This window comes from Adiantum capillus-veneris, chromosome 28 (genome assembly GCF_014529385.1).
Source record: "Adiantum capillus-veneris isolate H3 chromosome 28, ASM1452938v2, whole genome shotgun sequence".
Lineage (NCBI taxonomy): Eukaryota > Viridiplantae > Streptophyta > Polypodiopsida > Polypodiales > Pteridaceae > Adiantum > Adiantum capillus-veneris.
The window spans coordinates 17,279,405-17,351,493 of NC_140958.1; the positions used below are offsets into that span (position 1 = coordinate 17,279,405).

General features: G+C 40.8%; 2 protein-coding genes and 1 pseudogene across 2 annotated transcripts; 1 reads left to right on the forward strand and 2 right to left on the reverse strand.

The window, feature by feature from the left end:
• Positions 1-28,382: 28,382 nt before the first annotated feature.
• On the reverse strand, positions 28,383-30,297 carry LOC147420118 (uncharacterized). The gene is made up of 7 exons (XM_086504209.1): positions 30,043-30,297; positions 29,760-29,821; positions 29,633-29,690; positions 29,388-29,436; positions 29,186-29,290; positions 28,795-28,973; positions 28,383-28,663 (listed from the first exon to the last, which is right to left on the reverse strand). Exons 1-7 carry the CDS (start codon positions 30,295-30,297, stop codon positions 28,514-28,516), a joined length of 858 nt encoding a protein of 285 aa, XP_086360335.1. The 3' UTR covers positions 28,383-28,513.
• Positions 30,298-30,307: 10 nt separating this feature from the next.
• Positions 30,308-31,130, reverse strand: LOC147420119 (uncharacterized; annotated as a pseudogene).
• A 1,195-nt stretch (positions 31,131-32,325) lies between these two features.
• On the forward strand, positions 32,326-33,421 carry LOC147420120 (uncharacterized). Its single transcript, XM_086504208.1, has one exon. The coding sequence runs from the start codon at positions 32,339-32,341 to the stop codon at positions 32,876-32,878; it is 540 nt and encodes a 179-aa protein (XP_086360334.1). The 5' UTR covers positions 32,326-32,338; the 3' UTR covers positions 32,879-33,421.
• The last annotated feature ends 38,668 nt before the right edge of the window (positions 33,422-72,089 follow it).

Consider the following 72,089-nt stretch of genomic DNA (forward strand, 5'->3'; position numbering starts at 1 on the left):
CCGTTCAGATCGAGGGGGGGAGTATATGTCTCATGAATTTAATGCATTTCTGGCTAGTCGTGGGATAAAACACCAATGTACAGTGCCTTATACACCTCAGCAAAATGGTGTTGCTGAGAGGAAAAACAGGTCACAAACGGAAATGGCACGATGTATGGTCAAAAGTCAAGCTTTACCGCATTCTTTTTGGCTTGAGGCCATCATGTGTGCCACTTATGTACTTAACAGGTGTCCTACGAAAGCTTTGCAGTCTATTACTCCATATGAAGCATGGCATGATGGAAAACCTTCTATTGAGCACATGCGTGTTTTTGGCTGTTTGGCATATGCTTTGGTGCCACAAGTGCAGCGCAGAAAATTGGATGATAAGGCTGTCAAATGTATTTTTTTGGTTATAGTGCTGAAAGAAAAGGTTACAGGTTGTATCATCCGCAAACAAAACGTATTCTGGTTTCTCGGGATGTAGTGTTTGTGGAAGATTCTGTTCAGCCCTTGCTGTCATGTACTAGAGACAGTAATGTAAGCTCACAGGACATTTATGACACTTTGTTGCCTCTTTTTAGTGGTGGAAATACGAATGTAAGTTCCAATGCGGCAAATGTACAGCCTATGGGGGTTTCTGAAAATGTTTTAGATCAGCCTATTACTGATGCAGATGTACATGATGTACTTGATGAGGAAAGGGCTGAAAATGAGCAGGCTAGAGGTATGCCAAAATGGTTGGTGCACACTTTGCGTGACAGTAAATTGGATGCACCTTTGTCTAGTCGTACTCGTTCAAGCTCTCGCCATGCATCTTATGCATCAGATTGTTATGCTTTGGCTGTGTCTAGCTTACATGATGTTGAGGGGCCTCTGTCTTTTGATGAAGCACAGAATTCAAAAAATTGGATGGCTGCCATGCAATCTGAATATGATGCACTTATAGAAAATGACACATGGACTTTATGCGATTTGCCTCCTGGAAAAAAGGCCATTGGTACGAAGTGGGTTTACAAGTTAAAACGCAAGCCGGATGGTGAGATCGATCGCCATAAGGCTCGACTTGTTGCAAAGGGTTATGCACAGCAAAAAGGCATAGATTATGAAGAGACTTTTTCTCCCACTTGTCGTATGACTACTCTATTTTTTTTCCTATGTGCATTGGCAGCTCATTTTGGTTGGGATGTACATCAATCAGACATTTTTATTGCTTTCTTGAATGGTGACATATTTGAGGAAGTTTATGTAACCCAGCCTCACGGTTTTGTCATAAAATGACAAGAGGACAAAGTGTGCAAATGTAACAAGGCTTTGTATGGGTTGAAGCAATCTCCTCGTCTTGGTATGAGAAAGCTGACACTCATTTGGTCAAACAAGGCTTTCGTAACAGTCCAACAGAAAGCACATTGTATGTAAAGCGTGAGGGTGATGTATTTCTCATCGTGGTTCTTTATGTTGATGATTTGCTAATCACTGGACCAAATGAGAGACATATTGCTGAATTTAAGGCTGATTTGAATGCTACTTTCAAGATGAAAGATTTGGGGTTGTTGCATAATTACTTGGGTATACAGTTTAAGCAGTGTGATGGTGGTATTTCCTTGTGTCAGAAAAGTTACATAGAGACATTGCTATGTAAGTTTGGACTTGAGGATTGCAAACCTATTGCCACTCCCATGGAAACAGTTTTGAAGTTGAGTCTACATGATGCTGGCGATCCTGCTGATGTCACTCTTTACCAAACTGTTGTTGGCCGCCTCATTTATGTATGCAACACGAGGCCGGATATTCAGTTTGCAGTCTCACCGGTCAACAGATTTATGCATAGCCAAGGGTCTAAGCATTGGCAGGCTGCCAAGAGGATTTTCCGCTACCTTAGTGGCACTTTACATCTTGGCTTGTTTTATCCCAAGGGGGGATCATTGCCGCCAGACTTACATGCTTTTTCGGACTCAGATTGGGCTGGTTGTTTTGACACGTGAGTGTCCACAAGTGGTTTTTGTTTCATGCTTGGCGAAGCAACCTACTATGGCCACTTCGAGTTGTGAGGCTGAGTACAGGGCAGTCTTCACCGCTACGGTTGAGTGTGTATGGCTTAGACACCTTATGGCTGATTTGGGTGTTGGACAGGACACTGCCAACACTATCTACACTGACAGTCAGAGCGCATTGGCAATTGCGAGGAACCCAGTTTTTCATGCTCGCACAAAGCACATTGAGGTGCATTACCACTATGTCAGGGAGAGGCTCTCAGCAGGAGAGATCAGCTTGGCTTATGTGCCAACACAGGACAACCTTGCAGATCTTTTCACAAAGACATTATCTCGTGAGAAGCTTGAGGTTTTCCACAAAGCTTTGGGCTTACTCCCCTTTGTGGATTGATTCTGTCCTCAGGGCATGGCACTTCCCTTTACTCATGTGCCAGCTCTCGTTCACTGCATCACTCCAGGGGGGATTTGTTACCATATACATGTGGTAGTGATGTGTGTGAACACACTAGGACCGCCGGGGCATTTTTTCCCTCTTTAGGAGGTTTTTTCCCCCAAGCATTGTATATACGCCCATCACTCTAGGGCTATCTATCTTTCCATTGCACACGAAGTTATACACTCTCTATTGTGTTCCTTGAGCTTCCTTCGTCTTCTCCAAGCTGTGTGTGTTTCTCTGCAACCCTAATTCCAACAGTTCTTTTTGTTTTTTGGAATAACATTGTGTTCCTAAATTTTGTATCCTCATGTTCTTTTTAAGTGAACCACCTCATGCAACAACTCAATGGCTCAAAAACTCGAGATCGAGCCTTTGTCTATGATTGAAAAAACACATGTTCTTGTTCAGTGACCGACCTAATGCAATGGATCAAACTCAAGATGGAGCCTTGGACTAGGTAAGAACTCTTGTTTTTGCAACCAACAACGCTTCCCCAAGAAGTTTCACACATTTTCTCATGTCATAAGGTGGATTCTTTCTTCCTATTTTTTAAATAGTGTTAAACAACATGAGCTTGCACTCAAGAGGTACTAATTACCCAGCTAGGTGTAGTTGGAGTGCAAGAGATTGGTAGCCCCTCCACCACAACACTGATCCCCCATACCTTACAGTCCCTAGCTAGGTAGAGATGACTATGCCATAAGCTCATGATGTTGTGATATGTCATAGTGTGGGATTGGTACATGATTTTATGTAACTGCGTATACATACTATATAGAACTAGTTTTGGTCTTTGAAACATTGACAAAGTAAAACTTCCACGTAGAACTCATATATGAGCTAGCATCCAACACATGGAGCTAGACATGCACTAAAAGGAAGTTTCAATTTCTTTTTTGCATATGCTAAGAATTTTGGGAAAAATACACAATTCTATTAATATAACATCTCCCAGTAATCATCGTTGGTACATCAATTGACCGGGGGAGCCACCCTGAGACACCAAAAAGGACCTTAAAGAGTATTTTTAACTAGCTTATGGACCAAACCTCGCATACTAGTCGAACAATACGGTGCCAATTGCCTTGTTCCATTCTTTTGATTTCATCCATTTCCCCATGGCGACCATCGCTACCTTGATAAGAAACAATGTTCATCATACATGCAACTGATGTTCTACTAATAAAATGAAAGCCTAGGGGTAAAAGTGTTATGCAAAGCAAAGACTTGGACAAGAGCTTGATATAGAGACCCTTTTGCTTTACTCTATTGTAAGTGCCAATCAAACTTGTTAGATGCTTTAGCACGAGCTACACATTTTAAGTGAGACATGGAATACAAATTTTATTTTAAGGACTCTTTTGCTTAGCATATGCAAAAAAGAAATTGAAACTTCCTTTGAATTGTAAATTTTTTTTCATATTATAAAATTGTTTTCATAGCATTTTTTTTGAGTTGTAACTTTTTTTTCATATTAAATTTTTTTTTTTCATATTAAAAATTTTACAACTCAAAGAAATTGAAAGAAATTTACAATGCTAAGAAATTTTTTTCCCAAAAAAAATTGTCCCAGAATTGTGTATTTTTTCCAAAATTCCTAAATTGGTCTTATTTGCAAGTTGTATAAAAAAGACACTTGTTAAGTATATGATGTACAAAATTTGCAAGTATTTCCATCCAACTAGGAATAACAAATCCTAAAATATACATTAGGATGAGATTACCCACCTCTAATAAGCATGGATTTGAAGCACCTACATGCAAGATGTAACAAAAAAGGTTGTTTTAGAGGAAAAGTGGTGCCACTTAACCTCTCTAGCCTGCAGCCTTTTACTATTTATGCACAAAAGCAACCTTTGTGCCAAGCACTACAAAACAAGTAGAGGCAACACCTTAGACTTCAAAGTCTATGATAAGAAGAACACAACCAAAAGTAAGAAGTATAATGTTACCTTGCACCAAGGGGTGGTTCTTTCAAATATGTGATGGTATTGGAAAGCTTCATAATATACACATCCTTTTCCTACAATCGTTGTTGGAGTGTTTCAACGTCCCTTTCAAAGAGGCAATACTTTCTTGTAATGCCACTATTTTGAGTTAAAGAGCTTGATATTCTTGCATCCACATATGCAAAGAAGCACCTACACCCATACACAACCAATTGCAATAGCCTAACAACCCTACTTCTCCCCTCCCAAGATATTGAAGAACCATCAACATTTGTCTCACCGACGGTACGACATTCTTGGGATGACCTATGCTCACCCTCACGTGCGACCTTCGGTGCAAACACCGAGGACAAGCAAATATGTATACTTTTGTTGTGCGGAGTACATGGTGGTGGAGGCATAAATTTGTGATTTCCTTCAGCACCATGGCAGTTGCTGCATGAGGAAGCAAAGAATGAAAAGAAAGAGGGGAGAGGAAGGAACATGGGAGGAGAGAAGGGGGCAAGGGGGGAAGAGGCAGAGAGAGGGGAGGAGGGAGAGGAGAGGGAGAGAGGAGGGAGGAGGAGAGAACAAAGGTTTTTTTGGGGGGGGGGATTTTTTTTAACAAAAAGTGGACTTTCAGTGTTTGTAGGTTTAAAAAATGTCAAAAAATTATTTTTTAATATGTATATATGTTGGGGAGGAGTTTTAAGTCAAAAATAAGTAAAAATGACTTTTTTGAAAAAAATCAAATTTTGGCTCTTAGTGACCCACGTTTTTGTTGATGTGGCCACACCCCTTTACTCCCTTCACTTTTCTAAAGCTAAAGAGAGCAAGTGACCTCTTAGGTCCACATCCTACATGTGTCTTAAAAAAAAGCTAGAAAAGCCTACTCAAAACTAGCTTCTTGAATGCCCTTGTCCCCTTAACCCTACGCAACATTAGCCTGAATTCCTGAAAATTAAGATTCCTTATAAGGCCCATGCAAAGTCTATATTTCTCCTAATGATATCCTTGGCTTTAAGCTTGCACCTTGCCATTTCTACCACCGTCCAATTGCAATGCTCCACAACTCCATTCTCTTGTGGTGTGTGAGCTATAGTAAGGTGACCTTTTATGCATGCTTGCTGCAGTAGTTGTTGAATTCATTTGAGATGAATTCCTCTCCTCGATTTGTGCGAAGCTTCTTCACCTTCTCTCTTGTTTTATTTTTTGCAAGATTTTGTCATATTTTAAACTTTCCAAAAGCTTCAGACTTCTCACAAATGAAATATACCCACATCTTTCTACTAAAGTCGTCGACTAACAGAAAAAAGTAGAAAGATCCACCCAAAGCGTACATAGATATTTAACCACAGAGATCCGCATGTACCAACTCTAGAGAAGACTTAGCTCAATTACTGGTCTATTGCAAAAATGCATTTCTTTGTTTCTTTCCCATCATGCAAGCTTCACAAATTTCATTTATATCTGAGATTGAGGCATGTGAACGACCATCCCATATTTTTTACGTCTCTTTTAGCACGGCAATGCTTAAGTGACCAAATCTCTCATGCCATAATTGAGTTGCACCTTTTTTATAGTGATCGTTTGTGTAGAAAGTTCATAGAGGTTTTTGGGCCTTATGCCCTTTCTCACTTTCTTGCCTTTAGAATCTAAGATTTTTGCTCCACTTTTCTTGAAATGGACTTCAAGAAAATGATCAGTGATTGCAACAATGGAGAGCACATTCTTCTTGATATGAGGCACATACAACACATCAGAGAGTTGTATAGTTTCACCTGTAGCTGCTAAATAGAAAATTGTCCCAGACCCTTTGACTAGACATTTAGCATTATTCCCAATAATTACACTAATTGGTTCCTGTAGAGGCTTCCAGAAACTATACCAATCTTTCTTACTAGTCATATGTCGGGATGCACTACTATCTAGAATCCAAGAACCATCAACAACTGGATTTTGTGTTGATGAGAATACATATTCTACGACGGCCCATAGTTCAAGGTCTACCCCAACATTGTTGGCAAATTCTCTTTTCTTTCAAGAAGCTTTCATGGTGCCATTCTTCTTGTCTGCTTTCTTCTTTTTGCAGTCTTTAATAGCATGACCCTTCTTGTCATAATAGAAACACCTACCTGAAAGTTTCTTCTTCTTGGGGTTCTTCTTAGAGGCATTTGATGTAGTCCCCTTTCCTTTTTCACTGGCTGTGAAGGCAGCATCACCTCCAACATCCCTGGTCTTGAGTTGTAGCTCCTCTTCAAGCAACATTGCACTTAGTTCTTCAAACATAAGAGGGGTTGGACAAACCTGAGTGTTGAGTGTCCTAACAAGACCATCATATCTCGTCAAAAGTATGTGAATGTATCACCGAGCTAAATATTTTGGAGAAATAGCCGCACCAATAGTGGCTAATTGATCTTGAAGGTCCTTAATCTGCTTGATAAAGGTCTCCGTCTTCTCTTTGTTAGCCTCAGTAGCAAGCTGATTTTTTTACAGATTTTGAATTCTGTCGTGATTGTGCACCTCATATTGGAGAGCGAATATGTTCCAAGCTTCATGTGCTTTAGTGGTATGTTGGACCAAAGTGAGTACAGAATCACTTACAGACATGACGATGGCGCATAATGCATCTGCATTCCTTCTTTTCTAGGCACGTAGAAGAGCAAAATCTCGGGAAATTACAACGCTTGGATTTGCCAGATCATTTGTTGTAGTGGGCTCCAGGTCTGCACCATTTGACCCAACACCGTGTAGAACTGCAAAAATTTTGAATTTCCACAATGTGTAGTTGGTGCCATCGAGCTTGCCTTCGATGAAGGCTAGTGGATGAATGCAAAGCAAAGTAGCACTTGAAGACGCAAACATGATTGATTTTTCAAAGTAATACAAGTACTTCTTGTACTTTCTTAGCTACGAGCACCTATTTCTCTGTGATACCATGTAAGAAATGTGGAATATAATAAGGATCTAGTAGCAAGGAGAGTAGAGAGAGATATGATGCAAAGTAGATTATTGAAAAATCAAAAACTTTAGATTAGCACACTATTACAAAGTGATGGAATCATCCACCCATGCACCCTCAAGGTAGAGCTTAGATGGATTTAGACAACTAGAGCAAGTAGGAAATACAAGGGGCTAACAATTTTTCAACAAGGATGTGTGTGTGTGTGTGTGTGTGTGTGTGTGCATCTAGTGTGCACACCTCTAATGTGTAGTGCTGAAAATACTCATGGACAAGGCCTCCTTATGTAGATGTAAGGGAGACTCTAAATGCCCATGTGTACGCGCCCTTGGATATTCGAGTCCAAGCAGGACTCCCCATGCACCCATGTGTAGCCACTTTTGGGTAGACAAGTTCTCCTAGAACTCGGCCACCATTCATTGAAATCAAGTTGGACCACTAGCTACCGACCACTGGATGGCCGTTTTTTTATTGTCTTTTGGAAATCGTTCGACCAATATATTTTGGCAAAATAAAAATCTAACCTTAAATTTTGTTCGTACTATCCACAATCACAAATAAAGATCTCATCAGCGTGCAAAGCTAGAATCCACCAAATATATGTGCACCATTTGCTTCTCCTCATATGGGGGCCTTACAAAATGTGCAGCATATACTGGAAAAACTGAGAGAGGTAGGCATTGCAAGTATACCAATAGTTCACAGAGGACCTCAACTTGAGAGAGAGGCTATGTAGATCCTTGTCCTTCTTTAGGTACATTGATAGGAAGTGGAGATGGTTGTTTTGGAGAGGTAGTCTCCCCAATCCCCTCTACTACATTTGCAATTATTGTTTCTAGAGTTGACTCCTCATGCTGTGTTTTTGGAATGCAAGGGGAATCCAAAATATAATCCAGCTCTACAATTCTTTGTTGTTTAGATTCCTCCTCTCTTTGTCTTATTTTTGCTTTAGCTCTTGGTAGATTCTTTGCCGGCCACACCAGCTAACTTGATATCTTCCTTAGCTATCTTTCATCTTTCCTCTTTTAGCCTTTGCAGCCTTGCATCTAGTTCAGAGACGTTAGAATCTAAGGAGGAAGCTTGATGTGCTTTCACAGATTTCTTTTTCTTCTCAGTTTTCTTTGCCAACAACCGTTCTTCTCTCAGTCTTTGAGATTTTCCATTGATCTCTACACTTGAAATCTAGGTATGTACTTCTCCTACTATGGCTTTTTCTTGATGAGAGAGATTTCTATATCTTCTTCTTCCTCTATTGATTGGTACTTAGATGATATTTCCTTTTTTCTCTTGATCTCCTCGTGGAGCTCAATATCTGACTCTATCGCTTCACTATCAGTCGTGGTTGGTACCCTTGAAACTGATCCACATGTCTTCCTCTTCGTTGGTGTTGTTGAAACACTTCCAACCACTTTGATACTATGCTTTGATTTGTGTAGAAGATCAAATTGAGAATCCATCTTTAGAAGGTCTTCAATCATGCCCAAATCCTGGTAAGAAATGCGTGTGACCAGCGTTCATATAGAATTTTTATTTCTCACTGCTCTTCAAGTCAGCTTTTACCGAACTCTCTAGGATGCAGCTGTCGAATTAATACTTGATGACTTGATTCTTTGACAAACTGATTGCCATTACCACCGCCAAAAGTGTAGCAGTGGTTCAATGTATCAAGGTGTCTTCTGTACTTTGAGGTGTTGCGAGATCAGCAGTAGTGGAAGCTTAGTCTCTGAGTGGATCAAATCTTTATATATCAACTTATGGCTCTGCTTCTTGATTAATTCCTTGTTGTTATTGATTGCTTTGGTCTTCAAGAGTAGATTGTGACTGTGAACAGCTAGTAGGTAGAGTGCCTCACATATGATATTGCTTGTGATCTTAACTTGTATGGTTGCTCCATCATTTGCCAGTGAGAGTTGTCTCTTTGTTGTACTGATCAACATAAGTCATGGGCTCTTTGGAAGTCAGTGCCCTATGATGGTTGGCAAAACTCTATCCAACTATAAGCACATGGAACTATCCATCAATTCAGGCTTCTGATTGAGTGTCCATAGCTCTCTCAGAGAGATTGGGGCCTTTACTTTAGTTTTGTCTATTGCTTGGAGATTTCCAATGAATATGTTGTAGGGATTTTCTCCAATTCTTCATATGTGACATGGGCCTTCTCATTGAGCAAAATGTTGATAAATTTGTATGAAGCAGCTCCCATTCCTTTTGTGCATTTCTGTGAGGCATCCTACTAGCAAAATTTATCATTTTAGTATCAAGAAATTGGTAGAAAAGTTGTCCAAAAATTTCCTTTAGCACAAACCTGGCCATAGACTAAAAAATGGACATAACTTAAGCAAACAAGATCTAGATTTAACAAACTTCACCAGTGTGTCTAAGAGAACTATAGGCACTAGGAAAAATTGGCTCATGTCATTTTTGGGCTAGAGAGTGTGTCTAAGAGAACTATAGGCACTAGGAAAAATTGGCTCATGTCATTTTTGGGCTAGAGGTACATGGATAGTGATCCATGTTGGAACACTTTTTTGAGTGATATTGGTACTATTTGATATACCATGATATTAGATGCTATGATTGCAAACTTTTTCAATTTGGATCTTTGGTTTGCACATTGATTAGAATTTTGCAATGTTTCCACAAACTTGGAGAATTTAGGGATTTTCATAAGAATTTTGGTTTTCAAATGACTTGGAAATTTGGGGTTAGACTACAATGACATATGGGTCATGAGGGCTTGGTTCTGGTTCAAAAATTTGGGTAAGGTACATGGATCACGATCCATGTTGGTTCGCAAAATGGGCTAAGACTTTAAGGGTGTGTCCTATTAGCTAGTCCTAGCACACTGGTGGAATCTTTTTAAATTCAAGCCCAAATTTACTAACTTTAACCCAATTTCCTAGTCTATGGCCATATTTTTTTACTTTGGCCAAAACTATTTTGTAGAGCTCATTTTGTTGCAATCTTGTAGTTAGTAGGCCTGGTTGGTTGCTTTGATGTTGAAAAGAACCTCTTTGTCCACTTGTCCTTCAAGTTTCACTACAACCTAACTTTGATAGGCTCTTTTGCCATTTATGGGAAGGTTTATGATATTGCTAAGAGCTTTTTTTGGTTGAACTTTGACTCTTTATCCAATCTTATAGTGTTTCTTCACTCCATTGATTCCTCTAACACTCTAAGATATCAATGAACCCAAAATCTACTGCCTTGGCATCTAGAGGACATGGATCTTGATCCATGTTTGGAACCCAAATCATACAAAATTTGTAGGGTAGGATCTAGGCATGTTCCTATAGTAATTGATCACCAACTTTTGGGGTTTTACACCACTTTCCTTTCGTCTACATCAAAATGACCATTTGAAGCTTCAATTTTTGAGAATTTGGGGTTTTGTAATCAAAATGTATCTAAATCCACCCAATTTTAGGGTTGACCTTCCCAAAACATACTCTAGTTGTTGAAAAATTTTGGCTCAAATCTAAGAGGTTTGGGGACATGGATCGCGATCCCTGTTGAAACTCCCTTTTTTTATTGTTTTTGCAGTAGTGTATATGCCCAGTTTGGGGCAATCTATTAAAGGATTTGAGTTTGAATTTGGGTGTTGGGGAACATGGAACGTGATCCATGTTACACCACCAAATTAAATTTTGATGACATGGCCTTGATGCACTTGCCCATTTGAGTGTTATTCCCAAATCTTTTTGAGTTTGGCCTTGTTTTGACCCCTCTGCTAACCACCATGAACACTTTCCAAAATCTTTGGTTTGATTTTGATTTGTGTGGTATGTCGTGTTTTTGTGCTATGCCGCTCACATAAACATGGAGAGGGAGGTAAGTAGATAGTACTTGTCAAATCTGGTGACAAATGGTAGCCCTAAATGGCTTGTAGTAAGCAAAAAACCGGTGTGCTCTCTAGGTAGCAAGAAATCTAAAGCTCTCTTTCTCTATCACTCTCACAAATGCAAATGAGGTCTTTGCTCTAATTTACTATATGTATCGTTCATAGCAAACCAAAACTATTAACCTCTAGGTTATCCTCCTAGGTTAGGATAGCCAATGGGGGCTCCACAAGCATCCCAATAGGTAGGTCAATGCTATGAATGTGGAGGTGATCACATTGGGAAAGGAGTTGTCCACACAAGGATGAACACAAAAAGATGTTTGGATTTTGTGATGAATGTGCAATCACCCATGTTCTTTTGGACTATCCCAAAAGTCATGATAACAAGGAAAATCAACAATGAACATCATTGGGATTTTGTTGTGCTCAAGTGGATCTAAAACAGAGCCTATAATTCCAATAAATGCGGAGTGACTAGAGCTCGAGCTCAAGAAGCTGCTAGAAATTAGCTTGTCGAGGATGAACACAAACCACCTGTTTAAACAAAATTTGAGAGATTATCTGTGAGGACTTAAAGGAAATCATGGAAGGCTTAAATGAAACAAAATGAAATCAAAGAGGCTAAAAGAGAAAACTTCCTTAGAAATGGAGATACAACAAGACATGGAGTAGCTAAAACCTAAAAAGAAGAACAAGAATCAGCCAAAAGGAGCGGTGTCATCCAAAACATCATCGAGAGGTCTAGTCTTGGCAAATAAATTCATAGAACCTTTAGAGGCTCTACTAAAGCTTACAAGGCTAGGCTAAAAACCAACCAAATACTAAAACAAAGATGGTGGATATATATGCATCCAAAGATTGAGAAACAGAGACTTGAAATGTGCCAAAGGCTCATAAAGACAACTCAAGATTTAATGGATCAAGAGAAACAAAACATCCCTTTAAATAAAGTATTGATCCACAAAGGGGACAAGAAAATTGGGCACAAAGGAAATGAAATGAATGATCAAATGAGAGTAGAAATAAAAACACCATTGGACAACAGGATAGTGGCTAATACCACAATTGACTCCAAGTCACAAGTGATGATGCCAATTCCTCAAGTGGAAGAGGAATGGACACAAGCCTTATGGGAAATGATACAAAACAAAAAGGATGGTAGTGTGACTTTTGAGTCAACATCTATGACTAAGATCAACATGAACACGGGTTTTACCTAGGAGATATACAATCTCTATATGATGTTGCATGAACAAAAGCATTGAGGGAGAGTAAACTAGGTCTATTTTGAAATCCAAGTAATGGTATCAAGAATCTCGTATAACCCATGTAGGCACCGCATGTTGCTCTATACTCGGCAGCGCAAGAGAAGAAGCTCCTCCTTAATCAAGCCCAACCTCCGATCTTTAAGGGCGAGGGGGCAAATGTGGAGAGAGATGCGGAAGTGTGGATGGAAGCCATGGACGACTACTTTGAAGCTGCGGGAACCCAACCCATAAATCCGACCATGCTTGCGATGTTCCGCTTGACTGGCGATGCCAAGATATGGTGGAAGCAACATTGTAGGGAAGTAGTATCTCAGCACTCTGTAGGAGAAATTGACTTTGATTTAGGGGGACACCCAACTTCCGCCCCCCTACCCTTAGGATTCTTTGATGGGATATTAGGGATGGATTGGTTAAAGCAAAACAAGGCCCACATCCATTGTGCACAAGGTAACTTTACCTTTACAGATAACTTGGGTAATGAAGCCTTAATCCAGGGGGAAAATGGGAAACCTAGGGCTAGTCTAGTTAAGGCCAGCAGACTCTTGAAGGGACTAAGAAAGGGACAGCAAATTTATGCAGTAAAACTCAACAAGGTGGACCAATCAGATACCTCACTTCGACCAAACTGGTTGAGAGAGTATGATGATGTATTCCACGAAGACCTTACGAATCTTCCGCCACATAGAGAGGTAGATCATGAGATTGAGACTATCCCTGGATGTGAACCTATCTCAAAAAGACCTTATAAAATGTCACTTCCAGAGGCCATCGAACTCAAGGAACAACTTAGGCAACTCATTGAGCAAGGATTCATTCGACCCAGTACTTCTCCTTGGGGTGCTCCAGTTCTTTTTCAGAAGAAGAAGGATGGAACTTTAAGGCTATGCATAGATTATCGTGGACTGAACCAGGTAACTATCAAGAACAAGTATCCAATTCCAAGGATTGATGAACTCTTGGACAGACTCCACGGTGCCAAAATGTTTACAAAGATTGATCTAATGTCAGGATATTACCAAATCAGCATCAAATAATCACATATACCAAAGACGGCTTTCAACACTAGGTATGGACACTACGAATTCACAATAATGTCTTTGGTCTAACAAATGCTCATGCAAGCTGCAATCGACTTATGCAAGATATTTTCAGACCTTACCTGGATGATTTTGTCTTGGTTTTCTTTGATGACATTCTGATCTATTCTAAGAATGAGGCAGATCACAAAGAACATGTTCGCAAAGTACTTGATCTTCTTCAGGAACACCAATTTTACGCTAAAGAGAGCAAGTACACCTTTCGCTCACCAAAGGTCAATTATCTTGGATTTGTCATATCGGCTAAAGGGATTTCAGTGGACCCAGACAAAGTCAAGGATATCGTTGATTGGCCTCAACCATCCACCGTCAGCGAAGTAAGAGGATTTCTTGGAATAACGGGATGGTACAGGATTTTTGTCAAGGATTATGCACGTATTGGACCCAGACAAAGTCAAGGATATCGTTGATTGGCCTCAACCATCCACCGTCAGCGAAGTAAGAGGATTTCTTGGAATAACGGGATGGTACAGTATTTTTGTCAAGGATTATGCACGTATTGTTGCACCTTTGACCGAACTCCTGAAAAAAGGAATGAGGATCGAATGGAAGACCGAGCATGAGTCTAGCTTTGCTAAGCTAAAAGAATTCTTGGTTTCAACTCCTATTTTAAAGCTTCCAGACTTCAGTAAAGAGTTTGAAGTAGCAACCAATGCGAGCAAATTTTCTCTAGGCGGAGTTCTTACTCAAGAAGGGAGACCAGTGGCATATACTTCGCGAAAGCTGAGGGATCACGAGAAGAATTATCCTACTCATGATTTGGAACTTTTAGCGGTTATGCATGCACTAAAGTTATGGAGACATTATCTTCTTCGGCGCAAGTTTCAGCTGGTTACAGACCACAAGAGATTAAAATGGATTTTTACTCAACCTATTCTCAATATGCGACAACGGCGATGGATAGAGCTATTACAGGAATATGACCTTGACATAAAGTATAGACCAGGGAAGGAAAATGCAGTTGCAGATGGTCTTAGCCGAAAATCCTTTCTCGGGGCTTTCTCTATTCCGAATAACCCTATCTGGGATAGAATCAAAGAAGCATCCTTGGTAGAGTACCAACGTATAGTATCATTAGTTCAGCAGAATAAGATGTCTGAAGCTAAAGATCACTCTCTTATGGGAGGATGTCTTTACTACAGACATAGACTCTGTGTACCCAGAGATCCAGCTTTAAAGAAGACTATTCTATATGAAGCACACGATAGCCCTACATACGGACATCCAGGCTATGCTAAAACTCTTCATGCTCTCAGGAGGAGTTACTTTTGGTCTGGAATGAAAGGAGACATACTTCGCTATGTGAGGCAATGTCTTTCTTGTCGGCGGATAAAAGCTGAAAGGATCAAGCCATAGGCTATGAGAGTCGAAGGCTCGACCCTGTTGAGCAAGCTCTAGGCATATATGAAAAGGAACTCCTTGCAGTTCTACATACCTTAGACTCATGGAAGCACTATTTATTGGGGACTCCTTTTATTCTACGAACGGATCACCAAAGTCTTAAGTACTTCATGACGCAGACCAAGCTCTCCGACAAACAAATGAGGTGGGCAAATTTCCTTTCGCAATTTCATTTTCATATTTCTCACATTGCTGGCAAGCATAATCAAGTAGCTGATGCACTCTCAAGACGGCCGAGAGTGACATACCCCAAATGAAATGGGAATGCATCAGTATGGATTTTGTTACAGGATTTCCTTCTACAGGAGGTTATGATTCTGTTTTCCTGGTTGTTGCTATGCTCACAAAAGTGGCTCATCTAATACCCGTAAAGACAACCTTTACTGCTTCAGATGTTAGTCGGGTATTCAACAAGGAGATTTTTAGGCTACATGGTCTACCCAAGCGCATCGTCAGTGATAGAGACGCCAAGTTTACATCAAAATTTTGGACTTCTCTTTTCCAATCTATTGGGTCACAATTAGCCTTCAGTACAGTGTATCATCCATAGACAGATGGGCAAGCTGAAAGGGTTAATCAAGTCATCGAGGACATTCTCAGAGCCTATTGTTCGCAAGAACCAAAGAAGTGGTTACAATATCTACCTTTGGTAGAGTATGCTTATAATTCTTCCAAACACAGAAGCATTGGGATGTCACCTTTCAAAGCTCTTTATGGACAGGACTGTTTAGCACCACTGAACTTCTCATATCCAACCATCAGGGCAGAAGCCTCTAGGAAGATGCTAGAAGATATGGAATCTCAGACTAGAGCTATTCGCCAAGACATCCAGGCCGCTCAGGATAGACAGAAGCACTATGCAGATAAGAACCATTCGGAAAGAACTTTCAAAGAAGGGGATAAGATTTTTCTGCGAGTCCGACCAAAGAAAAGCAACTTATCACTAGGCATATATAAGAAGCTAAGCCCAAGGTATTGTGGACCATTCGAGATCGTTAAGGTTGTAAGTGACCAGGCCTACAAGCTAAAGTTACCTGCAAACTTGAAGGTTCATGATGTATTCCACGTCAGCTTACTCAAACCCTATATTCCTAACCCTGATCAATTCTTGGACTCATATCAGATAATCATGCTAGCACAAGGAGTTCTCGAGCTCCAACCTGACTATGTACTTGAAACGAGGGAAAGGAAGTTACGCAACAGAACTATCACGGAGCATCCAGTAAAGTGGAAGGACTACCCTGAAGAAGATGCAACTTGGGAGGACGAACGGATGCTCATAAAGGATCACCCAAACACATTTTTGAGATGAGTACATCTCAAATTTTTCACGTTGGGGAGGTTGTAAGGTCTCTGACCCCGATCAAAAAGAGCACCATTGTACCATGAAATGAACACAATGGAAAAAGTTACTATTTTTAGCAATTTTCCGAATTCTGCCAGTGCCATGATGTTAGAATGTTTTAAAGCTTCGAAATGTGAATTAAAATAATTTTTGTAAAAAAAAATCTAAAAATAGTAAGTTTTTGGTCACCCGACCCGTCCAGTTTTGACCGTCTCGAAAAACTGCACCCGTACCCCGAATTTGGAAAAAATGCATTTTCGAACCCCGGGGGCTGCTAAATATGGCAGGTACTTGGGCCAGTACGCCTTAGTTAGAGCTCAATATAGCAATTTATGGCATTAAAATCCGACTCGTATGACCGTTTTAGCCTAAAATCAATTTTTCCAAAAATTGAGCGGGGAGGCACCGGAGCCCGAGGCTGTGTGGGAACAGGCTCCAGGCCACTCCGGGTCAGCTTTAGCAGCTAGGGGGCGCCTTTTGTCCTTGTGGGAGTCTTGGGAGAGTTTCCAAGCTTGCAACTAAGTGTGAGAGCCAGTTAACCAAGCCAACTGGACACTTGGTGGGTAGGAGACTGGACTTGCCATGCTTAACTGGAGTACCTCCCAGATGCAAATAGCAAGCAGGGTCAATTTTCAGCTTGAGGAGGTCTATTTAAAGGTGTGCTCACACAAACACACACACACACACACACACACCCAGTACACACACACACACCTACACACACCTTGGGGAGGTGCTGCCGGTACGCACACAGTTCTTGAAAGAGAAGCAAGGAGGGAGGTGCTACCGAAATTCTCATCTTGAGTATTCATTGGATCAGAAAATCAAGAGGATTCTCAGCCCCTAATCACATTTATCATTTAAAGTAGTGAGTATAAAATGGCCCCGGTTAAAAGAACTCGTTTCAGTGGTGCCCACGACCGTGAGGCAGGAACGAGCACTGTAAATGGAAAGGGAAAAGCTCCCATGGACGAACAAGCACCGGCCATCTCACGAGCCATTGACAAAGAAATGGAAGAGGTAGGTCACAATTTATTTCAGTTGTTTAATTAACATTGCATACGTTTAGCTAGGATAGAACATATCCCCAAACATGTTGGAGAAATCCAATGGAAATTTCGGCATTTGAATTCATTGTACATTTAAGTCTAAGGTAGGAAAGAAATGATTGATGGATATACTGTTTGCAATAGGAAAGAATGTCTGCTAGGGAAAATTTAGCTCGACATGTTCATTCTATTTCCAATGTTGAATTAGTCCTGACCCCCCTAATGATCACAGGGGGCAGAGTTCCTGGTTAAGGGCTCTTGAATCCACGACTTGCTTTCTATGCGGTGGGAACCCACTTCTTGTTTTCTATGCGATGGGAGTGTCCATGTCGTGCTTTCTATGCGGTGGACATACCTAGTTGTATGGGCAGCTAGGCGACAACGGGAGGAGTAAACTCTCGCTGGAGGGGGGATGTTGTACCTCCAGAACATTGGAATTTTAATGAATAAGATTGAGTAGAATTTTTACTAGAATACTGTCTTGGTGCCGCTTTGCAATACTAATTGAAGGGCTGTCTTAATGAACATTGTGATTCGGAATTTAATCAAGGAATGTTTATGTTGAACAATCATTGTGGTAGTAATTAGGACACACAAGGAAGTGTGAGTGTGGGGGTGGAAAGTGGGGGCTTGGCTCAGGTTGCCAATGCCTATGAGAAGGGTGGTCCCGATTGGTCAGGAACTCTCTATCCCCATAGTGTTTAAAATCGATACTAGTAATACTCATTGCCCTTGGAGCGGCGAAGTCTCAAGTGTACGTGCCTCTGAAACATGGGGAAAAATGCACTCGAGGTTTCTCTCCTCTTGGAAGGTGGGTCTTAGGATCGTTAGATAGGTTAAGTACGCTTCCCCTGCGAGGTGGAGCTAGATCTCATTGATAGTAGGCTCTAACTCGACTCACTTTGTGATGAGAGATCGTCCGCTAGTCGAACCCTGAACCACTTTGTTTGCTTCCGCTATAGATCTAGTGGCCACCAGGTTCACCACCATCAGATCCGCCGTTTGATACGGCGGGGTGGGGACCTCACACAATCACCTAAATGAATAGGGCACTTTCAAAGTGTCCTACTGATAATTCTTTATACTTCAATGTTTAACTAGTATCTAACATATGGTGGCTCGATGCTTTTGAGGTAGGTCATTTTTTTCCAACTCTTGTTCTAAGATAATACATTTCATTTTACATCACATTAGGATGAATCTTGCACATAAAGCAAGAGGACCATGAAATTTTATTTTGGGTCTTCAATCAAACCCCTATTCGTGATATAATTGACCGACAAATGAGTCAAGGAGAGGTACTTGCTGTGGATGGGAGGAAAGACTTTCAATTATAATGGCATCTTGTAGGTGAACTCAAAAAATTGAAGTGTATGTATAATTGTGAAATTCATATAATGGCAAAATCTCCATGCTTTTTCTACATGAAGTTTGCAAAGGTGATGGACCCTAAGTGGTGCTCCTACTCATCACAATGAAGACCCTATCTTCCGTCCAATTTGGGCTATTCCACTTGTTAATGTCTACATTTGTACAATGCATGCTCTTTGCTGAATTGTGGAGAAGCTATTATATCTCTACATTGGGTTTGCTTGGAAAATCCAAAAGTCAAGTGAGTGCGAGATAGCTCTAGAGGCCCTTGAACTAGTATTGTCAAATATGGGTCTCCATGGGGGCAATGTCAAAATTCAGCAGGACGAGAAACGATCAAGCAATGAGAAGGACGTGCCTTCCAAGTTCCAAACCATACATTAACAAGGTCAAGGCATGCTATTTTTAATCTAAACCACTAGGCATAAAGATGTGAAGCTAAAAAAGAATGGGAAGATATATCATTCCACCTATGTTAGCAAAGTTGTGTAGCTACAATGGAAAAAATTGTGTATGACTGTGAAGGACAAGGAGCCAGCTACTCGCAACACCAAGGTCAATGTTAGGCCTACCATAGATGCGCTCTTTTTTATGTGTGACAAAGATGATTGGTCAGAAGAGGATCTCAACAAGTTTAAGGAGAACCTCCAGCTGCTAAAGAAATCATTCAAGATAACATGGAAAGACACTCAGATTACTCATTGCATGGTATTGTTAGAACCATTCTTGTGGTTAGAAACAATTATGTCAGTGTTTTCTCTGCTTACCAACTCAAATATCTCTCTTGTGTAGGCTTTAAGAAATTGTTGTCCTGAGCTAGAAGATCATCAAGACTAAAGGTGGCAATAAAGATGCCACATACCTGGTGAAATTTATCAATAGCTCTTAAAGATACTACAAGGTCAAAAAGCCTTTCACCAATGATTAAAAGGTCTTCTACAATAACTCTCTCTTTATTCCTCTGCTCTTTTGTGCTACACTTTGTAGGTGGCCCACAAATAGTGGTTGAAAATTCTACCTTCCTCTTTAGTGAGTTGAGCACATGAACCTTGGGAGTACAATGTCCTCCTGACTTGTAGAAGGTTCTCACTTTGCCTCTGAAGCTCTGCCTTCCTACGGCATGCATAGAAGCATTTATCTTACTTTCTAGCATGCCATTGAGAGAAAAACCAACAAAATTTTTAAAAAGAGAATAAGAAATACCTTTTCCTGGGCTTGCCATCACCGTATACTTCTGCTATGGGATATGGTGGAATTTCTGGTTGATTGTCTCGTTAACTACCTAGACAATCACAAGGACAAGGTTTTTGCTCACTGAAAGATATAGGGGATTGCCTAGACAATCACAAGAACAAGAAGATTCTAGCTCACTAAGAGATCTCGGGGACAGCCCAGACAATCGCAAGGTCTTCTCTCTCTCTCTCTCTCTCTCTCTCTCTCTCTCTCTCTCTCTCTCTCTCTCTCTCTCTATGAGAGGAATGGGCAAATTTGGGATCTAGAGTGTGTGTGTGTGGGCGCGTGTGTGAATTTCCTACCACAAAATTGCTTCTCTCTCTCTCTCTCTCTCTCTCTCTCTCTCTCTCTCTCTCTCTCTCTCTCTCTCTCTCTCTCTCTCTCTCTCTCTCTCTCCCCCCCCCAAAAACCACATTCAATTATTGGAATGTTGGTGCCATGCATAATATTATGAAAAATTAATGATTCACACATGCCCACATTCTAATAATATGATACGGTCATTGAATTCATCATGCGACTCCACTTACTTTTGGTCATTTGGGTTCACGAATCACATATTCTTGAAGAGAGAGAGAGAGAGAGAGAGAGAGAGAGAGAGAGAGAGAGAGAGAATAGTTAGATAGATCCTTATGATCTATAAGAGTAGCAAGGAAGAGAGTTGAGTGCTTCATCACATCACTATAGGTAGTTTTTACCATCCAAAACCCAGACAGAGAGAAAGAAAGGCAGAAAGAGGGGGAGAAAAGGAGATGACCACTGAGGCGGTTCGGAGAAGCAATGAGAGAAGTGGCCTCTAAACACCTCTCAAGGCTCCCATGCTTCTCAGAGGGTTTGAGGGTCTAACACAAACACAACACACATACCCCAAACACAACAACACACCCAAATAGCACACACAAAATCTAGAAAATATGTTGGGACACCACCTAGTTTTTTTGTATGACGAACTAGGACGAGAGAGAGAGAGAGAGAGAGAGAGAGAGAGAGAGAGTGTGTGTTAGCGGGTCGCCGCGACGGACGTCTGCAGCATAGCTTTCTGGCACTAACATAATGTCAATACTCAGGGAAAGTGACTCGGATGGAGCACGGAGACTCTTTGAGATCGTCAATCTCAAGAAGTGAACCTTAACAAGCAAACACAACAACTCTACAAGCAAACCAACACTCAATGATCAGTGAAATCTACCTATGTCCTTTCTCACAGCTCTAGGTCATCACGCCATTTCGGCACTCGAACGGACTCGAAATGCAACGAAACTTTAGGAGGAGGTCTAGGACACCTAGGGGCACTATCCTAGCAAGTCTGGTCGCAATCCAAAAAGGTACCAAAATCATGATCCATCATGAAAAAGGTCCTGAAAATTGCAACGAAAGTATCCAAAAAGGTTGCCCTATGGTCTAGGAACACTCTCCTATGGTCAAAACAACTATAAACAATGATTTAAGCACTCAAATCTGCAATTATAGCTCACAGACGCGCAGTCTCGTGAACCACAACAAAACTGACAATGCTTACACTTGAATTAAAGAGCAAAGAGAGAGGAACACAATACAAGTTTCTGAATCAAAAACTGATTACCCATTCATTATTTGCGTCGATTACAAATTCAAGCAGCTCGTAGCTTGAGCGTACGTTTTTGGAGCTCCCTTCTTCTTCTAAAAATAAGCCTTCTTTCACATTAAGGTTATTGACCTTTATACCGAGGGCATTCTAAATGGCCAGTGGCTGACTCACATAGACCTTTACAATTGTCATTGACAGAATTACAACTCAGGGAATTGACTACTACTTTGGAATTAAGATTTACACGGAGTATTACTACACTAGCTCGGCAAAATAATAGACTTCAATTGTGGTGTCTGGCTACGTGTCCGGCTAGTTGGGCGCCCGTTTGATCTGTCCTCAAACATTCCCCCCTTCCTAAATCGTGTCGTCCCTTGACACGACCTTGTGCAGTCTTGTCATAGGGTTGTCTTCAGCTTTGTCTTCAAGATTGGACTTCAGCTTGGGAAGTGCTTTGTTGTTGATGACGCTCCCCCCTTCCTTGAGTGATTCATATCTGCCATGTTGTTGATACATGATTTGATCTTGGATCTTTGATTTTTGAGGCAACTTTTCTTCTTGATGTGCATTTACCTCTTTGTTGTCAGTCTTAGCCGCCATAAAGAGGGATTTTCCTGTTTTTGAGTTTGTAGAATCGATCCTCTTTGTGGAGTGGACTTTATGTTGGGTTTGTTTTCCATGTCCACTGCAATTTGAGTTGTCTACAATAGGTCACCTCTTTGTTGCCAGTCTTAGCCGCCGTAAAGAGGGATTTTCTTGTTTTTGAGTTTGTAGAATCGATTCTCTTTGTGGTGTGGACTTTATGTTGGGTTTGTTTTCCATGTCCACTGCAATTTGAGTTGTCTACCAATGTTGAAGCACTGTGTGAGCTACTTTTAATTGTTGTGGATAGCTCGCTTTCTAATTTTTTCATTGCTTGTTGTTGTAGGCCATTCTTTGACTTGCCATTTTTTTATGGAGCTTTGTTGTCGCCCTTGAAGATAAATGATACTCTTGATAAGCATATGGAGACCTGCAGTTTTTGCTCCAAGTCATTGTCGATTGATTTGGGTAGACATTTCCTTTTTGTTGATGTAGAAGGAATATATACAAGAAGTCAATGATGAGGTCTAGATTAGGGTCTTAAAACTTGGATGACCAAAGGGAAAAAACCAGTTGGAAAAAAAGTGCCTTTGGTATACGCTCTTATTGGAGTTGAGCAAATCCACTTGAAGTACCTGTCATGCAAGGTGAGTGCTTGGGAGAAACAAAGGAAGAGTGTCTAATGCAAGTGCCAATTATGGGACACTCTATATGCTCATGAGAAGTTTTCAAACAAAAGCATGTAGTGTAAGAGATGGAGTTGATGGGTGCTTCAAGGAACAAATGTAGCACATGTGACATCAAAGGACTTCTCAATAGCTTCCATGTTTCCAAGAAGGGTTTTTGATGCAAAAGCTTCTCCACTCATACCTCATTGTGTTGAATGTGTGAGTGTCTTTTGGACCTCCTCCTTCACTTACCACTATACTACAATGACTTTGAATCTTATGCTCACCTATACCAGCATGAGCGACACAACGTAATTATGCTCAACTCTTCCAGCTTCAGCAGTACCTAGAATAACTAAGACACTTAGACCACAGAGAATATTACATGAAGTTTTGGGACTAACGCCTTGCTCATTTAGTGGCTTAGTTGCCCGACTCTGACTTTTATGCCATGTATTTTTAATGGCAACTTGGACTTACCTGTTCAAGGCCAGAAACCCAATTCCATAAGTTCTTGAAATTTAGGCCTCTTCCATTGTGTTGGTCTTTGGATGCCATCATTTTTTCTAGTAGGTTGGCATATGTTGGCTCTTCTTGACTTGCTTGTCGTATGTTCACACTGCTTTGTGAGACAAGTCCTTCAACTCTTGTACGGGTTGATGTAGCTTTTCCATTATTTCCCATGAGAAGCGGTTGTTGATGTGTGTGGGTTATTTGTGTTTGAGTTTCCATGAGTAATTTCAAAACCCATCTTGTTTTTTATCCTTGTGTGACCGTCTTTGGCATTTTATCTTCTTCTATAATTTGATGGACACTAGGCTTTGGTATCCAAACCTGATGATTTCCGTTGTAAAAGCCTTGCTTTTGTAATTGATGACAAGGTATCCATCTCTAGATTGCAACAGCCTTGGTTGTAATTGGCTTCTGTTGGCTTTTGGTTGTCATTGCTTGCTTTGGGGTAGAAGCTTGTGCTGCTTGATTTCTCTTTGTTGTTCCTGATTGAGCTACAATTTTTGGTAATCATATTTTATTTTTATCTTCATAAAATCCTTGTGCTTCGAGTAGCTTAATCAGAATCATCCTTTGATTCACCTGTTTGTGTTGGGTATCTTCATTGAAGTCTGATTTCGGTACCCAAACTTTTTGCGTTGCCCGCTTGGAGGGTCTTTTCGTTTGCCTTTTGTTGGTGTTCTTTCGCTTGCTTGAGTATTTTGTATTTCATTGATATCTTCGCTCACTCCTTGTAGAACTTCTTTCTTGAGGTGAGTACATACAGGCTGTTAGTTTAGGCTTTTTGGCCCAAACATTAATGTTTCCTTCGAAGTAGCCTTGAACAGTGATCGACTCGTTTGATGCTACCCACCTTGTCACCTTTTGTTATTGTGGTTGAACGTGTGTTTCATGTATCCAAACTAGGTCTTTGTCTTGGATGTGCTCTTTGGATACCAACACTTGGTTGACATTCTTCGACTTCTTTTGGATGCTTTTTGTGATGGAAACTTTGGTTGATAAACTTTTTGCTTTGGTTTCCATTGCATTGTTGATGGTGTGGCTCTTGACGTAGAGGCTTCGCGGGAAATTTGATGGAAGCTCGTTGAAGGTAAAGTCGTCTAGCGAGGTTGATATACTTCAGTGTTTACCTTTGCTTTACCTTTTTCCGTGATGGTTGGTTGCTCCTTTTTTGCATTGAATTGAGATTCTTTTGGGGCTTTTGATGGTGTTGTTGTTGCGGCTTTTGATTGTTGTCTAAAGAAGACGTTCCTCCAGTTTTCTTTCAAGACTAAACTCTCTTTGATATGATGCGAGTCGATTATGTGGAAAGTATCTTTATACTCGCCGGTACTCATGAGTACGGCTTCTGCCATGCCAAAGCTAGGAATTGGCATTTTTGAACTTGTGTACATGATCTCCTCTAGCTAAGTGATTGGCGGCTTTCCCATCATGATCCATGTTCCATAAGTCATTAGATTCTTTGTCGCTTCTGGATCTATCACAGATGAACATGTGATTTTGAGTCCTGTTTCTCCTTCTTTGTCCCTGTTCTTGTTTTGATCTTCCGTTTGAACATTTGATGCTGAATTTGGAAATTTTTTTCCTTCATCTGCTTTCATTTGCACTTTTTCTGGAGTCAGCTTCTTTGAAACAGCTTTTGTTGATTCTTCAGGTATGTCAATGATGACATATTCTCGTTGTTGCTCTGCTTCCTTCATGTGCACTTTGGCATCATGCTCCATGATGTAGCTATCTGTCTCAATTTTTCTGCTTTCACACTCACAAACTTCATTAGCTTCCTTCAATACCTTTATCGTAAACAAGGGAGTTACATCATACCCATCTTCATCGCAAAATTTAGTCAAAGTCGCCTCATTCACACACACATCAAGAGTCGCCAGTATTTGATCCCATCGGGAGGGTTCAAATAACTTCTCTGGAAATGGCTCTAATACATATGCCTCATCTTCTACTAAACGCTCTAGGATGCAATCCTGCTTTCTAAGACTTCCACTCTCAAGAGCTCCGTACATCCAAATATGCGCTTTGCTTTCCAAATCAATTGTGGAGTTTAAGTCTTCCCCTGGGGTTCGTACTACATCTTTATAACTATGATTTGTGACACTGATCTTTGTAGTGACATCATTGTGTCTCAAGTAGATATAGTCATAGCCCCAATCTTGTACCATTTTGAGCTGACGCATGAATGGTCTGCCCAATATGATATCAAATTTGTTGCTCTTGTCAAAATTCATTATGGCAAAGGTATGCTCATACTCGATGCCACACGAGGATACAATGATTTGTTCTAATATTCCAATCAGTTTCTCCGTGTATCCATCCGCTAATTGCAGTTTTATTTGAGTTTTCCTAAGAGGAGGCTTTCCTCATTTTTTCCATATCTCTTTGGTTGCAATGGCAATGCCTGCCGCACTATCTAATATAGCAACCGTTTTTACTCCTTTGTATTCAAGTGGTATGGTGGTGTTTCCTTTGTTTCCTTCACGATAGTCACCCACCTTATTTACTGGTACTATCTTTGTCTGTGGTTTCTTAGGCAAGGTGTCATCCATGTTTCATATGTAAGTTGGTCATGTGAAGGGATTTTCAGCCCCATGTTTTCCAGGTGTTTGCCCATTTGGCCCCATAGATGCGGTCTAATTTTTAGTAGTTCTGAGAGATAAAGTGTGCATTGTATAGGAGAAGACATCAATTCATGCAAGCTCTTGGTATCCAACATTTTTGGTGTGACTTTCCACTAAGAAGGTACCATTTTAACTTCGGATTTTGTCTCATGTTCTCCTATGAAAGATGGCAAAGTCTTTAGAGAGCGTGGTTTACTCTCTTCAGATGTGACAGACCCGGCATCCCCGTATAGAGATTGTATATCTCCTGACGAAAATTCATGATCCATGTTTATCTCAGGGATAGGTGCTGACTATAAAGTAGCACTACCATCTTTTTGGCTTTTGATTCATTAGGAGATTTCGGAGGTCTTTTGGAGGGCCTTTTGGAAGAGAGAGGAAAATAAGCTCCTCCAATGAGAGAAGAGCCTACGTTATGTAGAAAAATAGATTGATATTAATAAAAAAAGGTGTCCCTCTCCTCATTTAATAATCTAGTGGTCCTTGAAGACGATCACTCTCTTTCATTTAATGCGAGCACCTTTTTTAGAAGGCAGATGCGGTGTATTTGATACGGCTTACGTCATCACTAGAACTCAAAAATTTACAAAACTATCAAGTGGTGGAAGATTTTGAAACTTTTGATACTATCAATGCGTCCGGAACGCCCAAATATCCTAGAAATGAATGTCCAATTGCCTCGCTCCAACATCCAAAGAGGCAAAGAATGTCAAAAACCCCTAAAAGAATATTTTACTAACGGTGCGCGAGGGAGCATTCCAAAATTTTGGAATGCCTCCTCGCTCGCCGTTAGTAAAAAGTCCCTTTTTTCCTCTTTTAGGGAGCTTTTTGAGAGGAAAATGTCAAAAAACCTTTAAATAGGGGCTTTCTTAAAAGATAATTGTCCAAAAATCACTAAAAGGAGCTTTGTACTAACGACGCGCAGAGGGGCATTTTAGAATTTTAGAATGCCTCCTCGCGCGCCTTAAGTAAAAAGCCCATTTTTTAGGGTTTTTTGACATTTTTTGCCTCTCCGAATGTCGGAATGAAACAAGTAGACATTCGTTTTAAGGGTATTTTGGCGTTGCGGACGTATTGGTGGTGTCAAAAGCCTCAAAATCTATCACTATTTGACAGTTTGTGACTTTTCAACTTTCAGTGATGACGTAAGCTGCATTGAATGCGTCGCACCTGTCTCCTAAAAAAGACGCTCGCATTAAATAAAAAAGTGACCGTTTTCAAGGACGATTGGGAATATAAATCTACTTTTTAGAGTGTCTGGTTGTCCTTTTGGACGTACTCACAAGGTGCAAGTGCATTTTAAAAAAAGTTTCCAAAGAGAGAAATACAATTTCTTACAAGGCCCTCCAAATGACCTCCGAAATTTTCTAATAGATTCCCACAAGGATTGTGGCCACGGTTCTTCTACCTCTAGAATAGGCATCACTGCTTGTGAGCCCACCCCATCTGTGGTATTGGCTACTTCCCTTGTATCTAAAGGTACCTCAACTCCCGGCTCTTCCTGATCTCTGTTTACAATACCCTGGATCTCCAATTCTTGGACTTTATCACGAATTAGCACCTCCGTTTTTGGAGCATCTGAACGTGTGGTTCCATAAGAGCTTGGGCCTTCTGGATGAGCTCCTTGCACATTTGTAACCTCTCTTTTTCATACCCTGGATGAGGGTACCTTAGCCATCTATCCTTTTGGGTTTGGTTGGGTTTTAGCCTAGCTTCACAAGCTTTCAAGATCGCATCCAAAGGTTCAACCACTTTGTCGACCAAGACTGAACCTCCCGAGTTAGTCTTTACTCTTTAGGTCCCTTTGTGCTTTTGTTCCTTTCTTGCTCTTGTCTAAGCTGCTCTCTTGTTTGATTGAGTTCAGTTTCCAAAGCCGCTTTCTCCTTTAGCCTCTTCAATTTCATTTTGTTTCGTCTGTCTTTCCATGATCTTCTTCTGAAGCTTCTCACCGGTTTGTTCTCAAATTCTGTTTGAACAGGCAATGTGGCTTTTTCAGCTGGTTTGTTTTTGGCAGCTTCTTGAGCTTGAGCTTGAGTCATCACGTTTAAAGGAATGGCGGGTTCTACCTCGGATCCGCTTGAAGAAGGCATCACACCTACCAACATTCATTGTTGCTTTCCCTTTGTAGTCTGGATTTTTAACACAGTGTTGGCGTAGATGGTCTATACCACAACGTTGGAATGGGGGAAATGGGAACACACACAGTACACAAACTAGATGCCTCTCTATAGCCCAGTAGATATCCAGCACCCCAAGCCACTCAAAAACATACACGCACGCACACTTTCTGCCACTTGCACTGAACAGCCTCGCTTACGAGCAACTACGGCTACACACAATCGCATTTATTGACGCACACATCAATGCACCCATATCTATAAACACACTCACACCGGAGGCAACACACGTCTCGACCACACACTAAATAGCTGACTCAATCATTCTCTCCCTCCCTCTCTGCACACACACATACACAAGACCCGGAGCCAACGCTACCACGGGCGTACTAGGACACAAGACGAAATAGACGAAGTGATTGATGGCAAATTCAACACAGAAAATAAACCCCCCGAACTGTGAACTCATTTATCCATAGCACAAAACAAAAAAACTTCTCATACAATGATGGTGGCTTTCCCTTTGCGACCTTCTCTCCTATTTCACAAGCCCATAGCGGCCTCTTTCCTTGAGCTCGCGGATCTCCTCCTTGGCAATTGCCGCCTCTGATCGCGACCTCCCTTGAGTGTTCTCACTGCTTGACCATCCCTCTGGTGGCTCCTCTTCATCCTCCCTTGCTCTTGGCCTCTGCAACCCCTATCCCTGGCAGCCCTCCTGACCACCCTTGGTGCTCCTCAGTCACGTGCCCCACGCCACCACCTCTCCGTCAAGCTTGCGGCCCTCCAGTCTCCTGTTCCTCTCCCACAGCCCTTGGCGGCCTTCAACCCCTCCTTCCAGTTGCTCTCTCCTTGGCTTACCTTCCCTCCTGCATACCTCGTCTCTTTGCAGCAACCCGATTTCTCTCTAAGCTGTGCCACCTCCTCCGTTTCATGCCCAGGCGGTCTTGTTCCCTTGCTCCTGCACAAGCCGGCTCCCCTCAGGTCCTTTGTGGCACTTCCTTGCAGCAGCCCATGGCGGCTTTCCTTCTACTCCTGAAGTCGGCTCCTGAAGTGCTGTCCTTGCTCTGGCGGCCTCTCACAAGCCAACCCCCCTCATGCAGCCCACCTCGATCATGGCTGCCCCTTTCAGTATAACGGGCTTTCCCCTACCTCTGCTCGCCCTTGTTTTTTCTCTTTTTTTAGTGGTGGCCCTGCTTTTCCCTTTGGTCACGGCCTCGCTTGGCTCCTTCAGTTCTCCCCATGCAGCCCACCAGATGGTGCACCTTCCTCCTGGTCGCCATGCTTTCCAGACAGATGGCGCTGGTGCTTCTTTTCTCTGTCATGCAGCCCGCCAACTTCCTGAACTGTAGCTTGCTTTGTTTTTTTTTGTTTTAAGCATGGAGTTATTTTAACATTCAAGCTTTTTTTTTTACCTTGCGACTTAGTGGTCACAACCACCGGACTCTGATCACCTCGAGAAGCCTTGAAAATTTTACCATCATTTGAAGACGACCCGACTTTTACGGCCACAAGAAGATAATAATTGGCGTTTTAGAACCAAACTATCTCTTTAATGTTCGAAGATATTGCCGCTGCAAGCATTGGATGCTTCGACCCTCAATGTAATCATGGTAGATGGCCTCGTCCTAGCTTTAATGTGAAATGGATCTGCAAAAACCTTCAAGTGACAAGCCAATGGTCGAACCATGAAGGAGCTGAAGTCCATGTTCATGCATCTGCAAGCAATTCGATCATTAGTGACCAAAAACCAATACTTGACCTGCTAATTGCCACATCTGGCATACACATCATGATCAAGCTTGTCGCTATCGGCATCTGGCATCGACTCCACCGCTTCGACCTGTATCTGCATGATTCCATAGCGAGGCTATAGTCATTATTCTGGACGGACATAACTTAGATGTACCATCATTGCCCAACCCCTCGTTGAGCATTCATGCTGAACCAAGCATTATTTAGATAATAGAAAACTGCATAAGAAGCGAGAACCTGATAACATAATAAGAGGCTATATGTAGTAGAACTGTATAGATAGACAGAGAGGGAGATCTTATCAGTTGCACAAACCTCCCAGATTGAATGGAAAGACTCGAGCTTCCCCAAGCGTAGTGTAGGCCCCTCCTGGGTCAAACTGATGGTTTTGAGCACTACCACCCAGTTGTAAAACATATACAAACCATCCCCGCTTTGCACCTGTAGATCTGTAAGCCAACCATGCATATAGATGTCCGTACCATAATCCTTCAACAGCATGGATCCACAAGTCTTCTTGACACACAAAATGAGTCTTTCACCCACCTCCGAAGCATCTGCACCATACATCGTGATGCTCTTACTTGCTAGAGGGTTCTCTATACCATAATCTGCATCCAAAAAGCTTTGCAAACATGAACATGAACACTAACAGCATGGTACAAACCTTTGGCAACCTATCTTCCAATGGCATTTCTTCTTGGAGAACCAAGCCCACCTGTTTTCCAAGCATACCCTCTATTGTAGGTCCTTCAAACGGCACACACTCTATACCTGACTCACCATGCCAATCTTTGTCTGCCATAGCCTTTGACACTTCAGCTTCAACCACTTCATGCGAGAGTAAATCGGATTTCTCAATTACCTTTGCCTGCTCTTCAAGGACTTCTTCTACAACCATATCATCTGCTAAGCAAAAGAGAAAGCCATGATCTATTACCTCGTTTTTTGGTAGGTCGACATCACCAACACCTTCTGGAAGGCACTGCCACTCTTCAATACAATTGGTAGGGCAAGGTTGCCCAACCCCCTGGCTAGCTTGTTTCTGTATAGCTTCGACCACCGCTTTGTTGACATCTTCAAACTTCTTCTATGAGCTCTGATCCGTAACTTCACTTGATTCTTCATGCATCTCATCTTCGGCTAGGACCGCATCCTTGCTAGCCAGGCTAACAGACTCTTGTATAGCAGCACACCAAATTGGAGGTACAAATTGAAACGAATGACCAGAATGGCTTACCAAATGGCAAAGTGGCTACCTCTTTGACGCTTGAACTCCCCTTTGGCTTCATGGCATGATGCAACTCCATTGTCGAGCTATATCCATAGTCTGCTGGCTTCAACAAACCCATCTCCAGCTTCTTCTTTGCTTTCTTGCTCTTTGCCTTTGCCAAGCAAACCATTTGCTCATAGTCCTCTACACCACTGCACTAGACCTTTTCTTTGATTCACGGATGCAAGCAGGCTAGAAACTGCTCTTGCTTGAAATAATCTCCATTTTGCACACATGTAACAGCAGCTAGTCTCTCCCAAATAGATTCAAATCTACCCAAAAACAAAGCAAAATCTTCACTTACATCCTGTTTTAGCTTGCTCAATTGTTCACCCAAGCCCGATGGAGAAACCCGCTTGTGAAAAGCTTCAACAAATTGTTTGCGAATCTCGCTCAGCGACTAACGATCTTCAACCTTCAATCCTTCAAACCAGACTTTGACGCGTCCTTGTAGAACCAATGGTAGGGCCTTCAATTTGGCTTCATGTCCACAAATTCTCAAGTGCAACAGATATAGCTCCAGATCGAAAAACCAATCCACAGCCTCTTCTTATCCAGCAAGCACCAAGTCAATGTCATGCATCATCTTCAGGCTTTAAAACTTCACCGAGGAGCAATCAGTAGATCCTCAGTGGGGGCACCATTGATGGATGGGGGAAATGGAAGCACACACAATACACAAACTAAATGCCTCTCTATAGCCCTGCAGATATCCAGCACCCCAATCCACTCAGAAACACACGCACGCACACTTTCTGCCACTTGCACTGAACAGCCTCTCTTACGAGCAACTTCGGCTACACACAATCGCATTTACTGAGCACACACCAATGCACCCATATTTGTAAACACACTCACATCGGGAGGCGACACACGCCTCGACCACACACTAAATAGCTCACTCAATCATTCTCTCCCTCCCTCTCTACACACACATACACAAGACCCGGAGCCAACGCTACCAGGGGTGTACTAGGGCAAGAGATGAAATAGCAAAGTGATTGATGGCAAATTCAACACGGAAAATAAACCCCCCAAACTGTGAACTCATTTATCCATAGCACAAAACAAAAAGCTTTTCTCATACAATGATGGTGGCTTTCCCTTCGTGACCTTCTCTCCTGTTTCAAAAGCCAATAGCGGCCTCTTCCCTTGAGCTCACGGCTCTCCTCCTTGGCAATTGCCACCTCTGATGGCGACCTCCCTTGAGTGTTCTCACTACACTACTTGACCAGCCCTCCGGTGGCTCCTCTTCTTCCTCCCCTTTCTCTTGGCCTGTACAACCCCTATCCTGGTAGCCCTCTTGACCACCCTTGGTGCTCCTCAGTCACATGCCCCATGCCACTACCTCTCTGTCCAGCTTGCAGCCCTCCGGTCTCCTGTTCCTCTCCCACAGCCCTTGGCGGCCTTCAACCCCTCCCAGTTGCTTTCTCCTTGGCTTACCTTCCCTCCTACATACCTCGGCTCTCTGCAGCACCTCCTTGTTTTCATGCCCAGGTGGCCTTGTTCCCTTGCTCCTGCACAAGCCGGCTCCCCTCAGGTCCTTTGTGGCGCTGCCCTGCAGCAGCCCATGGCGGCTTTCCTTCTACTCCTGAAGTCGGCTCCTGCAGTGCTGTCCTTGCCCTGGCGGCCTCTCACAAGCCCCCTCCTGCAGCCCACCTCGATCATGGCTGCCCCTTTCTGTATAACGGTGTGCTCGCCCTCGTTTTTTCTCTTTTTTTAGCGGCGGCCCTGCTTTCCCCTTTGGTCACGGCCTGGCTTGGCTCCTTCAGTTCTCCCCATGCAGCCCACCAGATGGCGCACCTTCCTCCTGGTCACCATGCTTTCCAGACAGATGGCGCTGGTGCTTCTTTTCTCTGTCATCATGCAGCCCGCTAACTTCTTGAACTGAAGCTTGCTTTGGTTTTTTTTGTTTTAAGCATGGAGTTATTTTAGCATTCAAGCTTTTTTTTTTAACCTTGCGACTTAGTGGTCACTCCCACCGGACACTGATCACCTCGAGAAGCCTTGGAAATTTTACCATCATCTGAAGACGACCCAACTTTTACGGCCGCAAGAAGATAACAATTGGCCTTCTAGAACCAAACCATCTCTTTAATATTTGTAGATATTGCCGCTACAATCATTGGATGCTTCGACCCTCAATGTAATCATGGTAGATGGCCTCGTCCTAGCTTTAATGTGAAATGGATCCACAAAAACCTTCAAGTGACAAGCCAATGGTCAAACCATAGAGCAGCTGAAGACCATGTTCATGCATCTGCAAGCACTTCGACCATTAGTGACCAAAAACCAATACTTGACCTACTAATTGCCACATGTGGCATACACATCATGATCAAGCTTGCCGCTATCGAATCTGGCATTGACTCCATCACTTCGACCTGTATATGCATGATTCCATAGCGATTCTATAGTCATTATTCTGGACCGACATAACTTAGCTGTACCAACGTTCACAGAATACAAATAATTCAATTTGTGGACCCTTGTTTGGACAACTTTGTGCCCAATGATCACCTCCACACTCATAGCATGGACCTTCTTGTTTTACAGTTGGTGATCCATCTAATGGTTGTTCTTGCCTTGTGAGGATGTTCTTTGAACCATACTCATGATTGGCTATGAACATGAGCGTATTTGCATCCATGGAGTACATGTTTCTCATGGGTTGTGGCACATATGCTGGTTGAGTGTAGTTGACTATCACTCTCCCATCATTCAAAAGAGGTGGTTGTTGCCCTACCACACCTTGTGGCTTTGGCTGAGTGTTACACCATGGAGTGGGATGATCCCCTCCACAAGTATTACATATCCTCAATTGAGGTTGTCGTACATCTAGGTTTTGTTGGTAGCCTTGGTTTATTCTTCTAATCACCCCCTCGACCACTTGATCAATGATTGGTTCCCAAGGAGTTTGAACATCTGTCTTTGTTGTTGATTCGCTCTTCGGAGATGAGGCACTACTAGTCGTGTTATCTGTATCTTCAGTCACCTCTCCGTAGGCCTTGCAATTGTCAACTAGATATAGAGCTTCTGTAGTGACTTGCTCAAATGTCATGCACCCTTTTAGATGTAGATCCTTTTTTAGGGTTTCATTCCTCAAGCTCTCTATGAAGAGAACTGATAATCTCTCATCTTGCGATAACTCTCTCACAGGACATCTATCAATGTATTGTTTGAAGCGAAGCAAAGCTTCCTTCACTCTTTCGTTCACTTTTTGTTTGAAAGCGTAGATTTTGGACACTGTGTTATGTTTGATTCCCCTCTTTGAGAATTCCTCTACAAACTCTTGTAAGAGTTGTGCTATGTTGGGAAAATCATCTCTATTTAGTGGCTGGAACCAACTCAAAGCTATTCCTCCAATGTTAACCCAAATCCCTCATATTGAGTGTGAAAATCTGCAATCTATATATGTGAATGCATAGAGGTTCTTATGGGTGGTCAACTCTCTAGCATAGGGCTCTACACACTTGTAGAAGATATATGGATCCCCGTTTGTGAATCTATATAAGCCCTCATGAGTGTAATCTGTAAGCACTCTCCTAGATTCATTGGCTTTGATGAATCTCACATTCGGTTTGTTAATCACAGGATGCCCCTCCTCTATGTATTCTCTCAATCCCTCTGTTGAAGGCATTGCAGAGTTTCTTGCGTTTTTCATGTCTTTGAGTGGAGTAGAGAACCTTGGTGGTGGATGATTTTTCATGGTTAAGGCTCACTCAAATCTCTCAAGATTATACTTGAAAATCCTACTTTGGCTTAGTGCAACTTATCCCTTTTTGCCCTTGTTCAGGTCTCTCAAAAGTCAGGAATTTGTGACTTTTTTAGTTTTTGAAAGTAGTATTGGGGTACCCTAAAAGTTTGGAATTAGGAAACCTAGAAAAATTCAGCTCTAAAACCATAGGTGTGTGCTATTGCCCTCAAGCTTTCTTCCTAGCTATATCTGACTCAATTTGGAGTTGTCTATCAAAAGTTAGAGCACCTTTAGTGAACTGCGCTTGAAACAACTCTCAAAACAGTTTTAGGACCAGAACACAAGAACTTTGGCTTGTATCTTGGCCTCCTAAAGGTATTTTTAGCTCAAACTTGAGATTTGGGATGTTCTCAAGTATGTCTACAAGATCATCAACTCAGATACCCCCACTATGCTGAGAGGTACATGGATCGCGATCCATGTTCCCTGTCAAATTTGTTTCTCCAAATTTTGACTATGTGTAGACAAGGTCATATGCAAGCTATATACCAATTTTCAGCAAATTCTGAGGTTGAGGTACATCAATCGCGATCCATGTTCAACCACATCTTCACTTCTCCTCTTAGGAGTTTGTTCCTGACTATGTCCACAAGCTAAATCTCAAATCTTTTTGGATTTGGACTTGTTTTGATAGGTCAAATTGCCAACACTAGGTCTACACTGCGGTTTTCACTATGTCACATGTTTTGCTCCCTTTTGACCCAAATTTTCTCAATTTTTTCCAAAATTGGAGTTGGGGATATGTTTCCTTGTGTATGCACTATTGATGTGGAAAGTTTCAACTCAAGCTGTCACTATAGGTACATGGATCGCGATCCATGTTTGGAGCCCAAATTGACTTTTTTTTGGTACCATTAGAATCAACATGATAAGTACGTCCTATGGTATCAATTTTTTTTGAAAATGGATCTCCGGATTTAAAATTAGGTCAGTGTTGGCACTTGCTCAGAGTACTTGGCAGTTAAGGACTTTTGACTTGGTTTTTGGTATCCAGATGCACTTTTGAAAAGACTCCTAGACTCCTAGTGATGTCCTCTAGCTATGGTGCAAGTTTGGTATCAGTCTGTGACAAAGGAACATGGATCGCAATCCATGTACCTATGTGTCAGAAGGTACTGAACTTGGCACACAGCTTGTCCTTGATCTCCTGATCCTTGCTATATGGTTTTTGTGTGCTTTGGACTTGTTTAGGTCAGGAAAAAGTCAATCCCTAGGTCTACTTTAGGGTCTTCCTCTTTGAACAGTTTTTGGCTCTTTTCACCCATTTTTTGAACTTTTTTGGCAAAATTTCTTTGTGGAATTTTTGTTCACAATGGTCTCTGCTACAGGCTTGAAAAGTTTTTTTCCAAAAATTTCTCAAAGGTACATGGATTGCGATCCATGTTCCACCACTTTTGGATCTAAAAGTTTGGTGTATCGATAGCTTATGATGTTCGTAGACTGCTCACCAAGAACTTCTGAATTTGGATCAATTTTGTACAACCAAATGTGACTTCTATAGTCTGCTGTGACAGTTTTGGAAATGCTCTGTTTTTGGCTCTTTTGACCACTTTTCACAACTTTTTTGCATTTGGTTCTTTTGGGAAAAGTGTTTGTCTATATCTCAGCTACCTACTCCTCAAATCTCAGCCAAAAAAATTTCAAAATTTTTTCATAAGGTACATGGATTGCGATCCATGTTTGACCACATTTTGACATGAAACTTGGTCAACTTGTAGTCCATGTTATGGTGATACTCTTCCCCAAATCTTTTTGAATTTGACCAACTTTTTTCTAATCAAAAGTGAGTTTTTCTTTTTGCCCTGCGATTTTGACTAGTTTCTGTATTTGGCTATTTTGACCAACTTTTCTCAATTTTTTGACATGGTCCCTTTTGGCAAAGTTGTTCCAAATGATATCAGGGATGTTTGTCCAATATTAGCCCCAAATGTCGAAAAGGTATATGGATCGCGATCCATGTTTAGCAGCATTTTTCATGAATTTTGTTTTGTTGGTTCTTTATGCCCTGTAGAAGCCAAATCTCATGCCTTTTTGAATTTGGATCCCAAAATCTCAAGATTTGCTCAATTTTGTGTCTGAATCCCTGTTTTTACTGTTTTTGTCCTAACAGTCAATTCTGAAGTGATTTTTGAGTTTTCTTTCAAGCAAGCTTGATCAGAGCAGTTTCCCAATGATGCTCACTATAACTGGTAACTTTTCACCAAAATTGGTTTTTTGGGGTACATGGATCATGATCCATGTTCCTCCACAAATTCTTGCCAAACTTTCCAAATTGCTTCTAGAGAGTCTGTTGATGCCCTTGATCCACAAATTTTTGAATTTGGATCACTTTTAAGGTCTCTACCATCAAATTTTTAGAATTTCAGAGTTATGATCGTTTTTGCCAAAATATGGTTTTCACCCTTTTTTACCTCAATCTTTTAGCCCAAATTTGATGGTTGTAGTTTCTACTTATCCTACTCCTAAGTACTCAAATGAAACATGAAACAAAAACTAACAAAACGGTACAAAATAAAGTCGAAACGAAAAACGGAACAGCACTCTGAAAGTAATGAGAAAATCGAAGAATGAAATGCTTTTGGCTATCTCACTCACAACCCTCTTTACCTCTCGAGAATAGATCTAGCAAGTCCTCGACTTCTAAACTCTATCAAGCACTAAACCCCATGTCTAGCTGCTTCACTGCTAAAGTGTAAATGGAATGAAGAGACAAATCTTAAAAAAACGAACGCTCTAAATATGCACTAGGTTACTCACCATCTAAGGATCATATCCCCGGCAGCGGCGCCAATGTTAGCGGGTCGCTGCGACGAACGTCTGCAGCATAGCTTTCCGGCACTAACATAATGTCAATACTCAAGGAAAGTGACTCGGATGGGGCACGGAGACTCTTTGAGATCGTCAATCTCAAGAAGTGAACCTTAACAAGAAAACACAACAACTCTACAAGCAAACCAACACTCAATGATCAGGAAATCTGCCTATGTCCTTTCTCACAGCTCTAGGTCATCACGCCATTTCGGCACTCGAACGGACTCGAAATGCAATGAAACTTTATGAGGAGGTCTAGGACACCTAGGGGCACTATCCTACCAAGTCTGGTGGCAACCCAACAAGGTACCAAAATCACGATCCATCATGAAAAAGGTCCTGAAAAATGCAACAGAAATATCCAAAAAGGTTGCCATGTGGTCTAGGAACACTCTCCTATGGTCAAAACGACTATAAACAATGATTTAAGCACTCAAATCTGCAATTATAGCTCACAGATGCGCAATCGCGAACCACAACAAAACTGACAATGCTTACACTTGAATTAAAGAGCAAAGAGAGAGGAACACAATGCAAGTTTCTGAATCAAAAACTGATTACCCATTCATTAGTTGCATCGATTACAAATTGGAGCTTGTAGCTTGAGCGTATATTTTTTGAGCTCCCTTCTCTGCTAAAGATAAGCCTTCTTTTACATTAAGGTTATTGACCTTTATACCTAGGGCATCCTTAATGGCCAGTGGCCGACTCACATGGACCTTTACAATTGTCATTGACAGAATTACAACTCAGGGAATTGACTACTACTCTGAAATTAAGATTTACACAGAGTATTACTACACTAGCTCAGCAAAATAATAGATTACAAATGTGGTGTCCGGCTACGTGTCCGGCTAGTTGGGCGCCCGTTTGATCTGTCCTCAAACAAAGAGAGAGAGAGAGAGAGAGAGAGAGAGAGAGAGAGAGAGAGAGAGAAAGAGACCACATTTCTTAGCCAACGTTGTGAATACCTTCAAGCATGCATACTCAAAGCTTCAAAAAGCTGATAAGTGATATGAGCACCTCAACTTATACAAAACCACAACACACATAGGCTAAACTTTTTTTGCACTAGAACGTTTAGAATTTCAAGTCTCCTCTATTATCAACACAAAGCACACACTCAAATCTAACCACCCCATGCATTGTCTTAGGGCCAAAGGAATCCTTTCTACCTTGAAAACCCTCTTACAACGACTTACTCGAGGCTAGGGTTACACACACAAAACGTCACCCAAACAACCAAAAAACACAAGAAGTATGGCTATTTGCAATCACAAGCTAGCATCACATAATGCAAGGATTCTTGTGTAAAGTCTCTCACACACTTCGTCTCACACTTTCCTTCTCTACACTTCTCACTTCTTCTTCTCATGTTTCATTACAAAGAGAAACACTCCTTTTATAGGTTTTTGGAGGGATAAGAATTTTCATGATCACTTTTAGTTACACATGACAAAGCTTCTTTTAGAAGTAATTTGATGTAGGTGTGCGGCGACAAGTGGTAGGGCTAGATATGAGGTTATTAGGTTAAAACTCTAAGTATTTTTGCATAATAGAAATGGAAATATACAATGGTAGTAAAATGAGAAATTAACAAGAAATTGGGTAGGATTACACTCTCTCTTGTTTATTGGCGTCAAGGAAATCAAGAATGACCGCCATCATCTTTTACATCTAGTTCTTGGAAACCAATGGAATTGGTTGATTAATTCCCACTAATTGCAGCCTTTTGTCTGCTTTGTCATAGGTGGAATAAAATACAAGATATTGGAGGATTGGAGATGAGTGCATGAGAAGGAGAAAGGATAAAAAGATGAGTAATGGTAGAGAGTTGCAAAAACATGAGTATATACAACGATAGCCATGGTTAATTCTAATGATCTTCTCCATGCTAGATTTTTTTCATGCTACTAATGGTGTGTGTGTGTGTGTGTGTGTTAGGATAAAAGGAAAACATGTAAAAAAGAATGGGCTATTTGGAAGTACATAAATACATTTTAGGGCCCTAGAGAGGCCCAAATAAGCCCTGAAGTCACGTTCATTGGTCCTTGGGTCCTTTTTTGATGTGTAAGAGGTGAAAGATGAAAAAATATTGATAAAAAATGAGGAGAGAGAGTGAAATTCGAGCTAGGGTTTTTATGGAAAAGTATAGAAACTACACACATGTCACCAAGCTCTTGAAAGTTCTTACATGTCCAATTTTTTATCTGTACCTTTGTCCACATGTCCACCATGACTTTGCATAAAATCTATAGCACCAAAATATATATCCTTTTGTACAGGCTTCTAGGTATTTGAAATGCAAAACTCCTCCTTTGAAATCAAATTTGAAGCCAATCACCTCATGTCTTTTGTATTCAAGTCTCCTTACTTCCCTAGAAATGTACATGTTCTCTTGAGAAAAGTCCTCCCAAAGCTATTTTCCCATGTGGAGGTATTACCAACCTTATTTAGTACTCTATGGATATATACAAGGAGTAGCATAGAAACCTATATGGGTAAGCTTTTTTTTAAAATTATAGGTGAATAAAATTTTATTTCTTTATTGAGAGACCCTCAACTAGAATATACATATAAAAACTCACACTTATTAATAATGCACACCTAACTTAGTTAATATAAAGCAAAAGGTGGGGTTCCCATGAGAAAGATTGGCGACATATATTTATCTCACCATTTTGTCTATGCATATATAGCTTATTAGAATAATATAAATACATACATATTTGGTTTATTTTGATTATATTTGGCATTTTTGCTATTTCTTTTCTAAGGATAGCTGGACCAAAAAACAGTTATCACCACCACAATGCCAAAGCATCAAAGCTACCACGTGCAGAAAGACTTGCAATTGCCATTGTTTTCAACTGGGGCAAGGGAGTAGGTTCTATTCTATCTTAATGCAATGTTTTTTCTTCACATTGACTCTATTGTAGTAGTTTCCTTCTCTGAACACACGCACATACCATTTTATTGAACGAACAAACCCTTTTATCTCCTAGCAGTGCGTGGGTTATACATATTTCATTGTGAAAGTGCCTTTGCGCATCATTGTGAAAAATTATGTATAAGTTTCATTGAGAGAGAGAGAGAGAGAGAGAGAGAGAGAGAGAGAGAGAGAGAGAGAGAGCACATGAAGTGCATTTTTGGTAGAACGACACGGTTCTATCCACTCTAAAATCTCTCGGATGCACCATGATACTAGTACTTTAGAGAGAGAGAGAGAGAGAGAGAGAGAGAGAGAGATCATATTGGTACAACGGCGTGTGGGTTATATTTTAGCCATCCTAGAAGCCCCCTCTCCTTTATGCACCGTGATAATGCTCCTAGAGACACATTGTGTGTGTGTGTGTGTGTGTGTGTGTGTGTGTGTGTGTGTGTGTGTGTGTGTGTGTGTGTGTGTGTGTGTGTGTGTGTGTGTGAGAGAGAGAGAGAGAGAGAGAGAGAGAGAGCACATGAAGTGCATTTTTGGTAGAACGACACATGTGGATGGTTCTATCCACTCTAAAAGTGTAAGCATAGTCAATTTTGTTGTGGCTCGCGACTATATATCTGTGAGTTTTAATTGCAAATTTGAGTGCTTAAATAACTATTTTAAGGCATTTTGACCATAGGGGAGTGTTCTTACACCATAGGGCAACCTTTTTGAACTAATCTGCTGTAATTTTCAGGACCTTTTTCATGATGGGTCGTGATTTTGGTACTTTGTTGGATTGTAACCAGAGTTGGTAGGATAGTGCCCCTAGGAGTCCTAGACCTCCTCCTGAAGTTTTGTTGCATTTCGAGTCCGTTCAAGTACCAAATGGTGTGATGACCTACAGCTGTGAGAAAGGATATAGGTAGATTTTCCTAATCATTGAGTGATTGATTTTCTTGTAGAGTTGTTTTGTTAGCTTTTTAGGTTCTCTTCTTGAGATTGACAACCTCAAAGAGTCTACGTGGCCCATCCAAGTCACTTCCCTAAGTATTGACATTATGTTAGTGCCAGGTAGCTATGCTATAGACGTCCATCACAGCGACCCGCTTAACACTAACATTGGCGTCGTTGTCGGGGATATGATCCTTAGATGGTGAGTGACCTGGTGCGTATTTAGAGCGTTCTTTTTTGAAGATTTGTCTTTGATTTTATTAACACATTATCATTGAAGCAGCTAGATATGGGATTTAGTGCATGGTAGACTCTAGAAGCCAAGGACTTACTAGATATATTCTCGAGAGGTAAAGAGGGTTGTGAGTGAGATAGCCAAAAGAAGTTCATTCTCCAATTTTCTCTATGCTTTCAGAGTGCTATTCCATTTTCCCTTTCGAGTTTATTCTGTACCTTTTTGTTTGTTTTTGTTTCATATTTCATCTAAGTACTTAGGAGTAGGGTAAGTAGAAACTGCCACCATCAAATTTGGGCTTAAACATTGAGGGGGAAAAGGGTGACAACCATATTTTGGCCGAAACAACCATAAACTCTGAATTTTGAAAATTTGATGGTAGAGGGCTGAAAGGTGATCCAAATTCAAGAACTTGTGGATCAAAGGTATCAACAGACTCTCTAGAAAGAATCTAGAAAGTTTGGCCAAAATCTGTGGAGGAACATGGATCACGATCCATGTACCCCAGAGACGACTTGCAAAAAAGTGATGAGTAACATTGTGGATCAGTGGGACATTCCTCTAATCAAGTTTGCTTGAAAGAAAAACTCAAAAAACACATCAAAATTGGTTGATAGGGCAAAAACAGCAAAATAGACATTGCAAACACAAAATTTGGGATTTTTCAACTTTTTGAATCCAAATAAAAAAAGGGGTGAGATTTGGCTTTTACGAGGATTAGAGAACCTGCAAAACAAAATTCATCAAAAAATGATGTCAAACATGAATCGAGATCCATGTACCTTTTGGCATTTGGGACTGATATTTGATAATTATATCCCTGACAACTAGTAAAACAACTTTGCCAAAAGGGACCATAGCAAAAAATTGAAAAAAGTTGATCAAAACACCAAAATTATGCTAGACAGCCAAAAATCATAGGACACACAAGAAAACTCACTTTTGACAGGGAAAAAGTTGTCCAATTCAAAAAGAACTGGTGGAATAGAGTATTGACACTACAAGTAATTTCATTAAATATCTAATATCTAACCAACCCAAATGATTTTCTCATATTAAATTGATCATTTAGTAGGATAATAAACGGGAACAAGGGTTAGAATATAGACATGTGATTATGGATCTATCTCAACATGGGGCCAATGGTAAAGGGGCCCAAATGAGAGATGGTCTATCAAAGACCAAGGTTAACTAATGAAGCTTAAAAGACCTTAGGGTTAGCTTCATTAAAGACCTACAATGGTTAGTGTTAAAATTCCTTTGACCTTAAGCAAGCTAGAGTTGAGCTTGAGGTGGTAACCCGGCCTAAACTTAAGCAAGCTAGGTATGTGCTTGAGGTAGGAACCTTACGCAAGCTAGGGCTGTGCTTGAGGTGGGAACCCGACATAAACTTAAGCAAGCTAGGGATGTGCTTGAGGTGGGAACCCAACCTAAACTTAAGCAAGCTAGGGTTGTGCTTGACGTGGGAACTCCACCTAAGGTGCTTGTCATGCTTGATGACTAAGGTACTTGAGGTACTTGTCACATTTAATGAGGAAGTTGCTTGAGAAGCTTCCTATGCATGGGGGGTAAGATGCTTGAATAAAAAAGAGAACCTACACACTTAATGAGGAAGTTGCTTGAGAATTTTCCTATGCATAAAAATCTCAAAGTTAGGGGAATCTAAAAGAGCACATGGGACACATGTCAGACTCTCACTAAGCTTAACCACATGGTGTGCTTGAATGCTATTGGTTGGGCTAAAGAGGGGTCCAATGAGATTCTACTTCCATCTAACAAATATCTAGATATTTTCAAGCTCTCAGGGGTCAGGAGAACACTTGTCAAAAGACTACCCATCTGCTTGACTGCATACTGCATGTGATTGGCTAGGTGGAGAGGGGTCCAATGAGCTTGTAGCATGTAGAACTTTCGCCCAAAGCAAGGAGGGGGGGGTGCTAGGGGGATATACTCCACACACACACTCATTTGCAAGGCCATTCTCACTTGGTGAAAGTTGAGGAACACCACCTCCTTCTCCAAGCTTGTGAGAGTGAAAGCCTACACCAACACTCTTGGCTATGGAATGCATATCCAACTAAGAGTCATGCTTCAATGCTTAAGCTTGCCATCATCTCCATCTTCATTACTATTCTATTATGTATGCTAGCAAGAAGAGTAATGATAAGTGAGGAACTATTTCTTTCTCCTATGGAATGTTTCTTCTTCCTCTTCCCTGTCCTCATTCCCCGCTAGCTCTCTCCACCTTCGAAGGTGTTTGAGGCCTTGGAACTGAGGCTTGGGATAGTTAATGCTTTCTTCAAGTTTATGTTATGCTTGTGATGCATGAAGCTTTCCATCTTCATTGCATCACATAAGTTACAAGGAACACAAAGATTGTATTGTACCAAGTCTCTCTTGATGGGAGAAACTATAATACAAATGCCTATTGGAGGGGGGACCAGCTCCATATGAGTCCGGTCCTCAACTATTGTCATGTTCTCTAAACTCTCTCTCTCTCTCTTGCAAAAGTATTTTTCATGCCAAGTTAACTAAGTACCATGTTTATGTCGCTACCATCAATTAAGTACAACCGCTATGCTCACAAAGAATCTCTCAAAAGTGCTTCACCTAATTTCCTAATTCCGCTACTCTCAAAGTTCATAGGCAATTTCCATTACACTGGTATCAGAGCGTTTGGTTTCTCTTTTATTGCTTAAGAAGATAGGTCCTTAAGTAGCCTATTGATGGTTGATTTTGTTAATTATATTAGGTTAAGTGGGACTGGGATCTATTATGGGTTTTGTTGAGCCCACTATGTGGGATATGGTGCACACCTCGGGAGCTTTGGTTCTAATAATGGATTCTTTTTAGACTTGCCTATGGCTTTACCATTATTGAACCATAAGAAGTCTGAAAGGATCTATCCCTTGGCAACTTTGCTATGTTAGACTCACTCCACTACTCTCTATAATTAACCAATTCGAGCCGTGGGTGTAGATACTTAAGTGCCTATTTTCAAAGTCTAAGAGAAGTAGCAACTAAGGTTTTGAATTTCCAAAGCATACACTAAGTAAACATATAGTTTAATTAACATGGCTGACAATAACCAAGAGAGTAGCATGAACATTGATAACTTTGATTTCACACATGAAGGTGTTACTGATGATGCCCCCATGTTTGTTAATTATCTTGTTACTAGGTTGCAACAAGCTATGGGCAACCCCTCTTTGCAAGCCGAAGTTACTCAACAACTTCGTGCTTATGGGATTTGATTTCCTCTCAAAGAGGAGAGAGAGCTTAGGAGGCCTCTTGGTGAGACCCCAAAAGAAGACTCTCTCCCATACGAGAGGAGGAATGCAAAGAAAAAAAAAGTAATGACTTCCTAAGTTCCTCAAAAGATGTGGCTCCATGAAGATGGTGGTCTAGACGATCGCCAACTCCTCCCAAGAGGAAACGGTTAACCCATAGTCCTTCTCCTCGTCACTCCAAAAGGGAAGAGAGGAAACAAAGGATGAAAAGGGCAAGAAAGATGTCACCCTCTTCTCCTTCTTCTTCACCTTCCTCCTCTACCGATGAAAGCTATGGCTATTCTCCTAGAGAATACAAGAGGGGAGGACATCGCAAATCTTACCCTGCATGGTGAACGTCACAAAAGCTAAAGAAATTCAAAGAGGGAGGAAAGAGTATCTCTTTTCTCACCTATGATGGCACCTTTGGTGCTACCGACAAAGTACTGGCCTTCATCCAACATTTTGATGGGCCTTTGGAGACAAGGGCTTCACGGAGTCCTCCAAGCTACACCATGTAGCTATGCGCTTCCAAAAATTGGCTCGTCAATGGTGGGCTAGCCTTCGTGGCAACGGCAAAGCTCCAAAGACATGGAAAACTCTACGAGTTTCCATCATGAAGAAATTCCCTGCAAGTGATGCAAACGAAAAAGTGCTTACCGAATGGTGAATTTTAAAGCTTCTCTCTCATGAATCTATCCACAAATATGTGGACAAGTTTTGGGATATATATCTCAAGGCTACTATCTTTCAAAAGATAGACTTTGTCGAGCAAAAGCAACAATTATGTGCGGGATTACCCAAAGAGATGGCCGAGTATGTCAACTCTGAACGGCTTGGTTCTATCACCAAAGTAATCCACCACACCATGGTTTCTCCGTGCATCAATTTCCAACAAGGGGCTAGACAGAATGTCAAGCCCATGGAAAATAAAGACAAAAATGATGCCAAGGGAAAAACCAATGCCCAAAATTCTTACCAAGGCTATTCCAACAACAACAACAATTGGTCCAAGGAGAAGGGAGTTTACAAAGGTAAATATAAACTCTCTCCTAACGAGATAGAAGCTTTTAGTAAGGACCACAAATGTTTTAAGTGTGGGGAGCAAGGCCATAGTTATCATCTTTGCCCCAAGAGAATTGTTCGCAATGAGACTCCTAGAGTCTCTATGTTTGAAGCTCCAAAAGAGGATGCTCATTGCGAAGGACTTCTCCTTTCCTATGCTTGGGGAAAGATGAAAGAGCATGATGCCTTTATTTTTTTTGACCCTAGTTCAACTCACAACTTCATATCCACCGAGTTGACCACTAAGCTAGGCATACAGGCCCACAAGATGGGAGATGCATTGAAGGCCAATGAAGCTATCAAGGGATGAGATGTCTCAGTTCCTTCTTTCATTGGAAAATTAAGGCTTCATGTCCAAAGCTATTTGAACAAAGAGGATTTCTTCATCTCCCCTCTTAAACATGAGAATGCTATCCTTGGGGCACCATGATTTAACCGCATGGCTTCCAACATGAAGCTCCTTGAAAGGAGAATCTACTTCACCTACAGGGAAAAGAGCATGCACATAGATGTTTATGAGTTGGGAAACATCATATCCTTGCAATAAAGGGAATCAAGAGGAATAAGAGGTGTCTAGTTTCCTAAATGGATCCCAAGATATTTTCATTGATGACATCCCTAGTAAGCTATCTCTAAAATGAGGGATGATGACCATGCAATTGAGCTCCTACCAAGAAGCTCACTGCCTAACAAGCCTCCTTATTGAGTTTCACAAGCTCAACAAGAGGAGATCATGAGGCAAGTGCATAAAGTGGTGGAAAAAAAAAGGGATGGTGAGGTCTAGCTCCTGTTCATTTTGTTCACCATTTCTTTTAGTGCAAAATAAGGACGACACATATCACATGTTTGTCGACTATAGGGCACTAAATAAGATCACTATCAAAAATAGATTTCCCGTGCCGCGGATAGAAGATCTATTTGATAATTTACAATTTTTGGACTAACAAATGCTCCAGATGCATTCAAACTCATGAAGGACAAAAAAATCTTCAGGCCATTCAAATTCTCTTAAGAGTACAAGCGACACCTCTAGGTAATCTTTCAAGATTGTGAGAGAGAATAAGCTTTTCATTAATAAAAATAAAAGAGAATTTTTCCTACAAGAGATTCAATATTTAGGTCACATTATCTCTAAAGATGGCACCCATATGGATGCAACAAAATTAGAGATAATAAAAGTATGGCCTAATCCAAGGAATCTATAGGAGGTATGAAGCTTCATAGGTATGTGTGCATACTATATATAATTCATATAAAAAATTCTGTCTAATAGCAGGCCCATTACATGACTTAACAAAAAAGGAATGTTAAGTATTCATAGACTGCAAAAGTGCAAGAAGCTTTTGAGAAGCTTATCTCTCAATGTGTGTTCGCACTACTAGATCTCTCAAAACCATTTGAGCTCCAATCTGATGCTTGTGATGATTGCCTTGGATCTATTTTGCTTCAACAAGGTCATGCCATAGCATATGAGAGTCAAAGACTCAACTTCAATAAGTGAGTATTGGGCAGATACAAAAAAAAGCTACTAGCTATTCTATATACCCTAAACACGTGGAAACACTATCTCTTGGGGCCTCCATTCATCCTACGAATGGATCACAAAGCCTCAAGAACTTCATGATGCAAACCAAGTTCTCCAACAAACAAAGGAGGTAGGAAAAATTTCTTTTGCAATTTAAATTTCATATTGCTCACATTGTTGGCAAGCACAATCAAGTGGTCGATGCACTTTCACAACGACCAAGGGTAAATGTGGTTTCTATGGCAACTCACAATGATCTGTCTTTTATGATAGATGAGTTTGCTACTGACCGACACTTTAAGTACGTAATTACAGCCTTTGCAATAGGGAAGTAACAAGAACCATTCACCTTGAAGGATAGTTATCTTCCAAATGGCAATAGGCTATGTGTTAATCACCCATACAATAAGAATGTCATGTATGAATCCCATACATCTTCTTATCCGGGGCAAAGAGGAAATCCATAATCTACTCTTCAAGGAGTAGAAATGTATTTCTGTTGGTCTACCATGAAAACTAAACATACAAGAGTATGTTTCAAAATGCGTGGTATACCAAAAGTTGAAATGTGATCGAGGGAAGCAACTTGGACTGTTTCAGTGGGGACAGGCTTAACAAGAAAACACACTCTATGCCTGTCAAAAAGACTATTGAGGCACATCAAATGGCAACCCTCTTCAGATCTCAAATTTTCAAGCATCATGGATTTCCAACACCCATAGTGTCGGACAAAGATCCTAGAATGACCAGTAATTTCTAGAAGGGTCTCTTTGAGAATCTAGGAAGTAGATTAAATTTCTCTCTTGGTCTGTCATCCACAAACAAATGACCAAAGTGAAATAACTAATCTAACGATTCTTGATCTACTAAAAGCCGGATGTCTCATTCCTTCTTTCATTGGAAAATTAAGGCTTCATGTCCAAAGCTATTTGGAAAAGAGGATTTCTTCATCTCCCCTCTCAAACATGAGAATGTTATCGTTGGGGCACCATGATTTAACCGCATGGCTTCGAACATGAAGCTCCTTGAAAGGAGAATCTACTTCACCTACAAGGAAGAGAGCATGCACATAGATGTTTATGAGTTGAGAAACACCATATCCCTGCAATAAAGGGAATCAAGAGGAGTTAGAGTTATTTCCTAAATGGATTCCAAGATATTTTCATTGATGACATCCCTAGTGAGCTATCTCTAAAATTAGGGATGATGACCGTGCAATTGAGCTCCTACCAAGAAGCTCACTGCCTAAAAAGCCTCCTTATCAAGTTTCACAAGCTCAACAAGAGGAGATCTTGAGGCAAGTGCATGAAGTGGTGAAAAAAAAAAGGATGGTGAGGTCTAGTTCCTCTCCATTTTGTTCACCATTTATTTTAGTGAAAAAGAAAGACGACACATATCATATGTGTGTTGACTATAGGACACTAAACAAGATCATTATCAAAAAAATAGATTTTCCGTGCCACGGGTAGAAGATCTATTTGATAACTTACAAGTTTTGGCCTGACAAATGCTCCGGATGCATTCAAACACATGATGGACAAAAAAATCTTCAGGCCATTCAAATTCTCTTGAAGAGTACAAGCGACACCTCCAGGTAATCTTTCAAGATTGTGAGAGAGAATAAGCTTTTCATTAATAAAAAGAAAACATATTTTTTCCTACAAGAGATTCAATATTTAGGTCACATTATCTCTAAAGATGGCACCCATATGGATGCAACAAAATTAGAGATAATAAAAGGACGGCCTAATCCAAGGAATCTATAGGAGGTACGAAGCTTCATAGCTATGTGTGCATACTATAGATGCCTTGGAGAGAATAAGCTTTTCATTAATAAAAATAAAAGAGAATTTTTCCTACAAGAGATTCAATATTTAGGTCACATTATCTCTAAAGATGGCACCCATATGGATGCAACAAAATTAGAGATAATAAAAGGATGGACTAATCCAAGGAATCTATAGGAGGTATGAAGCTTTGTAGGTATGTGTGCATACTATAGATGCTTCATAGAAATTATTCTCTCTAATAGCATGCCCATTACATGACTTAACAAAAAAAGAACATTAGGTATGATCCATTCATAGGATGAATGGAGTCCTCAAGAGATAGTTTTTCCACGTGTTTAGGGCATATAGAATAGCTAGTAGCTTTTCTTCGTATTTTCCCAATGCTCACTTATTGAAGTTGAGTCTTTGACTCTCATATGCTATGGCATGCACTTCTTGAAGCAAAATAGCTCCAAGGCAATCATCACAAGCATCAGATTGGACCTCAAATGGCTTTGAGAGATGTAGTAGTGTGAACACACGTTGAGAGATAAGCTTCTCAAAAGCTTTTTACACTTTTGCACTCCATGAATACCTAACGTTCTTTTTTTGTTAATTCATGTAATGGGTCTGCTATAAGAGAGAATGTTTTCTATGAAGCATCTATAGTATGCACACATAGCTATGAAGATTCGTACCTCCTATAGTTCCTTGGATTAGGCCGTCCTTTTATTATCTCTAATTTTGTTGCATCCATATGGGTGCCATCTTTAGAGATAATGTGACCTAAATTTGAATCTCTTGTAGGAAAAATTATATTTTCTTTTTATTAATGAAAAGCTTATTCTCTCTCACAATCTTGAAAGATTACCTGGAGGTGTCGCTTGTACTCTTCAAGAGAATTTGAATGGCCTGAAGATTTTTTTGTCCATAATGAGTTTGAATGCATCTGGAGCATTTGTCAGGCCAAAACTTGTAAATTATAAAATAGATCTTCTACCCGCGGCACGGGAAATCTATTTTTTTGATAGTTATCTTATTTAGTGCCGTATAGTCAACACACATGTGATATGTGTCATCTTTCTTTTGCACTAAAAGCAATGGTGAACAAAATGGAGAGGAGCTAGACCTCATCCCTTTTTTTTTCACCACTTCATGCACTTGCCTCATGATCTCCTCTTGTTGAGCTTGTGAAACTCGATAAAGAGGCTTGTTAGGTAGTGAGATTCTTGGTAGCATCAATTGCACGGTCATCGTCCCTCATTTTAGAGATAGCTCACTAGGGATGTCATCAATGAAAATATCTTGGAATCCATTTAGGAAATTAGACAACTCTAATTCCTCTTGATTCCCTTTATTGGAGGGATATGGTGTTTCCCAACTCATAACCATCTATGTGCATGCTCTTTTCCCTGTAGGTGAAGTAGATTCTCCTTTCAAGATGCTTCATGTTGGAAGCCATGCGGTTAAATCATCGTGCCCCAACGATAACATTCTCATGTTTGAGAGGGGAGATGAACAAATCCTCTTTGTCCAAATAGCTTTGGACATGAAGCCTTAATTTTCCAATGAAAGAAGTAACTGAGATGTCTCATCCCTTGATAGCTCCAAAGGATTTCAATGCATCTTCCATCTTGTGGGCTTGTATGCCTAGCTTAGTGGTCAACTCCGCGGATACGAAGTTGTGAGTTGAACTAGCGTCAAACAAAATAAAGGCATCATGCTCTTGCATATTTCCCCAAGCATAGGAAAGGAGAAATCCTTGGCAATGAGCATCCTCTTTTGAAGCTTCAAACATAGAGACTCTAGGAGTCTCATTGCGGACAATTCTCTTGAGGCAAGGATGATAACCATAGCCTTGCTCACCACACTTAAAACATTTGTGGTCCTTATTAAAAGCTTCTAGCTCTTTAGGATAGAGTTTATATTTAGCTTTGTAAACTCCCTTCTCCTTGGACCAATTGTTGTTGTTGTTGGAATAGCCTTGGTAAGAATTTTGGGCATTGGTTTTTCCCTTGGCATCATTTTTATCTTTATTTTCCATGGGCATGACATTCCATCTAGCCCCTTGTTGGAAATTGATGTGTGAAGCAACCATGGTGTGGTGGATTACTTTGGTGATAGAACCAGGCCATTGCGAATTGACATACTTGGCCATCTCTTTGGGTAATCCCACACAGAATTGTTGCTTTTTCTCGACAAAGTCTATCTTTTGAAAGATAGTAGCTTTGAGATGTAAATCCCAAAACTTGTCCACATATTTGTGGATAGACTCATGAGAGAGAATCTTTAAAGTTCACCATTTGGTAAGCACTTTTTCCTTTGCATCACTTGCAAGGAATTGCTTCATGATGGAAACTCGTAGAGTTTTTCATGTCTTTGGGGCTTCACTGTTGCCACCAAGGCTAGCCCACCATTGACGAGCCAATTTTTGGGAGTGTATAGCTACATGGTGTAGCTTGGAGGACTCCATGAAGCCCTTCTCTCCAAAGGCCCATCAAATTATTGGATGAAAGCCAATACTTTGTCGGTAGCACCAAAGGTTCCATCATAGGTGAGAAAAGAGATACTCTTTCCTCCCTCTTTGAACTTCTTTAGCTTTTGTGACCTTCACCATGCAGGGTAAGATTTGCGATGTCCTCCCCTCTTGTATTCTCTAGGAAAATAGCCATAGCTTTCATCTTGATAGAGGAGGAAGGTGAAGAAGAAGGAGAAGAGGGTGACCTCTTTCTTGCCCTTTTCATCCTTTGTTTCCTCTCTTCCCTTTTGGAGTGATGAGGAGAAGGACTATGGGTTAACCATTTCCTCCCTCTTGGGAGGAGTTGGCGATCGTCTAGACCACCATCTTCATGGAGCCACATCTTTTGAGGAACTTAGGGAGTCATTAAATTCTCGTTCTTTGGATTCCTCCTCTCATATGGGAGAGAGGCTTCTTTTGCGGTCTCACCAAGAGGCCTCCTAAGCTCTCTCTCCTCTTTGAGAGGAAAGGAAATCCCATAAGCACGAAGTTGTTGAGTAACTTCGGCTTGCAAAGAGGGGTTGCCCATAGCTTGTCGCAACCTAGTAACAAGATAATTAACAAACATGGGGGCATCATCAGTAACACCTTCATGTGCGAAATCAAAGTTATCAATGTTCATGCTACTCTCTTGGTTATTGTCAGCCATGTTAATTAAACTAGATGTTTACTTAGTGTATGCTTTGGCAATTCAAAACCTTAGTTGCTACTCCTCTTAGACTTTGAAAATAGGCACTTAAGTATCTACACCCACGGCTCGAATTGGTTAATTATAGAGAGTAGTGGAGTGAGTCTAACATAGCAAAGTTGCCAAGGGATAGATCCTTTCAGACTTCTTATGGTTCAATAATGGTAAAGCCGTAGGCAAGTCTAAAAAGACTCCACTATTAGAACCAAAGCTCCCGAGGTGTGCACCATATCCCACATAGTGGGCTCAACAAAACCCATAATAGATCCCAGTCCCACTTACCCTAATATAATTAACAAAATCAACCATCAATAGGCTACTTAAGGACCTATCTTCTTAAGCAATAAAAGAGAAACCAAATACTCTGACACCAGTGTAATGGAAATTGCCTATGAAATTTGAGTAGCGGAATTAGGAAATTAGGTGAAGCACTTTTGAGAGATTCTTTGTGAGCATAGCGGTTGTACTTAATTGATGGTAGCAACATAAACATGGTACTTAGTTAACTTGGCATGAAAAATACTTTTGCAAGAGAGAGAGAGAGAGGGTTTAGAGAACATGACAATAGTTGAGGACCGGATTCATATGGAGCCGGTCCCCCCTCCAATAGGCATTTGTATTTATAGTTTCTCCCATCAAGAGAGACTTGGTACAATACAATCTTTGTGTTCCTTGAAACCTAGGTGATGTAATGAAGATGGAAAGCTTCATGAATCACAAGCATAACATAAACTTGAAGAAAGCATTAACTATCCAAGAGGGGAATGAGGATAGGGAAGAGGAGAAAGAAATATTTCCTCACTTATCACTACTCTTCTTTCTAGCATACATAATAGCATAGTAATGAAGATGGAGAAGATGGCAAGCTTAAGCATTGAAGCATGACTCTTGGTTGGATTTTCATTCCATAGCCAAGAGTGTTGGTGTAGGTTTTCACTCTCACAAGCTTGGAGAAGGAGGTGGTGTTCCTCAACTTTCACCAAGTGAGAATGGCCCTTCAAATGAGTGTGTGTGGAGTATATCCCCCTAGCACCAAGGTGAGAATGGCCCTTCAAATGAGTGTGTGTGTGTGTGTGTGTGTGTGTGTGTGTGTGTGTGTGTGTGTGTGTGTGTGGAGTATATCTCATCAAAAATCGCGATCCATGTACCTCATCAAAAATTTTGGCTGAAATTTGAGCAGTAGGTAGCTGAGACATAGACGAACACTTTTTCCAAAAGAACCATATGCAAAAAAGTTACAAAAAGTGGTCAAAAGAGCCAAAAACACGTCAAAACGGCCACGACAGGCTGTAGAACTCACTTTTGGTTGGGCAAAACTAATCCAAATTCAAAAATGTGTGGATGAGAAGGCTACAAACATCATAAGCTATCAGCACAGCAAAGATCAAGTCCAAAAGTGGTGGAACAAGGATTGCGATCCATGTACCTCTGAGGAATTTTTGGATAGAAAGTTTTCTAGCCTGTAGTAGAGACCATTGTTAACAAAAGTCTCGAAAGAATCATTGTCAAAAAAGTTCAAAAAGTGGATCAAAAGGGGAAAAAACAGTGCAAGATGAAAACCCTAAAATAGACCTAGGGATTGACTTTTGGTTGACCTTAAAAAGTCCAAATTACACAAAAACCATATAGCAGACATCAGTGGACCATGAGGAAGCTGTGTGCCAAGTTTCAGCGCAATCTAACACATAGGTACATTGATCACGATCCATGTTCCTTTGTCACAGACTTATACCAAACTTGCACCATCGCTAGAGGACATCACAAGTAGTCTAATGGTCTTTTTAAAACTAAATTTGGATATCAAAACCAAGTCAAAAGCCAAAACTACCAAAGTACTTTGACAAAGTGTCAAAACTGACCTAACTTTCAATCCAGGGTTCCATTTTTAAAAATTTTGATACCATAGGACCCACTAATCATGTTGATTTCATGGTACCAAGAAAAGTCAGTTTGGCCTCCAAACATGGATCGCGCTCCATGTACCCATAGTGACAGCTTGACTTGAAAAAAATTAGATCAGTAGTGCATACACAAGGAAGCATATCCCCATGTCCAATTTTGGAAAAAAACCAACAAATTTGGGTCAAAAGGGAACAAAACAGATGACATACTGCAAACCGTTGTGCAGGCCTAGTGTTGGTCATTTGACCTATCAAAACAAGTCCAAATCCAAAAAGATTTGAGATTTAGCTTGGGTTGAACATGAATCGCGATCCATGCACCTTAACCTCAAAATTTGATGAAAATTGGCAAAGAGCCTGCACATGACCTTGTCTACATACTGTCAAAATTTGAGAAAATTTGGAGAACAAATTTGATAGGGGAACATGGATCGCAATCCATGTACCTCAGCATAGTGGGGGTTTCTGACTTGTTGATTTTGTAGACATACTTGAGTACATCTCAAATCTCAAGTTTGAGCCAAAAATACCATCTATAGACTAAGATAGAAGCCAAAGTTCCTGTGTTCTGGTCCTGAGACTGTCTTGAGTGCTTTTTCAAGTGCAAATCACTAAAAATGCTCTGACTTTTGATAGAAAACTTTAAAATGAGTCATGTATAGCCAGGAAGAAAGCTTGCAGGCAATATGACTAATCTTAGAGCTGAATTTTTCCAAGTTTTAGAGCTGAATTTTCCCAGGTTTCCTAAATCCAAAATTTTAGGGTACCCAAAACTAGTTTTAGAAACCAAAAGAGTCACAAATTCATGACTTCTGAGAGACCTGATCAGGGGTAAAAAGGGATAAGTTACACTAAGCCAAAGTGGGCTTGTAAGAGACTACCTTGAGAGTATTAAGTGAGCCTTAATTATGAAAAATCATCCACCACCAGGGTTTTCTACTCCACTCAGAGACATGAAAAACGCAAGAAACATTGCAATGCCTTTGAGAGTGAGAATCGCAGAATACCTAGAGGAGAGTCATCCTCTGATCAACAAACCAAACGTGATATTTATCAAAACCAGCAAAGCCATGAGAGTTCTAACTGATTTTACTCATGAGGGCATGTATAGGTTCACAAATGAAGATCCATATATATTTTACAAGTGTGGGGAACCCAATGCTAAGGAGTTGACCACCCAGAAGAACCTCTATGCATTCACATATACAGCTGCTCACGGGGTGCAAATTTTGATGGTAGATAAGTATGGACATGAGTACATACTTGTCGATCCAATTGACTTAGAACGATACACATACAAGGGTACTCCGATCTCTACTTAATTCCAGACAAAAATGATGCCAGAGCATATATCAAAGAGGATTCCACAAATATTTTCTCCAAGACAAGAGGAGAGAATAAGAGATGTCTTTCCAAGAGACCACAATTGGTTAGATTGGTGACTGAACCACAATGATTAAGACCACATCAAGTGGCCCAATGTGTCAAGACAAATTAAGATGGATTGAAGGATCCATATGCTCATGTATCACTCTTAAGCAAGTGTTGAGAGCTGAAAACTTTACAAATTTCCATACTCGGTATGAGGGATTTGGGTTAACATTGGAAGGAACAGCCTTGACTTGGTTCCAACCACTAAATAGAGATGATTTTCCCAACATAACACAACTCTTACAAAATTTGTAGAGAAGTTCTCAAAAAGGGGGATCAAACATCAAAACACGGTGTCACCGATCTACACTTTAAATGAAAGAGTGAAGGAAGTTTTGCTTCGCTTCAAGAAGTACATAGATAGATGTCCTGTGAGAGAGCTACCGCAAGATGAGAGATTATGATTCTCTTCATAGAGGTCTTGAGGAATGAAACTCTTTAAAAACCTACATTTGAAAGGATACATGGTGTTTGAGAAAGTCACTAGAGAAGCGCTATATCTGGTTGAAAATTACAAGGCCTACGGAGAGGTGACTAAAGATGCTAATAACATGACTAGTAGTGCCTCTTCTCCAAAGAGCAAATTTGCAACAAAGCAAGATGTTCAAATTCATACATTGTAGAGCTTTGATCAAGCGTTTGAGGAGGTGATTAGAAGAGTTAATCAAGTCTACATACAGAACTCAATTGTACAACAACCACATTGGGAAGATGTAATACTTGTGGAGGGGATCACCAAAATAGATAACTTATCAGTGAGAACTGGAAAAAAATCATGCAAAGCCAAACGAGACAAAATGAAATCAAAGAGGCTGAAGGAGAAAACAACTTTAGAAACAAAACTGCATCAAATAAAAGAACATCTTAGACGAGAGCAAGAAAGCAAATAAAAGAACAGCTTAGACGAGAGCAAGAAAGCAAGAAAAATGCAAAGGGACCTAAAGATTCAAAGATTGACTCATGTGGTTTAGTCTTGATGGACAAAGTCTTTGAACCTTTAGATGCAATTTGAAGGTGTATGAAGCTAGGCTAAAACCCAATCAAACCCAAGAGCATAGATGGCTGACGTATCCTCATCTAGGGTATGAAAAAAAGAGGTTGCAAATGTGCAAGGAGCTCATCCGTACGGCCCAAGCTCTTATGAAACCACATATTCCAAGTGCTCCAAAAATGGAGGTGCTAATCCACAAAAGAATCCAAGAAATGGATACCCAGGTGTTGTAAACAGAGACCAAGAAGAGTGAGAAGTTGAGGCACCTTTAGATACAAGGGAAGTAGCCAATACTACAGATGGGGTGGGCTCACAAGCAGTGATGCCAATTTTGGAGGTAGAAGAATTGTGGCCACAATCCTTATGGGAATCAATCAGAAACCAAAAAGATGGTAGTGCTACTTTATATTCATCACCTATCCATGAGATAAACATGAATCACAAATTTTTCCCTGGGGATATTCGATCTCTATATGGGGATGTCGAGTCTGTTGCATCTGAAGAGAGCAAACCACGCTCTCTACAAACTTTGCCATCTTACATACGAGAATTTGAAACAAAATTTGAGGTTAGAGTGGTACCTTCTCAGTGGCAAGCCACACCAAAAATTATGGATACCAAGAACTTGCATGAATTGATGTCTTCTCCTATACAATGCACACTTTCTCTCTCAAAGTTGCTAAAAATTAGACCGCATCTATGGGGCCAAATGGGAAAACACCTGGAAAAGATGGGATTGAAAATCCCTTCACATGACCAGCTTCAGGATAAAAACATGGATGAAACTTTTCCTAAGAAACCACAAGCAAATCTAGTACCAGTAATTAGGCGGGATCCAATAAGAGTTGGCAAGTAAAGTGGGCTTTTAGTACGGATAGTCACTGGGTAGAGGTTGCTATGTAGGTCTATATAAGACAAGCGTACTATACTTCAGAGTGAGTTGTAATATACTTGAGCAATTTTTAAGAGTTTAAATCAATAGTTTAATAATAACTTGTCTACAACTGTGTGTTATACTTCATCAGCTCTATGACTTATAGTCAAGATCAGGTATTAGCAATAACCATTGCTCATCTGCAGCAGACAAGTGAGTCCATAAGGAGAAACACCATACTCCGTTATGAGTGTCTTCTATTCCCTCTATTAGGAACATCGATTGCGCAGACAGAATGGTGGACATATCAAAATAGAGTGACACGGGTGACCCTTTGGGGTCGAGAACACTTCAGGAATAATATCCGTCTGGCGATGGTAAAGTAATCCCTGAGCTTAGGGCCACATTATTATTATGTGGAACATTAATGAAGCGTGGATTTTTCGAGCGGTTATATTTGTTAGCGCAGTCTCTACCACATAGTGAGATATTTTTGTATCCCCATTTTGGCCTACCCCTAAGAGGATATTTTAACCACTCACCCCAAACCAGGGAGTTTAGTGTAATTTTAGCCAACCGTATCTCACCTTTGGCTAAGCGTCCAAACATGTGTTATTATTGTGACAGCTGCTTGTGTGATCATGTAATGGATGGGCTAATTGAGATGTAAAGGTGAAGACAAAGGGTTTTATTGAATCTAAGCCATGCTCTTTCTGTCCAATTATGTAGTGAAGCATGAGAAAGGACTCATGCAATTGTGTGTGTGTGTGTGTGTGTGTGTGCGCGCGCGCGCGCGTGCGCGCTCGCCCTTTCCCTGGCACCATACTCAATGAGTTGACAGTAGGCCCATTGAGTATGGGCCTACTGCCTAATTAATGTGATGAGATTAGTTCGATTAATGGTCAATTCAGGCCACTCATTATATGAAATAGCTTTTGTGATAGTATTAATTAGGTCTGCCCCTTTGAAACCATTAAGGAAATATTTATTTATATTGAGGCGGTTGATATCCTCCCAAGCTAAGAATCTATGAGAAGAGAAATATAGTATCATGTAAAGTAAATTTATACAAGAATTTAGTGTGGCTTTATGTGGTCGATTAATTTTCTTTTTAATAAACTCTACGATGGATATTTTTAGGTTATCCCTTTTCCAATTGAAACGGAGATCAAAGTTGCCGTTGTAGAGGCAGTGTAACAAAATTGAGAAGTTCAAAAATTTTAAAGAGGTCGAAAGAAACCTAAAGGAATGTCAAAACCCTTACCCAGAGTAGGTTCAATTTTAAGACAGTTTGGATAGATAGATGTGATTTCCTTGTGAAAGATCTATTATTAAGGCTGAGAATATACCTATAGGTGTGATTAAAGAGGGAGAGTTTAAGGTTTATGCTATTGTTCTACATGGTTTAAAGAAACCACTTCTATTCAAAATAAGCTAGGTAGAGGTTACACATAAGGGGAGAGCAGGAAAAGCCCATAGGAATACCAAGACTTTGATTGTAGCATCTGCCACCAAATTGCACAATACAATTATCGAGAAGCCATGATATAGAGTCGCATAACTTATTTTCATTAAAGTGAGCAATATGTGTTGAGTTAGTTTTCTTGACCCATCTGGGTTTATTTGCAAGAGAAATGTGAGAAAAACCTCTCATGTTTGCATTATCAAATGCTATTTTTATCAACTTTTTCAAAATGTTTTTTAACCTAAGATCTCCATTAAGGAGAATGTTTTCATAACATTGAGTGATGTCGGCCGACAAAAGTCTTTTTACAAGCTAGGAAGGATTGTAATGAATTCTAAGAAAATCCAAACAAATTTCTTGTTTTTTTTTCACATACTAATTCCAACTCGGTTAATATGAGATCTAAGCACAAAGTAGTGTCTTTAGTAGTTTTTGTAAAGATACGATTTGAAGAATCCAAAATTCATCAAAATTTATGCTTGTGGTGTTTAAAGGTTGGGAATAATACAGGTAATTTGATTACTGTAAGAGAATAGCCAAGATTCCCATAGGGATTAGTGATAAGTCTAATGACATTATTAGGAGACATGTTAAGTAGAGAGAACTAATCCCTATTAAGTCATGAGTGAGCAGGCTTCCATGCAAGGTTTTTTCATATAAAAGTAGGACAATTAGCGGCCTTATGAAGGCCAACTATCACTACAAGAGGTACTTCACATTAGCGACGCAAGCAGTGCGACACTCAAAAGTGAAAACCCACGGCGTCTCTATGGTCGTCGCTATGAGCGTCGCTAGTTTACTTGTAACTTAGAAAAAATAACTGAGAGCGTTCGAAAACTCACATCTCAGATTTGAGTCTTCGGCACTCAAGCAAGAAAAGGTAACCCGTGCTCTCCCTCTCTCTCTCTCTCTCTCTTTCTTCTCCCCACACACACACACACATACACGAGGAGAGGAAGGAGATCCAGGTATGCTCCTTCCCTCTCCTCTCTCTCATGTTCCCTTCCCCTCTTTCTCTCTCTCTCCCTCTCTCTCTCTCTCTCTCTCTCTCTCACACACACACACACACACACACATGCATAAACAAAGAATGCATACACACACACATTGAGAGAGGAAAAGAGAGAGAGAGAGAGAGAGAGAGAGAGAGAGAAGAAGAAGAAGAAGAAGAAGAGAGTTTTAATGTCGTAGGAAACTATCCCAAGAGACCTTAAAGATCTAGTCGACAAGGAGTTGAACTTAAGACCTGTTATTCGAGAGGGAAATGGCATAACCAATCTACCACACTTGGGTGATAGAAAGTTTATACCATTTTCCTCTTTTTATTGGCGCACACTCACACCCACACACACACACACACCCAAGAATAAGAGAGTTTTAACGTCGTAGGAAACTATCCCAAGAGACCTTAAAGATCTAGCCGATGAGGAGTTGAACTCAAGACCTGTTATTCAAGAGGGAAATGGCATAACCAATCTACCACACTTGGGTGATAGAAAGGTTATACCATTTTCCTCTTTTTATTGGCGCACACACACACCCGAGAAGAAGAAAGTTTTAACATGTAGGAAACTATCCCAAGAGACCTTAAAGATCTAGCCGACGAGGAGTTGAACTCAAGACCTGTTATTCAAGTGGGAAATGGCATAACCAATCTACCACACTTGGGTGATAGAAAGGATATACCATTTTCCTCTTTTTATCGTTTAAGATTAGGTTAGATTTAGATTTATGTTAGATTAGATTTAGGTTTATTTAGGTTAGATTACATTAGTTTTAGGTTTATTTTGAGTTAGATTTACATTAGATTAGGTTAGGTTTATTTACGCGTGTTAGATTTAGATTTACGTTAGATTAAATTAAATTTACGTTTATTTTGAGTTTAAGATTAAATTAGATCTAGATTTATGTTAGATGAACCATGCAGACCAACACTTCCACGACAAACTAGCGGTGGTGGTTGTGGCGAGGAGCACGTCGTTTCTGGAGCTCATGTGTTGCAGAGTCCCTAGGACACACCAAGGAGTGTCCCTACTTGTGAGACTGCTCAGACTACACCGAAGGATTATACTGCCTACACGTTTGAGAGTGGTGTCTCGGCCACTGCGTCGGAGATGCTGAGAAGTGACCCGAACACTGCATCGGGGTCACGTAGAGGCCTAGACGATGAGCATTCACCGGACAGGGTTGCTATAGTTCACGGGAGGGACATGCCAAAGGGATACGCCTACCTCATCAATCGTACGTCCGATGAGATCATTATGACCCCTGAGGGGAAGCAGGTGATGGGGCGCATACGACAGTTGTGTAGACAGGTTTTTTGACACACTGTAGTCTGTCATGGTCTCTTGGAGGGCTCAGGATAAATCCTCTAAGGATTATCTTATTGCTACGTTGCATCGAGAGTTTCCAGTTTCCTCTCTGGAGAATACATTTGACGATGCTTGGATGAGGAGACGCATGCGCGACTACATGAAGCATCGGAGGTCAGATGCACAGATGCCAGACCTGACTGGCTTGAAAGAGAGGAGTGGAGGGGTATCAAGGAGGAGAGGACGACCAATCCAGACAGGTGATGGCAGCAGAGGGACGCAACAAGAGTTTATATCAAGACGGGATTATCCCATCACCTGGGGAGTGGCGGCTGGGCCAGCTTCAAGGAGGATTTTGTCCCATCACCTAGGTCATGGATCGACGGGGTGGAGAGGTGAGATTATTAAACTCTTGCATTGAAGTATTTGTATATGTGAGGCCCATTCACATCTATGCAGCTAGTAGCCCCATTGGTATGTCTTTTACCCTTCAATGGAGCGAATCACCACATGTTCAATTAGGTAGATTTTGGATTGAGTCTTTATATTAGAGTCTACCTTCGAGATTATGGTAAAAAAATTAGAGTTAGACGAACGGTGAAAAGATCTACTGTGAAAAGATGTTAAGATGCTATGAAATGTTACTGCTAGAGAAGAGGCAAAGGGGTTTTGTCCACTACATGCACTATCATGTAGACGTGGGTGTGTAGATTTCTTGTACCCACAAATATAGGCATTGACCAATAAAGATGAGATTATAACCCGGTGGCTCTGATCTCCGAGCACCTTTAGACCAAGGTGTGCGGGGATTGGACATGACTAGAGAATGTGAGGTAGTTTACAGTGTGAACAAAGAGAGAGAAAGAGAGAGAGAGAGAGATAAAAGACGAAGAATGCCAATAGAAGATTAAATTTGTTGTCCACGTTATAAGGTTTTTACCCTCATTATGAGTAGTGACAAGGACGTGGGGCTGTCCAACCGAAACACCTACCTCTCAAGGAGGATCTTATGTCCTTGTAATCAATGCAAGCATGTTGTGCGATGGACAAGACCCGTTTCTTTGCAGCACGTTCGCAAATTTGGCGAGTTCGATCCATCTATTATAGATCGAGTTGTTGCCAATTATAACTCGTCGGACTTTGACGTTGGCCAACAGGCAGTAATCTTGCAACCCAATAGACGTGTTCGTAGGCGCTTTGGTCAAGCAGCATATGTGAGGCCACAAGATGTAGCCTCTGACAACTCGGGGGATGGTCATGTAGACCACATTCCCAATGAGGCAATGTTTGAGCCCGAGATCGATGAAATGATCGAGACGATCATGGATTCAGAAAGGCTTATCTATGATGATATGAAAAGTGAAGCCGCGATACGCCATTGTATGATGGAGCACGTGTGTCTAGATTGAAGGCGCTCCAGGTTCTTCTCAACATGCAGACAAAGTTTGGATGGAGTGATGCTAGTGTCACAGCGCTTTTCACGTGAGCTATTACAATGTGCTTACTTTAATAAAAAACTCTAGATGTATAATGATTTGATAGATTTTTTACACAATTGTGTCGTATTTTTTTCGTTGTGTAGATTGCCCAAAGAGCACATATTGCCAGCTGATAATGTGATGCCAGATTCCAGAGAGGAAGCAAGAAATATTTTGCGAAACTTTGGGATGGATTACAATTCGATCCACGCTTGTCCTAACGACTGCATTCTTTTCATAGGGGAATACATAGACATGGAGAAGTGTCCGAAATGTGATTCCGAGAGATATCGAGTAGATCTCCACGAAACAAAAATTCCACAAAAGGTTTTGCGACATTTTCCTCTGCTTACTCGCATCAAGTATTTCTTCGAATGTAAGTCCATGGCGCCCTAGCATCATGGCATGAGGAGAATAAATCTTTGGATGGTGTGCTACGGATTCTTGCAGATTGTACAGCCTGGAAACATATAGATGAAACATGGTCGGATTTTACCAGGGAAGCTCAAAATTTATGCCTAGGCCTGGCTATGGATGGCGTGAATCCATTTGGTCAAAGATCAACATCTTACAGTGTATGGCCCATTGTCATCGTGCTACAACATTCCCCCATGGTTGACTACAAAGAAGGGGCACCTATGGCTAAGCTTGATTGTGCCAGGGCAGTATAAAGTGAAGAATATGGATGTGTATCTTTGTCTATATTGGAAGAGCTACAACAATTGTGGATTGGCAAAGAAGTGGTGGATATGAGCCGACACACAGGTCAACGGAATGCTTTGATCAGAGGAATTCTAATGTGGACCATGCATGACTATCCCGGACTAACAGAATGCTCAGGAGATTTACACTTAAACTCAGACACTGTAAATCTTGGTTTTTCTCAAGCTTATCTATTATCATGTGTATACATGCAGGTCTTCAAACAAGCGAATACAGAGCATGTGCCACATGTGGACCTAGACTGAATGCACGTCGGGCGCCCTCATTGAAGAAGCAAATCTACGAAGGTCATCAAGCGTATCTTTCAGAGAATCATGTGTTACGCGATGGCTTTTGGGAAGAGAGCCACCGAGGATGTCTGCACACGCATGGTTAGAGCAAAAGGAGATGTGTGATGACGGTTTTCCCCCAGGGATGAAGAGACTCTCTCTATGGTACAAGTTACCATATTGGCCCCGACTCATGATCGATCACTTGCTCGATCCAATGCACATATTCAAGAATGTGGGTAATCTACTATGGGACCATTTGACCGGCAAGAAAGATACTTTGGGAGCCAGGGTTGACCTTAGAAATGTGGATCGTATGGAGCAATATTGGCCGCAGACAGCATCCGATGGATCATTAAAACTCCCTAAAGCGCCATGGATTTTCACAGGAGCCCAAGAACGCAAATTAAAAGAGACCATTCAATCTTTGTGGACCCCCACTGGCATAATACACTCGCTTCGAACGTGTTTTACGAAAGAAGGAAAGCTTATCGGTTTGAAGTCACACGACTGCCATAAAATGTGTCAGGTATGTTCATAGTGAAATATATCATAGTAGGCATTGTGTAACAAATTCGTGTGTGGACTTTAATATCATTGTTGCACGTGTTTCGCAGTTTATTTTACCGGTGGGCATTGAGGGATGGTTGTCTCTTGACGTCCGTAATACAATCTACAAACTTGCGAAGTTGATGCAATGGATCTCACAAAAGGAGATCAACGTAGACTCCATACCATTCGCCAAACTAAACACTGCGGAGGTTCTGTGCATGTTTGAGAAACACTTTCCTACTACCATGCTAACCATTCAGGTGCATCTTCTTGTTCACATAGTTGATGAGGTGGAAATAGCTGGCACAGTACATTCCAGATGGATGTTCTTTTTAGAATGTTTCATGAAAACGCTCAACGGATATGTGCGTCAGAAGGCACGTCCGGAGGGTAGCATGGAAGAAGGTTGGCTGGTATCAGAGTCCCTAGTGTACATTGGAGAGTGGCTAGACGGATTTGATAAAGCCCGGGACATGCTATGGCGAACCATAGATGATAAGCGCATATCTGGGATTGTCATGTGCAATCTCGTTGTTGAGAAGAAGATGATGGAAGATCTAAAATCAACCGATTTTGCATGCTTCACAATCCAGTGATGCAAAAGTAGATTTCACAATATGAGGATGCAAAGCAAGAGCAACAAAGGGCACGAATCGAGTGGAGACGGGGAAGACGACCACCGATGCACTATCCGACGGGTCTGGAGAGCCTACCAACATTCGTGAGCTTAAGATGGTTGCACAACCAATTGAAAAGAGCACAACAGTGCGGTGAAGAAGTGACTGAGGACGAGTGGAAGTACTCTTGGGGTTGCGCGACCAAGGTAAGTTTGCAATGTACAACTAGTGACTTTCTAGATGTTTGAACGGCCACTCATAATCTTTGTTGGTTGTAGTATAAGTCGTACACAATAGCATGGTGTAAAGGTCAACATTTTAGGGTGGAACGGATCGACAAAAAGAGTTTTACTCAAGATTGTGGAATCATGGAAAAATTTGAACAGTCTAGTCGACAACGGTCCTCTGATGCAAATCCTCTGACGACGGTCCTCTGATGCAGATCCTATGGTGGCGGAACTCACTTACTTTGGCATGCTACAAGAGATTTTGAAGATCGATTATAGAGGATTTTTTGTCGACTTGTTCAACGTGCAATGGTTCAAGATAATCATGGAGGGTCGCAACGCTACTGTGCGTAGAGGAGAGTCTGGTTTTCTTGAGGTGGATTCAAGTAAGAAATGGACTGATCTAAGAGACACTTTCGTACTACCCGAGCATTGTGAACAAGTAAGTATGTAAATAGTTAACATACAATTTTAGAAGTTATGTGCTTGGAAGCTCTCATGTAAATTATGTGGCTCTCGCAGGTGATATTTCATCCTACAAAGTCTGCATCAAAGTGATGGTACGTCATAGAGGTAGCCCCTCGTAGTGCACGGATGTATGAAGGCTACCATGTGCCAATCACAGCGGCATCAATGGAGGAGATCGAAGAAGATGCTCAGTCAGAATCCGTTGAGGTGGTGCCAGACGAGCATCAAGCTGCTACTCTCTATGGGGTGCATGCAGAGGATCTACAAAATGAAACGGAGGACATTTGTTTAAACGGAGATCTCTATATAGATATAGGAAGTTATGATGAGCTTTGCGAGGATGAGAGAGAGACCTCTTAAAGCCATAAATACTGTATTTGAACAATCTAGCTCCGTTTTCTAATGTATATTGTATTCACGTGGCTCTTTGTCCATTTTTGTCTATATGCGTCATTGCGTCATTGTATTTAATGGTCATTGCGTCATTGCGTCATTGTATTTAATGGTCTTTGCATCCACTCCAGATATGTATGCTCTAGGTATGTTCTCACAAGCAGGGACAACGAGCGCTGCACTCTTGGGGGGTTCACTATGTATAAAACTACCATATCATGTGTGTTCAAGACATGTTTGTAAAACCCCTTATCTGTGAATTTTGTTAGGAATATAATGTACCCTTTTCTTTTAAAATATCTAAGTTTTTTTCAAATTTGAAAAAATAATGCCCTTCTGTATATATTTTTGTAAGTTTCAAGAACTTTAAATACCCTTCTGTTGAACTCACGTGATAGGTTACATTTTTATTAGGTGACCTCCCCGGGGCTGCGCTCCGAGTGGGATGGAGACTGAAGCTACAATCGCGAAGTTGGTTTGCTCAATATAGATGCTGCTTGTCCCACCACTAGATCTAGCTGATCGGGTGAAAGAGACACTAAGAAGCACTGCTACTGCTTCTCAACGTCTCTTTCACCCGATCAATTAGATTTAGTAATGGGGCAAGAAACTTCTATGAACAGACCTTCGCGATGCAACTTCAGTCTCCATCGCACCCGAAGCACATTGCTTTTACAGTTTTTTCACAAAAATTAAACGAAATCTCTCTACACAGGAAACCCTCCCCCTTTATGAGTCCTCTCTCTCTCTCTCTCTCTCTCTCTCTCTCTCTCTCTCTACTTGTCCATGTTTTCTTCTCCATTCATTCAATATTAAGTTTAAATGTTTGTGTGTTTAATGCAGGTATAGATGATGAGGAGTTTCTTTCTTCTTTGTCACCCCAGCACAGACAGTGGTACGTGGAGCGTCATCGCTCTGGCGCACCATCGTGCGTTCCTACTCCGCGTTCCTACTCCGACTGCATCTCCCTCTGTTTCGGAGCATTCAACTCGCTCCGAATCTTTGGTGTCGACAAGACGACCTTCACACTCGTCTAGGCACCGGCGCTCTAGTGGTGGCGGCGGCGGTTGTTGTGGGGATGCCGCCACCGATGCCTTGATATCGCCTCGTGTTTGGCAAGGCTCTTTACCCTCCCCTTCTTTGCCCGCCCTGACACCAGCCACGGCATCGCCATCTACACCAGGTTTTGCGTGGCTGATGGCCGTTCCTAGCTGCTACACACCACTAGCTACTCCTCTAGGAGTCACTCCAGTCGACACTCCTCGCTTCGGGGCCCAGACTCCAGTGGAGACACCTAACGTCCGTACCCCCATCGATACACCACTCGAGACCCCTACCGTGACACCCAGGTTCACGCGTCACCGGTGAGAGGGCTTGCCTTACTCCGTCGACTTCAGCAGTGGTAGCATCTTGGATGATGAAGGCAGAAGGTGATCTCGTGCATGCGCGGTCTTTTCTCTCAGGTGTTTAGACACTACATACTAAACACCTGGAGTGAAATACCAAGTGATTTAAAAGACAGAGTCATCAAAATGCTTCATGAAGAGTTTCCCGTTCCAACACGGGATGACTGCTTCAATGAAGACGTGATGAAGGTTCGAATGCGCAAATACTGCAAGCACAAGCGTTCTGAAGTGCAAAAAGCAATGAAGCATGGGTGGAACAGACCAGATTGGTTGGCCAAAGAAGATTGGAAGAACGCGAAGAAAGTAGCGCGCGAGAATCCCAACAAAGAAACAAAAGGAGGCAGCTAGAGCGCAAGTAGAGGCAGGGAGCTCGCACCACTTGGGAAGCGGCAGGTGGGCATCATTTGAGGCCGATTTTGTAAGTGTTTTCGCATTGCTCTTTAGGTTTGATAGTTAGGGTTTAGGGGTTTTTAAATTCTAACATAATGGATTCTTTGTATGTTTTGACAGTGGTCGATGACTAGACGTGACCCACACCGTACGAGCGCGAGTACGTAGGCAAGAAGGGCTCAAACGCTCTGATGGACATTCTGAGTTCTCGCGACGGCATGGTTAGTATTAGGGTTTACTCTTTTCTATTTGTTGTATTGTTTTATAAACGTTGCTATATATTTATACTTACAGAAAGCTGTCTTATTGTTTTTTTTGTAGAATCCGACAGATACACTGCTTGGACGCGATGAGACATCTGATTAGACGACATCAGTCTAGCCATAGCTAGATAGCATTAGTTTCCTTTTGTCATAGCATATGTATCATGAGATGACGTTTATACGTCTTTTTGAAAACCATGTATATTTCAGTAAATGGTGTTGTAACTATTACATTTGCAAATTTTAACAGTCAAGTGATTTTTCCTATGATGTGTACAATTGTCATTGATTTACTTTCATCAATTTACTTTTGTCTTTTGTCTTTATTCTGCAAACAAGACTATGGATGATGGAGTTAATGGTTATATTGTCTTGTGGGTGGCTACTTTGGGTCTATATCTAAGCTTCCACTTTCTTTCAAAGGTGAATTAATTAATGAAACATTCAATATGGTTGATGGGTGAATGCCCTGCCACCCAAAAAAAAATCTCTAGGGCGTCGCTATGACCGTCACTATATAAGGCTCTGCAACGTCGCTATATAAGGCTCTATAGGTGGCCTGCAAACGTCGCTATGATTGTTTCTATATAGCGACCCCTATAGCAACACATACAGCGACGGTTATAGCGACGCTCATAGCGACGTTCCAGTATCGACGCTCTTAGCGACGGTCTAGCGATGTCGGGGAGTATAAATACCCAATGTATTTCCGTCGCTAACAGCGTCACAAGTGCACACAACCTCTTGTAGTGTATAAACCAATTAAGTGAAAGTTTTTTGAAATGTAAGGTAATGTTTGATGTGATCCAAGTGCAATTGGTAGACAACCAGTTATGTGGCACCAAAGCAACTTTTTGTAAAAAACATTGTTTAACTAGATTGGTTAAGTCCACTAGGACTATCTTCTCCAACTGGAGAGTGTTAACTAAATCTGTCAAATAGATAACTAAAGCTGAAAGGGCAAGGTAAGGGTTTTTTGGAAACACTGGAATGTGATTCAACCCCTTACCAATGATATTTTGAACATCAAGATTGTCAATAAGTCTAAGATCATAAATGTGAAAAAAGTGAAAAAATTTACAAGAACATTTTGAAATGTCTTTGTTATGTAAAAATTCATTGTTGTAAAGTAGATTCTTAATAGGATGATGATATGTCCATCCTATTATGGCATTTTTTAATAATCTATGGTTGCCAAAAATTATATCAAAACATTCACAAAAAATAGATTTGGCCGAAAACCAATCTAAGAGTTCATTGTGGTATAAACAATGTGTATAAATATGATCAATCATCGAGATTTGCTAGAAAAAGTCTTTCTTCTGCAAGGGCCAAAAATTACCAAGATGTCGAATAGGGGTGCTCCTACCTCTACCTCTAGTGAAACTAAAAGACTTCCCTCTGTTAAAGTTAGTAGAAGTGCCATGTGTTAAAAAAGATGTAAGAGAACTATTGGGCGTAGTTAGTGAGTTAGATCTTTTGAGGGCAGGAGAGTCATCATCCTCAATGCAGGCTTTGAGTAATCCACTGGAAATTTTGACACCTTTGTAGTTGGCATAGGTGGTGAGGTAAGTTCCAGGCTCATCAAATTTAAGCTCCTTGAGAATGTCAAGCATTAAGGTTCAAAAGGTATTGAAAGGAATCTAAGCTATAACAAGGGATTTGGCTTGCCCACCAAGCCATGAGCAAATTATAGATAATGAAAGTCTACAGGTTGTTTGGGAAAAAGTTGTTACTAATGGTTGAGAATGTACCAAATAGCGTGATCAAACTACATAATACTAGAATCAGAGAAAGCTTTTGGGTCGAGAAATTTGCAAGCACATATCAAGTAAGGATGATAGACATTCCAAATTGATTTTGTGTAGAAGTCAAGATTGCTCTTGGCAAACTTCATATCTCCTTTTGTGTGAATTTAAAGGCCAGCATTAGAGGCACATTTAGTCTCCTCAATAGAGGTCGGGTTAAAAGGGGCTTTAATGAGCTCCCCTTTGTCCAAAAATTGTCCGCCTTTTAATATTTTGAGTATGCAATCTTCAACGGTAGATGTCAATAAGTTGGCAAGATGGACCCAAGTTTCACTGAGTATAGGTGCCGAAAAGGCTTTGTTAGGAAGAATCCACAACCAATGGTCCACACCAAAAGATTCCACTTCAATTTTTCTGACCGGAAGAAAAGGGAAAACTTTAGAGACTTTTGGCACCATCTCTAAAAGGGTAGAGTCACTGATGGTGCATATATTATTTTGGAATTCCTTAACAGCTTCGAGAGTAGCATTGTCTCTACAAAAGAGGCCGTCGGTTGCGGAACAATAGGCCTTGTAAGGGTCCTAATGAAAGCAAGATTAAGGCCACACATTTTTTTGAGAAAATTGGCAAGCTCAGCACTAGAGGAAGAAAAATGAGCAAGATCTTGATTGTATTGAAGGGTTAATAGTGAAAGTTGAGAGATATATTGAGAAATCATAGCCACCCCATCATTAGTATCTTTGTCTAGAGTAGCCAAAATTTTGACCCAATCATTGAAGGAAAGCATATGTAGGATGGATGAATTTTTGTTAGCTGCTAGGGCAAAATCATAGATAAGTTGTGATGCATCCAAAATGCTTATACAATAAAGGACAAGGGAGCTAGACACAGAAAGAGGTTCTAAAGGCAACTCAAGACCTTGGGAAAGGGATAAGGCATGTAACAAAAGTTTGAAAGATTAGGATGTTTTACTCTGGATAAGAGATCACTTTACATTTTGCTTTTCTAGTAAGAAATGGTCTAGTTCTAGATGGCTAGGCTTTTTTAGGGAGGTGATCATTCAAGAATTGTGTAATTTGTTCCATAATCTTTGCGTGTTTCAGTGGATCATGGATGACTCTCATGCGAGCAGTCATCTTGTCGTTAATGTGTACCTGAAATTCCAATCATATCCAAGGTAAGTAAGCATGGGTTAACCTGCAAACCTAAAACTGGCAAAGTCCAAAGACTATGATAGCCGTAAGCAAGCATCTAAAACTACAGTCTAAGATGGACACCCTAACACCAATCAACCTAAACAAAAATTATAAATAGTGGATCAATCATAGCTCTATAGTCCAATAAATCTCTAAAGCCAACGTCCCGGTCTTTAGAAATATGGGAGAACATTGTGTTTAGGACGTGTGTGTTGCTCCTTTTAAACTAATACTTATACACAAAAGAGCATATCGGTTCAAAAGACAGCTGGCTTTAAACAAGGGACAAGGAGTAGCATAAAAACGACTCAATCTTTGATTCATTTTTTCACATTAAACTAAGAATGAGGTATCATTCAAGTGTTTTTGAACAGAGGATGATCAAGACTACTTGATTCAAAAAGTGAAAGAGGATAGGTAAATCTAACGGATAGCAACTAAGCTAAAAAGTTCCTAATTTAAGATAGAGTCCTCACCTGCATCCATGTAAACAAGACAACAGATTTTTTTAGCCTTGAATATGTATTATAGGTGTCGACGAACCGTATCAGTTTTTATCCATGTCCTATGTAAATACCTTCTTAAACTTAAACCTACTATCCAAAAACTAACTATGGGTATCCTCCTTAAAAACATGAAGTTGTCATTTGTGTTTTTGTACTTGGAAAGTCATTGCCATTCCGTTTATATATAAGGTGTGTTTCTTTCTTTTCTATTAATTTGTTTTAGTTTGTGACCATAAGGTAATCATTTCCTTAAGATCCAAGTGATATTGTAGATTATAAATAAAGTTAACAGTTATCCCATTTTTTTCAGAATTCATACATATTTACTAAGGTAAAGTTCTGGCCAAAAAGGCCACCATGCCTTCTGATCC

Coding starts and splice junctions, on each gene's coding strand:
- LOC147420118 (XM_086504209.1), bottom strand. CDS start 30,297: ATGTATGGTGCAGATGCTTCGGAGGTGGGTGAAAGACTCATTTTGTGT. Junction 29,822..30,042: donor CTTTCCATTCAATCTGGGAG/GTTTGTGCAACT, acceptor GGAATCATGCAG/ATACAGGTCGAAGCGGTGGA. Junction 28,974..29,185: donor TGAAGGAGCCAAGCGAGGCC/GTGACCAAAGGG, acceptor GGCTGCTGCAAG/GAAGTGCCACAAAGGACCTG.
- LOC147420120 (XM_086504208.1), top strand. CDS start 32,339: ATGCCACTACCTCTCTGTCCAGCTTGCAGCCCTCCGGTCTCCTGTTCC.